Here is a 72089-nt window from a genome sequence, read left to right as displayed (position 1 = left end):
TCCTGTCCGTACCATCCTGCCGACGTATATATACAGGGGCTGGTCCTTAAGTGGTTAAAGGCATACAAAACCTCAAGGCAACCTCTGGTCTCATATAAAAAATAAAAAATAAACTGAACCAGTGAACCGTAATCTGGGCTGTAACCTCTAGCAACCAGTCTGTAAGTGGTAATGATATGTTGTAACCTCTGGCAACCAATTGCAATCACTGCCTGATCTGATACAGTAAACTGATTTAAAGTCTAGCTGCTATTTATTGTATGTCTCAGAGCAGGTGGAGAGTGAAATTGCACAGGGGGGCCCAAAAAAAAAATTTGCCCAGGGTCCAATCAATATTAAAGACGGCCCTGTATTTATTATGGGCCAGATTCACGTAGAAGTGCGGCGGCATAACGTATCGTAGATACGTTACACCGCCGCAAGTTTTCATCGCAAGTGCCTGATTCACAAAGCACTTGCAATGAAAACCTACGCTGGCGGCCTCCGGCGTAAGCCCGCGTAATTTAAATGGGCGTGTGCCATTTAAATTAGGCGCGCTCCCGCGCCGAACCTACTGCGCATGCTCCGTTTCTAAATTCCCTCCGTGCTTTGCGCGAAGTGATGTCATTTTTTCGAATGGCGACGTGTGTAGCGTACTTCCGTATTCCCGGACGTCTTACGCAAGAAGGAAAATTTTTCAAATTTCGACGCGGGAACGACGGCCATACTTTATACAGCACATAAGTGTGCTGTGTAAAGTTAGGGCACCAAAAACGACGACTAACTTTGCGACGGTAAACTAGACTAGCAGCGACGTAGCGAACGCGAAAAACCGTCGTAGATCGCCGTAACTCCTAATTTGCATACCCGACGCGGCCGCGGTATTGCATCCTAAGATCCGACAGTGTAAAACAATTACACCTGTCGGATCTTATGGATATCTATGCGTAACTGATTCTATGAATCAGTCGCATAGATACTCTGAGAGACACGACGGAGTATCTGAGATACTCCGTCGTATCTCCGCTGTGAATCTGGCCCTATGTAACAATATAAAATAAAAAAAGAATATGCATTTTGTGACGCGTTTCGAGGGGCGAGCTTCCAAAATCTTCCCCGTTAGGGCTTTTATCTCAAAATGTATCAGTTAACGCTCATTAGGATGACCACGTGTCCCAGATTGCCCGGGACAGTCCCGCATTTTGCAGGTCTGTCCCGGGCACATTCATTTCAGGACAATAGAGTGTCCTGGAATGAAAATGACACAGCCACCCCCCTGGGCCAATCTGATGCCCCCAAAAAAAAGCCGCCACATCACCGCTTTACTCACTGACAGTACTTGTGAGAAAAAAATGTAGCGCTGTGAAACCATGGAGACAGTGATTTCTCTTGGGAAATATTAGTGATCACTGTACTGAGACAGTGATAAAGTACCAAAAACAGTAAATATTGGTGAAAAAAGTGAAAAAAAATGGTGCTGTAATGAAACAAAACCAAAAAATAATAATGAAATAAGATAACACTAGAAAGTCCATCCAAAACAGGTGAGATGAATGGATGATAAAATGACCACGTGGATCCTCAGAGACAAAATATCACTTTCTAAATGAAGATGTTATTGCGCTTACCGGAAAGCGTGGATCTGCCTGTCAGCGACAGCAGATCAATGAGGCATGAACAATCACGGGGCATACTCTTCTCGGCTTCCTCGGACTGGATCGAAGGTGGAGTAGATCTTCAGTAGAGGGCCTTAGGTACCGTATTTATCGGCGTATACCGCACACTTTTTTGCCCTGAAAATCAGGGCAAAATCGTGGGTGCGCGGTATACGCCGATACCCGCTTTCCCGCACCGAGTTTTGAATACTGCGCCGACATATACCGAGCGCAGTATAGTCGGGCAGTCTCGGCTCCTTCCGCGCTCATGTCATGGACGTACAGGACGTGAGCGCGAGTGTTGCCGAGCCTGCCCGACAATACACGAGTGTACTGCGCTCTGTATATGTCGGCGCAGTATTCAAACTCGGCGCGGGAAACGAGCGGGGAGGACGCCGCAGAAGGACGCCGGACCCGACGAAGAGGACACCCGAAGCCGCAGAAGGACGCCGGACCCGACGAAGAGGACACTCGAAGCCGCAGATGGACGCCGGACCCGACGAGGCCGCCGGGCAAGACACCAAAACTGTAAGTACAAAAAAAACTTTTTTTCCACAGGATTCGGGGCCACTTTAGGGGTGCGCCGTATACGCGGGAGCGCGTTATACCGTGATAAATACGGTATACGGTATCCCGGAAAGATGTCCGCTCTCAAGAGTGGATGTGGGGGGATAATGGTGAACCCCTAAAGGGGTATAGTGGAATGGAAATGAAGGCTCCATGCAACATGCGGGGGAGAGAAGAAAAACGCAGCCCCAATGGTGCAGGTTAAAAAAAAAATATAGGTTTTATTTGAATAAAACCAACAGATACATAAAAAGTGATCACAAACATTTAAAAAGGGGTAATATGAGGAAATGGTGAAAACCAGGCCCTACGCGTTTCGTCCTAGAGGAACTTCAACTGGGGCATCCTGACAGTACTTGTCCTGACCGGGAATGCCTGGAGAAGCACAATCCCCACCTCCTGCTTGTGATAGGAGAAATCATAAATCCCGCCTCTTGTGTCCAATCACTGTGCTGTGATTCGTTACAGCACAAGCTGATTTTTGGGAAGGGAGGGTGTCCCTGAATGATAGTTTGGAAATGTGGTCACCCTAACGCTCATCCAATTAATTTTGCTGAATGACTACTTCCATTGATTAATTTGAGAGTAGGAATGTGAGGAGGTTCTGTCCATTGGATATGATGGATGGTGACAAGTCTGTTATTTTAGCACTTTTGTGAGTATTTAATTGGGTTTTCAAAATAAAGTGGTGCCAAAGGCGATGTATGAGGTTGGTGCGCCCTCTCGTTTTATTTTTCCATACCCAATGCAGTACAATAGACAAACTGTCACCTTTTGCAACAATACCAAGAAGGAACAAAGAAAAAAAAATACAAATACGCTTGAAAGCCTCATATAAATGTAATCGCTCTTTTGAGTCCTTGTTAGATTTTTTTTTTTTTTTACTATTTTATTACTATAATATCATATTTTTTTCCTTCTAAATGGACATCAGATTGATAGGTCCTGTAACGACTGCGTTTTAGATTTCACTGCATTTAATTAACATTTCTGCACAGAATTGTGGGTATCAAAGCGTATGTATCTACAGCTCGCCGAGTGCTATTTATACGAGCCGCGCTCTCAATGACTCACCGCTTGTTACTTGTTTCTGCTTGTGCTGTAGAGTCAGGCCCTGGGAATAATTACAGTATACCTAATAATAATGTACACATGATGGCCCGTACTTTAGACCTCTCGGATGCAATCAAATGCACAGGAAAAGGTCAGAAATAGCGGCCCTCCGTTCCTCTGCCTTCCTCTAATAATGCGCGGCTCACTCAGCAAGTATGGGAGCGAGCTGTCACTGTGACTTTCTTTTATGTTCCCACAGAAGCTTCTGTGATGCTTGATGGGTAGAGCTATGAAATGTGTCAGACTCAGTCTAAAGGGATTTTCTAGTTTACCCGCGGAGTTATCCTCCATCCGCTTGAGCTTCTCAATAATGAAAGCTGAACTCCTGGCAGATGTAAAAAAAAAAACATATACTGGCTAATGCAGTCGTGCGTTCATTATAAAACTTCTTAAAGTAGATATAAAACCAATTAAATATTATCTCATATGTGCTTTAAAGTGTTAATATAACTTTAAAAGTTAATTTATTTTAAAAGTTTGATCAATTTGTTTTTTCAAATCTGCAGCTTTCATTAAAGAGGAGTTCCACCCAAATTTGGAACTTCCTCTTAGCCCACTCCTCTCCCCCTTACATGCCACATTTGGCATATCATTTTTTTTGGGGGGGGAGTGGGGGCTTCAGGAGGAGTGGGACTTCCTGTCCCACTTCCTCCTTCCCGGTAGACGATTAAGCCTAATTGCCTAGGCGATTAAGCTTAATCACCTACAGGAAGGGGCTGCTGTAGGCGATCGCCCAGGACACGTGACAGGTCCTTGGCGATCGCCTGTCCAATCAGACAGCGCCTCGCCGGGCCGCGCCGCTTGCGCATGCGCAGTGCCGCCCGGCCGTGAAGCCGAAAGCTGTCACGGCCGGGTTCCCACACTGAGCATGAAGACGCCGGCCGGCGAGGGGGGGCGAGGAGCGGAGCCCCGTCCGGCGTGTCGCTGGAGCCGTGGAGCAGGTAAGTGTCGGTTTATTATTATTTATTAAAAGCCAGCAGCTACACTTTTTGTAGCTGCTGACTTTTAATAAACTTACAAAATGGGTGGAAAACCCCTTTAACCACTTCAGGAAGAATTTACCCCCTTCCTGACCAGAGCACTTTTTGCGATTCAGCATTTCGACACTTTAACTGACAATTGTGCAGTCGTGCGACACTGTACCCAAACAAAATTGACGTCCTTTTTTTCCCACAGAAGCTTTCTTTTGGTGGTATTTGATCACCTCTGCGAATTTTTATTTTTTGCACTATAAACAAAAAAAGAGCGACAATTTTGAAAAAAAAAAAGCAATATTTTTAACTTTTTTTCTATAATAAATATCCCCCAAAAATATATAAAAAAACTAATTTCTTTCTCAGTTTAGGCCGATGTGTATTCTACATATTTTTGGTAAAAAAAAAAATCGCAATAATCAAATGATTGGTGTCATAACTGATCACATGTGCAGCACCGTGGAAACTGCAGATAAAACAGAAGTTAAAGTGGTTGTACACCCTGTACAACCACATATCCCTACAGGTAAGCCTATAAGACCTCCTACTGTCAAGCTGTCTTGTCTCTTCCTCCCATGCTCGTCTCCAGGATTTCTCCAGAGCCTCTCCCATCCTCTAGAACTCACTACCTCAACCTGTCCGGCTATCCCCTACTCTTGCTACCTTCAGGCGATCCCTGAAAACTCACCTCTTCAGGGAAGCCTATCACGTCTCCAACTAATCTTTTACCACTTCCATCAGCTCATTCCCCACAGTTACAACCTTTTGTACCACCTGCCCCACCCTATTGGATTGTAAGCTCTTCTGAGCAGGGCCCTCTTTATCCTCTTGTATTTTATTGTATTATAACTGTTTTGTCTCCCTTTATATTGTAAAGTGCTGCGTAAACTGTTGGCGCTATATAAATCCTGTATAATAATAATAATAATAATAATAAGGCTTACCTGTAGGTACTAGAAATATCTCCTAAACCTATACGGTTTTGGAGATTTTTGCCATATTCGCCATATACGCTTGTGCTGATGTCATCGGCGCATGCATACTATAGAAAAGGCATGATTGTGCCGTTTCTATTGGGCCCATGTAGGGCATGCGCGGGAGTGACGTCACGTGACTCCAGCCAGTAACAGAACCGGAGGCCACGGCCACCGAAAGGAAGAGGGGTTGAAGATGGACGCGGTCACACAGCGGGGACAGCGGTGACATTGCGGGCTTCTTCTTCAGGCGAGGCTGCTGATACCCACGGAAACACGCGCTGATCGTGAGGTAGGCACTGGGGAAACTGGAAAGGAACGACTTTTACTTTCCATTTTTGCTTTGCATACACGGTTGGAGAAGCTTGGTGCCGGCATATGGGCACATCTAAATGTGAGTGCAATACCTGTTAGTTTTTAAGTAGTCAATACATTTTTTTACGTATTACACCATGAGGGGCACTCCTCTTTTTTATGAGCCATTGTAGGAGAGATAGAGACCCCATTGGCATATCCAAGGCATCTGGCAATTGGTGAACAGACGTGTAAGAGGAGTGGTTATCCTGGGAATGAACCAAAGGCATTTTTTTGATGGAGATCTGGTGAGTGGCCATTTGTAGCGGTGACGGGAATATCACAGAAGTGGTGTCATTATGGCTGTGTTATAAGCTCACGGGAGAAGCACTTATATGAATATTTGATCAGCACATTGGGACTTTAATGAATAGAGGACCAATTTTGTAATCCTCTATCTAATTGTCACATATATATGTTGTTTTTTTAATTTTTTAATTTTTTTTATTTTTCATCATAACACTTGTTTGCCTTAGTGGGCAGTCACCCTTTACATTGTGGATAAGGGCACTTATGTACTATATGAGCACTACGTTATAACTGCATAAGCAGATTCATATAAGCTTTATATGATTTTTACGTTTTTGTGTGTGCTTTTACAATTTTCTTGAGAAGAATATCTGTATAGATACACTTATATATTTATTTAAACAGAGGTGATATGTATTGAGGACTAATAATTTAACCAGTACCTAGAAATAGGTGGTGATAGATGAGTTAAAAAGGGGAGCGCAATTCACTTACCACACACATTCCTTAACCTCCCTGGCGGTATGATTCTTTCAGAAAAAAGGTGCTGAAAGCGGTACCATTATTTGCAAGGAAATTTGGAGTTTTATATTGTAGGCCTGTAATTTTTAGAAATAACTCACTTAAATGTGACCAAACAAGATTCTAATAAGCATCCTGGGTATGACATTTTTTTAAAAACAAAATTATTAATTATAATATAATAAATAATTATAAATAATTATAACGAATAATAATATAATTATAATAAAAATTATTCAATAATGTAATCAACTCAAAATCACTGAAATTTGCTCAGTTGCAGAATTGTCGCTGTCATTATTATTATTTTTTTATGACGAATTTCCCCACAAATCGCTATTGCACAATTCTGCAAGTGATTATAATTTATTATCGCTGTTTTCTAGCTGCTCTAAAACCATTTTTTACATAAAGGGACACTTTTGGTTGCTATGGACAATCTACAGTTTGCAGGCAGAAAGATCAGTTTTTATAATATAAAAGTACATGTAGGACACTGGGCAGACCACTAGGGACAAGGGGGGTGTGTATTTTTTACATACAGTACTGTAATCTATAAGATTACAGTATACTGTATGTATTGTGTTTGTTTACGTTTTTAAATTTGGCGCCGTTCTATGCTCCCGTGCGTCGTAACGTCGCAGGGAACAGAGATCGGCGGCACAGGAGGACGCTGTGGGAATCGAGCGAGGTCCCGCTCGCTCACACAGCGCGGTGGCATCACTGGATCCAGGGACAAGGTAAGTAAACACTGTCTGTGGATCCAGCGAGGCAAGCCCGAGTCTGACTCGGCGTTACCGCTCGCAGCATGAAAATCTAACCCGAGTCAGACTCGGGAATACCGCCAGGGAGGTTAAAGGAACTGGCACCATCAGGTGTCTTGACCCTTCTTTCTTCATTGCAGCACACCCACTATTATAATATAGTATATTTTCATTTGCGCCAGCAATATCTTTACTGTTTTTATCCCTACAGGTAAGCCTATAATAAGGCTTACCTGTAGGTACTGGAAATATCTCCTAAACCTATACGGTTTTGGAGATTTTTGCCATATTCGCCATATACGCTTGTGCTGATGTCATCGGCGCATGCATACTATAGAAAAGGCATGATTGTGCCGTTTCTATTGGGCCCATGTAGGGCATGCGCGGGAGTGACGTCACGTGACTCCAGCCAGTAACAGAACCGGAGGCCATGGCCCCGAAAGGAAGAGGGGTTGAAGATGGACGCGGTCACACAGCGGGGACAGAGGTGACATTGCGGGCTTCTTCTACAGGTGAGTGGCACATAACAGACTACTATGCAATGCATACTAGCCCATTATGCTTTTACTTTGCAGGGAACAAAGAGGAAGTAAAACCCATCAGGGTTTACTTCCTCTTTAAGAGGGCAGCTACCTTGGCTATAAGTATAGGTGGGTTTAGTTCCATTTTAACTAAATTCCGTCCATCATTTATATGTGCACATTGCTCAACCAAATACAGTATATGTTCTGTAGTGCAACATAAACAAAGGTAATCATCATGTTGTCTTTCACGAGCAAACAATAAGTCAGTACTAATGGCCCTATGGGTGTGCTTTTCTACAAATTTAGATCAGCTCATGTAAGTAGAGAGCAGGATGAACAAGTAACAATGTCTGTAAAGGATCTCTTTGCAGCTTCCTTTCCATTTGGCGGTTTTATGTTGTTTGTAAACAAGACAGCGTAAGTCGAAATATCCCATCGTCTCCTCACCTCGTTCACCTTTCTTCAGCTCAAATCGTAAATGATTCTTTCACGAGTCAGAAAATAATGTTGGACACGAGACATTTGTGAACGGAAGAGGCTGATGTCAAAAATGTCAAAATGCCACATTTGCATATCCCGGCGGACGGGGAGCATTCTAAAGAGAATGGGATCCCATTTCCTCTCCTCACAGTTTAAGGTATGAAATATCACATTTCACTTGTTCTAATCATTGTGGGAGAAATAATGGCTCTCCAAGGAGAAACTTGTATGGGATTTCAGGAGCCACTTTCCAGTCCCATTTATTTGTTACATTGGCAATCTAAGGGCATGCCAATCAGGGCCGGCCTTAGGTGTTCAGGCGCCCTGTGCGAGCTAATCCTGTGGCGCCCCCCCCCCCCCACCTTCACCCCTCACCCCCTGGTCACCTAAACATACACAAATAGGAAACACACAGGGGGACACTTAGGGTTGCCACCTTTTCTTTAAGCTAAACCCGAACATTTTAGTGGTGCACGGCACTGTGCTTGCTTAACCCAACCCATTCACCTGAATGGGGCTGTGCTGCAACCATGTGTAATGCACATGGCTACAGCACTGGGCATGGGTTTTAAGGGTTAAAAACAGGTGGTGAGGAGGCAATATAACGCTTCTTCACCACCTGTCAAATACCTTCAAAACATGATCCACTATGGATCACTTTTCAGAGTGCCCTGCAACTCCATTTACACTTGTGGTTGGGGGGACAGTAAAAATTAGAGGTTGAGCTGTGTTATTACTGCTACCCAACCATTTCCCTCAAGATGAAAAGCCAGCAGAGGGGGATGTACACTTGCCACAGCCAAAATGCTTTGCATCACAGTGCGGCAAAACATGTCTGCACTGTTGGGTTCAGCAAGCAGTATTGCCTGCCGAATGTGGCCCATTCAAGTTAATGGGCCACATGTGCGATGCATTAAATTGCAGGGCAATACTGTGGGGTTTAAACAGGCGCCTGTCAAATGCCCTCTAAAGAGCAATACAAATGTGTATTGCTCTTCAGAGGGCACTACATGTGTAAATGAGCCGTAAGGCTGTTCAGCCATTCCATTATATTCTGTGGAATCAGCTGGGGGCCAGGGGAAGGAACAAGACTATTTAACCCCTGGGCAGGCAGAGTGACAGAAGGGGGGCAGGATGATAGGGGAGGCAGGCAGAGTGACAGAAGGGGGCAGGCAGAGTGACAGAAGGGGGGCAGGCAGAGTGACAGAAGGGGGGCAGGCAGAGTGACAGAAGGGGGGCAGGCAGAGTGACAGAAGGGGGGCAGGCAGAGTGACAGAAGGGGGGCAGGCAGAGTGACAGAAGGGGGGCAGGCAGAGTGACAGAAGGGGGCAGGATGATAGGGGAGGCAGGCAGAGTGACAGAAGGGGGGCAGGCAGAGTGACAGAAGGGGGGCAGAATGATAGGGGGGCAGGCAGAGTGACAGAAGGGGGGCAGGATGATGGGGGGGCAGGCAGAGTGACAGGAGGGGGGGCAGGCAGAGTGACAGGAGGGGGTCAGGCAGTGTGACAAGAGGGGGGGCAGGCAGAGTGACAGGAGGGGGGGCAGGCAGTGTGACAAGAGGGGGGGCAGGCAGTGTGACTGGAGGGGGTCAGGCAGAGTGACTGGAGGGGGTCAGGCAGTGTGACAGGAGGGGGGGCAGGCAGTGTGACAAGAGGGAGGGCAGGCAGTGTGAAAGGAGGGGGATCAGGCAGTGTGACAGGAGGGTGTCAGGCAGTGTGACAAGAGGGGGGGCAGGCAGTGTGACAGGAGGGGGATCAGGCAGTGTGACAAGAGGGGGGGAAGGCAGTGTGACAAGAGGGAGGGCAGGCAGTGTGAAAGGAGGGGGATCAGGCAGTGTGACAGGAGGGGGTCAGGCAGTGTGACAGGAGGGGGGGCAGGCAGTGTGACAGGAGGGGGTCAGGCAGTGTGACAAGAGGGGGGCAGGCAGTGTGACAAGAGGGGGGGGCAGGCAGTGTGAAAGGAGGGGGGGCAGGCAGTGTGAAAGGAGGGGGTCAGGCAGTGTGACAGGAGGGGGGGCAGGCAGTGTGACAGGAGGGGGTCAGGCAGTGTGACAAGAGGGGGGCAGGCAGTGTGACAAGAGGGGGGGGCAGGCAGTGTGAAAGGAGGGGGGGCAGGCAGTGTGAAAGGAGGGGGGCAGGCAGTGTGAAAGGAGGGGGGGCAGGCAGTGTGAAAGGAGGGGGGCAGGCAGTGTGAAAGGAGGGGGGCAGGCAGTGTAACAGGAGGGGGTCAGGCAGTGTGACAGGAGGGGGGGCAGGCAGTGTGACAGTAAAGGGCAGGATGACAGGAGCACCTGTGGAGTGGACACACTACTCTTTGCAGGACACTGTATTTTGCTGACACCGGGCCTGACTCCCGATCATCACATACAACACAGAGGTGATAGCAAAGAATCCTAGGAATTCCCCCCTCTCTGGCTGTCCCCCCTCCCTCCTCAGGTCAGTGTTTTTCTTACCCAGCCAAGTATGGTAGATGTAGCTGATTCTGCAGCTGGTCTCCTGCACGGTCTGTGTCTGGTCAGCTGTCTGTGTGATAAATGACATGCTGATCGGCCGATCATGGAGCTCCCATCCCCGATCCAGCGCGCTTCTCCAATTCTCCACTGATACCCGAACACAGACAGGGCACTGCTGGCCAGACTCTTTCTTCTATAGCGGTCTCCTCCTTTGTAAAGTTTTCCAGGGTTTTGAGTCCCCTCACCATTGCCTGCGAAGTCGGCAGGATACTATAGAACCAACGAGGAGGAGGGAGGGAGGGGAACAGTGTCTGACACTTCGGCGGGACGGCGCCCCCCGTCTGCAGCGCCGGGGTGCTGCTAAGCAGTGACCCGGCCGCCCCTGCCTGTGATGAATGATGATGATCATTCATCAACTGACTGCGAGTTTGCGACTCACATTCTGCAAACTGTGACGGCCGCATGGCGCCCTGTTGCTTATGGCGCCCTGAGCGACCGCACAGCCCGCACACCGCAAAGGCCGGCCCTGATGCCAATTAATAACTGAACCTTCCACGTCTAACTGGCTTGTTTAAAAAACTCTTTAGTCAAGAAAGAATAAATGAGAGTTCTTTTAGGGGAATAAAGTTTATTGCAAGGATTGGAGAAAAATAGTTTTGCACTTTCTCATGACTGTTCTGTAGATGCTGGAACAGGTCATTCCAAATACCCTACTGAAAGTTAGTGCTAGGTTAGGGGACTCTCCCTAATCACATGATCAAATGGGCAGGTGTGTGGGCATGGGCATCCGCTCCATAGGGCAAGGGGGGTCGTTTGCCCCCCCCCCCCCGGAATCACCAGGGAGAGCCAGGAGCAGGGCTGAACTGGCCCTGGGGCCGATTTAAGTGGTGACTGCAGCGCTCCCCTCCCCTCTAGTTGTCCCTTATTTAGAGTGCCTGTCCCCCTTCTGGAATCAAATCCATTTGTCACTCGTTCCAAAAGGTTCCTCTTTTTGACCTGAAATAAATATACTGTCAATATAGTGTAGTGTTTTAATCAAGGGAAAGGGGTGCTGTGTAATGTAAAGAAGTCCAGTGATGCAGGGTGCTGTGTAATGTAAAGGGGTCCAGAGCTGTGGGGTGCTGTGTAATGTAAAGGGGTCCAGAGGTGCAGTTGTGGAGAGGGGGTACACAGTAGTGACAAAGAGATATTGAGAAAGTTTTTACCCCAAAAAAAAGGGGAAGGAAAAAGGATCATTTGCGGTGCGTGTTTTTATGAGATGATAGTGATGAGAAAGCATACATTCTTTGTTATAAAATTTACAAAAAATACTTTATTCATTTAGAGATACAAAATATACAATATACAAAAAGTTCTTAAAAATAAGTGAACAAGCAGTTATTGAATTGATTCTGTGGGTAACAGGAAACATCATTCAGTTGAAGGAAAGATGCAACTGAAAAGGAAATCGCATGGACCCTACATGTTTCGTGTACTTCCGCTTCTTCAGGGGAGGGAGCAATATCCAATCAGAATAAATAACTGAAAAAATATACAGAAATATTAACCAATGAAATATGATACACAATCAAAAATATTGAGTAGCATAGATCCTAGATATGATACACAATACACAAATATGATACACAATCAAAAATATTGAGTAGCATAGATCCTAGATATGATACACAATATACAAATATGATACACAATCAAAAATATTGAGTAGCATAGATCCTAGATCTATGCTACTCAATATTTTTGATTGTGTATCATATTTCATTGGTTAATATTTCTGTATATTTTTTCAGTTATTTATTCTGATTGGATATCGCTCCCTCCCCTGAAGAAGCGGAAGTACGCGAAACATGTAGGGTCCATGCGATTTCCTTTTCAGTTGCATCTTTCCTTCAACTGAATGATGTTTCCTGTTACCCACAGAATCAATTCAATAACTGCTTGTTCACTTATTTTTAAGAACTTTTTGTATATTGTATATTTTGTATCTCTAAATGAATAAAGTATTTTTTGTAAATTTTATAACAAAGAATGTATGCTTTCTCATCACTATCATCTCATAAAAACACGCACCGCAAATTATCCTTTTTCCTTCCCCTTTTTTTTGGGGTAAAAACTTTCTCTACCTATTTGGGATTAGGTGCCTATTTCTCTGGGTGAAACTATCTTTTCTGGACCATATCTATACAAAAGAGATATTGAAATATGCAGGGGGCACAGTGGGGTGTTTTTACATTTTAACGTTGGGGGCGCTTTTAACCCGCGCTGGAGGTTCGAAAAAAGGGTAAAATGCAACTGTGTATCGCCGCTGCCGAAGCGCCCCCCTCTGAAAAAATTTCAGCGGACACCCATGTGTGTGGGTAGGTGCAGCATTATGTGGGGTGGTAGAACATACAGTTCAAGTGCAGCAACAAAAACATATAGTATTGTAACAGAAGTCCAGCAATACACAACAGGCTGGAACGCAACCCGACCGGGAACACTTATAAGTTGTAACAGCAATGAGACAGTAGATTTGTGACTCAAAGGTGCCCACAGCATCTGACTCGATGAGTGGTATGTGGCCTAGCCTGTCCGTACCCAAATGGTCCACTTGTTGAACTGTTGTTTACAGGCTATAATAAAACTATGTTTTAGCCGACTTCCATGACACCAGATTTCCTCCCTTTTTTGTATGTCTGTATCTGCCTGTGCAGGGAAACTCAGTGCTTGCGCAGATGTGCTGCAGTGCTCTGCCTTTCTGCACACCTGGCATACACCAGACCTTTAAAGCTGGTGGTGCTGGTGAGGGGACCTGGGCCAGCACTAAAGGGACTGAATATCCTCTTTAAAGCGGGGGTTCACCCGCACGTGACACTTTTTACCCTTAGCTTCATGCTCGTTTTGTCTAGGGGAATCGGCTAGTTGTTTTAAAATATGAGCTGTACTTACCGTTTACGAGATGCATCTTCTCCGCCGCTTCCGGGTATGGTCTGCGGGACTGGGCGTTCCTATTTTGATTGACAGTCTTCCGAGAGGCTTCCGACGGTCGCATCCATCGCGTCACGATTTTCCGAAAGAAGCCGAACGTCGGTGCGCAGGCGCAGTATAGAGCCGCACCGACGCTCGGCTTCTTTCGGCTACTAGTGACACGATGGATGCGACCGTCGGAAGCCTCTCGGAAGACTGTCAATCAAGAAGGAACGCCCGCTCCCGAAGACCCATACCCAGAAGCGACAGAGAAGATGCATCTCGAAAACGGTAAGTACAGCTCATATTTTAAAACAACTAGCCGATTCCCCTAGACAAAACGAGCATGAAGCTAAGGGGATTGTTTGAAAAAACTGTTTTATGGGTGAACTCCCGCTTTAAGAAAATTTGACCTAAGCAATACTTATCACAAAATTTGAGGTTCATTTTAAGAAAATTTTGGCAAATGTTGAATCAGTAATTGCATTGCTATATTAATTTTAGTGGAGCAATTACGTTGATCATAAAGATAAATCCTGAAGGGAATGCTTTGTTTTCTTGTGAAGGGATAAGCTTCAGATCATCAGCTACCCATTACATGTCTTGTTCACAAAACAAATACCCAGCCATGTCCCAGTTCTGTCCAGTGATATGACACAATTCAGTATAGCCCCCCCTAATCCCCCAGACAGCCCGTCCATACAACTTTTTAAATTAGGTTGTCACCCTATCCAGGGCAATCATTCCACCTATAGCCAAGGTCACGTTTACAGATTATAATGATGGGAAAAAGATACGACCTTTCCCATGACTTCGAAAAAAAAAGTTTTACTGTATAGCTTAAGCTATTATATACACTTCAGACGGCTTGTCTGCATTTAATGGGGTCCCACCGGTCTTGGAGATAATTTGTACATGAGATATGTAGGAGGAGGCTGGATTTATGGCTCTGTTTTATAAGCCCATTTAATGATTTGTCGAGGACACAGGCAACATGCAAAGCAGCCTTGGAGAGCTACACATTCAAAATGTGGTACACAATTCAAGAGCTTCGTTTTAATATAATCTGTGACCTTGTTTGCCAAGGCTTCACTTTGAAAGGACAAGTTTTAAAATCCACCTTTGTTTCTTCTTCTCTCAACAGCCAAATCAGATTTCTACACCGACGGGCAAAACTGACGGAAAAAAAAAAAAAAATGTTGTGTATGTCGTCCTCACCGGTATAAAATTAAGTGCAGTGCTGGGCCGAGATTTTGCAGCAAATAATATAAGGGAGAGGAGAAGGGTGAGGAAGAAAGGCACTGCCATTTTTCATCAAAAAGAGGGCTAGTGTACAGGGGTGTTTGAGTTCAACCTTATTACCAACCTAAAAATTGCAGATAAATATATATAAAAAAGGAATTTTAAAGATGAAATTTAGGTAAGGCAATGTTTACATAGTTACACAGTTTTAGCTTGGACCAATGTAAGTATGTATGTGGCTTACCCAGGACTCAAAATTTCAAGTCATGAGCTACTAGCCAAGCCATAAGAGTTACTCAACACCAGTTGCCTCACCCAACTCCTGCCCTGCCCTGCCCCGCCCCTAAACATGCCCTCATAAATGATCTCATGAAATTACACTGCTAAAAGTTTTATTCAGAAAAGTTACAAAATAAATGTTAACAATATTAACATAAAGCATATTTCCTTTATCTCACTGTAATAAATAAATAAGGAGAAATATGATCAGCTACTTGAGGCACTCTACACATGATTACTGCCTTGTCATGTAAACATGCGCTACAAACAGAATGTAAGGTTGAGAGGTGCCCTATGTACAGAGTGCAGGGTTGAGAGGTGCACTACATACAGTGTGCAGGGATGAGAGATGCCCTACATACTGAGTGCAGGGTTGACAGGTGCACTATGTACCGAGTGCAGGGTTTAGAGGTGCACTGTGTATTGAGTGCAGTGTTGAGAGGTGCACTCCGTACCGAGTGCAGGGTTCAGGGGTGCGCTACATACTGAGTGCAGGGTTGAGAGGCGCACTATGTACCGAGTGCAGGGTTGAGAGGTGCTCTATGTACTGAGTGCAGGGTTGAGAAGTGTGCTACGTACCAAGTGCAGGGTTGAGAGGTGCGCTATGTACTGAGTGCAGGGTTGAGAGGTGCACTACGTACAGAGTGCAGGGTTGAGAGGTGCACTATGTAAAGAGTTCAGGGTTTACAGGTGCCCTATGCACTGAGTGCAGTGTTAAGAGGTGTGCTACGTACCAAGTGCAGCATTGAGAGGTGTGCTTTGTACCAAGTGCAGGGTTGAGGGGTGTGCTACGTACTGAGTGCAGGGCTTAGGGATGTGCTGTGTACGCCCTTCCTCCATTCCATTCCATGTACAGAGTTCTCTTCCCCACACATCCTCTGAAAGAGTGGGGCTGCTGCAAAAGAGCAGCTAGAACTTACCCAGCCCCGTCAGCAGCCTGCATGGATAAGAATAAGCTTCTGCTATGAAGCTGCCAGGATCCTCTTCTCCTCCCACTCCTTCTCCTTGCAAGGTACCTTTATGTGGCCACACAGTGTGCACTGGACCAGCAGCTCACCCCTCCTCCCTGCCGAGCTGAGCTGACCAGACTTGACCTGCCCCCCCCCCCCACCTGAGCGGAGCTGGCCCACCTCCCTGTCCGGGCCGAGTGGACCTGCCCAAGTACTGGTATTGGTGCCGATACTAGGGATGAGCTTCCAGTTCGAGTAGAACTCATGTTCGACACGAACAGCGAACAATTTGGTGTGTTTGCGGCAAATTCGAAAAGCTGCAGAACACCCTATAAAAGTCTATGGGAGAAATCTAAAGTGCTAATTTTAAAGGCTAATATGCACGTTATTGTCATAAAAAGTGTTTGGGGACCTGGGTCCTGCCCCAGGGGACATGTATCAATGCAAAATAAAGTTTTAAAAACTGCCATTTTCCGGGAGCAGTGATTTTAATAATGCTTAAAGTGAAACAATAAAAGTGAAATATTCCTTTACATTTCGTACCTAGGGGAGTGTATAGTATGCCTGTGAAGTGGCGCTTGTTTCCCGTGCTTAGAACTGTACCTGCACAAAGTGTAATTTCTGAAGGAAAAAAGTTATTTAAAATCACTCGCGGCAATAATTAATTGTCGGCTCCCGGGAATACAGAGAAAAGTCATTCATAAAAAAAAAATGCGCGGGGGTCCCCCCAAATCCAATTACCAGGCCCTTCAGGTCTGGTATGGATATTAAGGTGAACTCTGCATCAAATAAAAAAAAATGATGTGGGGTTCCCCCCAAATATCCATTCCAGACCCTTCAGGTCTGGTATGGATTTTAGGGGGAACTCCACTTCAAATAAAAAAAAAATGGCGTGGAGTTCCCCCCAAAAATCCACACCAGACACTTTATCCGAGCACCCAACCTGGCAGGCCGCAGGAAAAGAGGGGGGACGAGAGACCGCCCCCCTCCTGAACCATACCAGGCCACATGCCCTGCCCCCTTTTATGCCTCCTCCCCCCTCCTCTACCACATTTGGCACTTAATTTTTTTTTGGAGGGGGTACCTGGTTTTGGCAGGCATCTGCTTCCACTTCCACCCAGGTCGCCTGGGGTTCGCCCCGCCCCCCCCTTCACCTGCAGGTTTTTGGGACATGTCAGAGGTCTTAGAAGGTTTTGGGAGCTTTTACAAAGTGCAACGCAGCTTGTACATGGGCAATGAAAGGCCACAAGGAGTCACAGCTGGTTTTCCACACTAAACATGCCGGCGCCAGGGACTTGAGGATGGGTGAAGAGCCAGTCTGGGTGAGGACGGGGCTGGATCCCTGAATAGTAAAGTGTCCCACTATTAAACCTCAGCAGCTACAGTATTTGTAACGTGTTTCTAGGGTGAAGAACCACTTTAAGTGAACTTTAATGCCTTGAAGGTTTGCCTGTTTAGCTCTAAGATACGAAACATTCATGTGCCTGGTTTCAGTAACAGTGCTATTAGACAGTAGGCTGAAAACTGCCTATCGAGACTAAAGGCAACTGTAAAATCACATTCCGCAATGCAAATTAATGTAAATAAACGCAGTAGTTTGCAGCTATCTCCGACTATCAAACTGTCGGCAAAGCGTTCTCCTTGAATTTCGGTGCTTTATGCGGCGAATGACCTAGGTACTAATCTACTTACGATTTAAGGAGAGTATTTAGCATTACAAAACAAAGAAAATTACAATATCCTCTATGGCATGGAATATAGCAGATGTTGGAAGAGTTCTTTTTGTTGCAAATGAGTAAACTTAAAGGAGAATTAGCACTTTAATGAAGTTCACGGTGACACGGGTTTGGCAGTCTTCTGGATAAAGAACGGGACTGGGCCTGGCGGATTCATGGGAATTCTACACTAAATTGTGTTGTCTCTGACTGCTCAGTCATTGGTAAGATATTGCTTTTCTAATACAGCTCAATGAAACAGACGACTTAGAAACTTCAATATGGAAATCTGGCAGCATTAAAAGCCTGCCTGGAAGATTATAATAGATTTTAACTAGTGATTTGAGACTCCCTAATGTTAATTGGTAAGCGGTAATTTGCAGCAATGCCGCCTCTGAAGAAAAGTCTAATTGGATTATGAATTATCAAAGTAGGACTTTAACTTTGTGTTCTACTTTCCATTACCTTCAGTTTCTTCCTAATATTTTGAATATGGGCCAACTGGTAGACTTGCTGCTTCTTTAAAGGACACTTGAGAAATACGTGGCTTGCCATTATGGGTCCTTCTTTGGGTCTTTATGGGTCTTCCTTAAAAAGTGCTGCTTTTCTGGCTTTCTCTGATTTACAGGCATACCCCACTTTTAAGTACACAATGGGTTAGATTCAGAGAGGAGATACGCCGGCGTATCTCCAGATACGCCGTCGTATCTCTGAGTCCGGCCGATCGTATCTATGCGCCTGATTCATAGAATCAGTTACGCATAGATTTCCCTAAGATACGACCGGCGTAAGTGTTTTACACCGTCGTATCTTAGGCTGCATATTTACGCTGGCCGCTAGGTGGCGCTTCCGTATAGTTAAGCAAGGAATATGCAAATGAGCTAGATACGCCAATTCAGAAACGTATGTCCGCATTTTTTTACGTTGTTTACGTTAGGCATTTTTCAGGGTATAGTTACCCCTGCTATATGAGGCGTATCCTATGTTAAGTATGGCCGTCGTTCCCGCGTCGAGTTTTGAAAATTTTACGTCGTTTGCGTAAGTCGTTTGCGAATAGGGATGTACGTAATTTATGTTTACGTCGAAAGCAATGACGTTTTGCGGCGGATTTTTGAGCATGCGCCGTTCGTAAAAAACGTCAAATACGCGGGGTCACAGTTAATATGTTGGAAGGCTGGACGGAGGCCGGCCTGTGTTTGTAGGCGGAGTCTGGGGGAGTACTTATCCTCCCTTCTCTGCCGGGTCCAGCGTCGGCCTCTTTCCTGTGGATGTGCGTCACTTCCGCCGCGACCGCCGACGTCATTTCCGGGCGCCAACTAGCGTGGAGGGAGCTGAGATCGCGGCTCCAGTGCGTCTCCAGGCCACGAGGCCTTCAGGTATTCTGGGGGGGGGGGCCGCGACCAGCATTGGGGACTGGCGTCCCCTGCTTACATTTCGCCCGTAGATTCGCCTCGTGGCAGCGGGGGGGGGGGCCTGGCTGACGGGGGGGCTGGCTGACAGGGGGGCCTGGCTGACAGCACTCATTTCAGCAGCCACAGGGGAAACCCCGGGAGCCTCACAAAGGGGGGGGGGGGTATCATACATGTCGCCAGATCTGGCCGGAGGGGCTAGGGGCCAGGGGAGGGGGGGGGGGGGTTCCTGATATCTGCCTGCATATTTGTGTTGTTCATCTGGCTTGTCATTGATGTTATTGGTAAACTGCTGACCACCCTGTGTCATGTATTTCCCATACAGATTTGCCAGTCTTGGGAGGGGGGGGGGGTAAGATCTGTCTCAATCAGTGGTGGGGGGGAATTCATCATGGTCATCTGGCACGACCACGCGATTATCTCGCAACAGCCATGCGATTTGCCTTTGATGAATGGTCATACGTTTGTCTTGTTACAGTCATGGTTTCTTGGTTAAACAGTCATGCGGTTTGTCGGATAAAAGAACGGTCATGCGATCTGTCTGATGCATCAATCATACGATTTTGTCTGATGAACAGTCATGCGATTTGTCAGATAAAAAACGGTCATGCGATCTGTCTGACGAAACGGTCATACGGTTTGTCCGATGTATCGATCATGCGATTTTGTCTGATGAAACAGTCATGCGATTTTCGGATGAACAGTCATGCGATTTTGTCTGATGAAACAGTCATGCGATTTTGTCTGATGAAACAGTCATGCGATTTTGTCTGATGAAACAGTCATGCGATTTTGTCTGATGAAACAGTCATGCGATTTTGTCTGATGAAAACGGTCATGCGATTTGTCTGACAAAATGATCATGCGATGGGGGGGGGGGTAACTGCACGGTTGCCGTGAGCAAACTACCATGCGATTTGTCTGGTCAGGACGGTCTTGCGTTTTGGCTTGGCAGATCGTCATACCATTGGTCTTCAGGGATTGTCATGCAACATGTCGTCAGTACGTGTCATAAGTCAGGTTCGGGGGAATCTCATGCGATCTGTCAATGGTAAAATTGTCATGCGGCTTTCACTGATAGGTCGGTCATCTTCAGTGTGTCGGACGTGCGGTTTTCATTGATCAATCGGTCATGCGTTTGCTTCAATCTTATAAGGAGGGCAGTTGCCACCTCACTGGGCATTTCGGGTGGGGGATGCGGTCGCTTTAGGGCGGCAATTTCACATCGTTACCACATTCATTTCTTTTGTCTGGTTATACATTTCTTGCGCTCATTTCTCCGTCGGTACATATGGTATTAATTCTTTCAGGTCGGATTACAGTGTCTTCCCGGTGTCAGCTGGTACGTATTTGCTCGCTTTTAGGGGTATAGTTAGTTTTTCCAGGTCCATATTGCTTTCTGGTTCTGTCACGTCTACAGTTCCGTACAGGCTGAGGGTCATTAATTGATTGTTGGACCACAATCTTCTCGCCGTACATCTCATGTCTGGTATGGCACCATCATTTCTCATTTATACATACCCACCACGCTCCTGTGGGTATCGTAGCCCTGAGTGTTCGTTTTAATTATCTGTTGTCGCGCTGCAGGTCGCTTGGGCTCACTCATTTCACTCATTTCGTTTCATCATTTCAGGGTCGGGGTCCCGCTTGGTAGGTCACGCGCTATTTCCGGCCACCTAGGCAGTCACGCATTTGGGCTGGCTGAGGGGCGAGGGCTTTCATGTTATTCTTTGTAGTTTGTCTCTTTAGATTTCGGTATGTCTCAAGTGGCTGATAGCGAGGACTTCTCGTTCGTCCCGCCTACACCGCCACGCGGGGGTTCGGAGCTCGGAAATTCACCATCCTTGAGAAGTTGGACCGTACCCAGACTCATGGCTGAACTCCGCCACAAAGGCATTTCTTTCCCCTCTTCGGCTAGGAAAGCAGAACTGTTTAGGCTATGCTTCCCACCCCTGTCACAATCATCTCCCGCCACCAGCGCTGAGCATGCGACGGTGCATAACGCATTGGTACAGGTCCATGCGCTGCTAAACACACTGGCTACCTCCATGGTCCAGTTGCAGGAAAGGATGGAGGTGATGGAGGCCCGGGCCTTGGCTAATACAGTAATACCAGCCTCTACCGTGGTGGATTCAGCATCCCCAGCGCTAGCGCTCCCAAGCCCAGCCGCAGGTAATGTCGCTACTTTCCCTTCAGCGGTACCATCTCCGTCGGCTGCCCCACCTGTGGTATCTCCAGCCCATTTCATCCCGGCCAACATCAAAAAGGACATCTTGGAGGGGAAAGATGTTAACTTGGCCTCCCTGCTCATAGCGGCTCAGGATGTGTCGGAGAATAAATCTTTTACTTGTGGGGAGGTATCTGTAGTTCTGAAGACCAAAGACCCCAGGCTGAGTCGAAAACTCAGTGTACCGGAATTTGTGCTGGCTTTTGGTATTTTTAGGGATATCATCTGTTCTGTTAGCCCAGGTAGAAGGGAGGAGTTGGACCTTTATCTTCATAAGGTTGTGGATCTGGCCCATAAATACGGTGGCACAATTTTTTATGATTACCACCGATCCTTTGCGGCTAAGGTGGCAGCCACCTGGGCTCAGTTCCAGGTGGTGTCATGGTGGGGGGCCATTGACATGGAGCTATTTTGCAGACACTTTGCTGGTCAAAAGTCCCCGGTATGTACCAGCTGCCAGTCCTCGGCTCATACCACGGCCTGGTGCTCCAATGTGGAAGCCTCCAGTCAGGTAGGGCCCTCCAGGCAGGTGGCAGGGGGGTCTGCTGGAACCCTGGGGCAGGTGGACAAATTGGGTAGACCCATACGATACCTTGGGAAAGCGCAGCTGTGTAACAACTACAATTATGCAGGTTGCAATTTCAACCAGTGTAGGTTGTTGCATGTTTGCGCTAACTGCTTCAGGGCCCACCCCAAGTCCGCCTGCTTGATCAAGCCAATTAGCACAGCCTGACTAAGCCGAGTCAACGTTTCTTTGCTAGGGGATCTCCTTGAGGACCACCCAGCACCAGCAGTCAGGCAGTTTTTGCTGGAAGGGTTTTCTGCAGGGTTTCATACTGGCCTCATCACCCTGCCGACAGAAACTTTCGAGTGTAATAATTTAAGGTCTGCAGAAAACAACCCAGTGATTGTCGACGAGTTGCTTCTAGCAGAGCTGGCCAAGGGGTTCCTCATCGGCCCCTTTTCATCATCCCCCTTTTCCATGTGGAGGGTGAGCCCCATCGGGGTGGTCTCCGGCAAATTTTCTAATAAATTCCGTTTAATTTACGATTTGTCTGCGCCTCATTCCTCTCATATCCCTAGCCTCAACTCACTCATCCCCTCCGAGGAATTTTCACTAAAATATGCATCTGTTGACTTGGCTATCCAACACATCCTACAGTTGGGTAGGGGTGCTTGGCTTTCCAAAGCGGATATCACTGACGCCTTTAAACTACTTCCCATTAGTCCGGCCCTCTGGCAGTGGCATGGTATCAAATGGCGAGGGCAGTATTTTTTCGCTACCAAATTAACGTTTGTATAAAAAAGCAGTCCGTTTTTGTTTGACACCTTTGCCCGGGCATTGCATTGGATCCTGGAGGACTACGGTAGTTGTCAAAGGGTCATTCACTACCTTGACGACTTCCTGTTGTTGGAAGACCCTGGGCGCCCACCCAGGGATCTGCAGGTACTTACGGGTTTATTTTCAGGGTTAGACGTCCCGCTAGCAGCTCATAAAATGGAGGGCCCAGCCAAGGTCATCACCTTCTTGGGGATCACGCTGGACTCTGAGCTTATGGTCGCTAGCCTGCCCTTGGAGAAGCTGGCCAGGATTCGTCAGGTCATCCATCAGTTTGTCCGTTCCCCGGTATGTTCAAAAAGGGACTTGCAGTCTCTATTGGGGATGCTCAACCATGCCATGAGGATCATTCCTCAGGGCAGGGCGTTTGTGTCCAGGTTACTGGCTGTGCTTCCCCAGGGTCAGGATTCGGACTCCCCGGTCAGGTTGCCAATGGATGCCCAAGCCGATTTGATCATGTGGGATCAGTTCCTCTGTCGCTGGAATGGTATCTCCATGTTCATCCCGCAGCCTTCAGAGAATTCCCCTCGAGTTTTTTCAGATGCTGCCGCTTCGGTCGGGTTTTCCGCCATCTTTGGTCAGCAATGGTTAGCTAGTCGCTGGCCCCCAGAGGTGTCCCATCTGCCAAAATTTGCTCTCACTTCTGCATTGTTTGAGATTTACCCGATCCTGGCGGCGGCAGTCACTTGGGGCCCTGGCTGGGCAGGCAAGTCAGTCATATTCTTTACGGATAATTTGGCTACAGCCAGAATTATCAATAAAGGCAGGTCAGGGTCCCTTTTGATCATGTCATTTATGCGCAAGCTGACTTGGCTGGGCTTGTCGTATAAATTTCATTTCCAGGGGGAATTTATTAGGGGAGATCAGAACGGTGCAGCAGATGCCTTATCTCGGCTCAACATGCCACAATTTTTCTTTCAGCATCCGGCAGCAGATCGGACGGGCCAGCCAATTCCCCCCTTTGCACTGTTGGTCATGGATTAAGTTTTTTCCGGTCTCAGGCGGTCGAGCTGGCCAACAGGTCGTTGTCCAGGAACACGCTGAAGGCATACACCACGGGTTGGAGGGTTTTTCTCAGATTCATGTCTCTATTTCCGTGTGAGGGTCCCACAGATTCTTCATACTTCACGTCGTTCTCTGCTTATTGCCATAGTGAGCTAACCTTATCGGCCAGAACCATCAAGACATATTTGGCAGGGGTTCAGCATTTCAGGTCCCTACAAGTGCCGGACAGGCCGTCCATTTTTGCTGCTCACCCTCTAAAAGCCGTGCTGAGGGGTATCCAGAGAACCCAGGGGTCCTCACGGTTATCCCGTCAACCCATCACCGGGCAGATTTTCCGCGACCTGTCGGATATTCTGTCCTCTTCCCCTTTTGGTATGGGTCCCAGTTTGGTCCTTAAAGCTGCCATCCACCTCAGTTTCTTTGGGTTCCTCCGTCCCGGGGAGGTGTCCAGAGCCAGCTGCCATGCTCCAGTTTTGCTCAGAGGGAGTCTGACCAGGTTTCCCGAGCATTACGAGCTACAGCTCCCCAACAACAAGACCAGGCAGATTGGCCAGGGGTTTGTGGTGAAGTACTATCAGACTCACAATCGCTGGTGCCCGGTTGAGGTGCTCGACTCTCTCTGCAGGGTATTCTCAAGCTCACCCCGGGATAGTCCGTTGCTCCCCTTTCCTGCGCATCCTATCACCTCCAAACAATTCATTGGGCATGTCAGGATTCTTCTTGCCAAGCTGCATCTGAATCCAGGGCGCTTTTCCGGACATTCCTTTAGAATTGGGGCAGCGTCCGCAACATCCAAGCAAGGGGTCCCGTCATACATCATCAAGCGCATGGGTCGCTGGAGTTCCTCCTGCTATAGCAGATATATCCCTGAACCTCACTTGGAGGTGCGTAGGGCGTTTGCCACCCTGTTGGATTAAATATACTCTGTTTCAATAAAGCTTCATTACCTATCTTGTGTCTTTTGCCCTCTTTTAGGCGTACCGTCCAGCTAGGCCAAGGCACGCCACAGGCCTTGGTGGTTGGGGTCACTACGTATTACGGGTGAAGATTCTGACTACAAGTTGGAAGGCTGGACGGAGGCCGGCCTGTGTTTGTAGGCGGAGTCTGGGGGAGTACTTATCCTCCCTTCTCTGCCGGGACCAGCGTCGGCCTCTTTTCCTGTTTCCCACCCTCCCGGCCCCCTTTTCAGGTATAGGCTTCATTATTCATTTCTCATATTCAGGGTATGCCCTCTTTTAGGCGTACCGTCCAGCTAGGCCAAGGCACGCCACAGGCCTTGGTGGTTGGGGTCACTACGTATTACGGGTGAAGATTCTGACTACAAACATAAAACACGCCCACATCATCCACATTTGTATTAAGCGGGCTTACGCCGACACAGATACGTTACGCCGCCGTAACTAAGGGCGCAAGTTCTTTCTGATTACAGAACTTGTGCCCTAAATTATGGCGGCGTAACGTATCTGAGATACGTTACGCCGGGCATAAAGATAGACGATTCTATCTGAATCTAGCCCAATGGGACCAGAGCAAGGATGAAGGCATACAGGTATCTTCTGTTTTACAAGTCAAGTCTTCAAAGACGAGACGCTTACTTGCTGGCGAATAGGGTGTACTACAAGTAGCAGAAAGAGTAGGAGCAGGACTTGATGGTGATGTCAGAGTGGGAAATGGACTGTCAGGCATGCAGGTATCTTCTGTTTCACAAGTCAAGTCTTCAAAGACGAGGGGCTTTCTTGCTGGCGAATTGGGTGTACTACAAGTAGCAATTGAGTAGGAGCAGGACGTGGTGGTGATGTCAGAGCTAGAAATGGACTGTCAGTTGGTGATGATCTGGGATCAAAATGACTGTCAGTCAATGCTGATGATCTGCGTGCTGATGGACTTTTCGTTTTTTCCAATCTCCCCGCTGGCCCACAGAGTGATAATGCTAATGCACACCAGGTGATTAGGGTGTGCCCAGGCAAATACCCAGAAAAAACAGGCTCTGCAATGCAATGCTAAAATAAAGTACACTAGATTGGTCTTCTTGGTAAGTTGCCGCTGCCTGTGGATTGTGTTGGATCAACAAGTTGCTATAACATCCATACAGAGTTAGTTTAATAGTCACTGTTCTGGAACACACTTGCAGAAAGTGAAAACAAAGCATGACCTTCATGACTGTTCCAGGTCAGTGGCTCAGAAAGCAATGACACCAGAGGATCACCACGATGAACAATTTAGAAGTAGATCAGCAATGGCGCCATCTCTATTAGGAATTTCCCTTGCACTCAGGGCCGGTTCTACCACTAGGCAAAGTAGGCAGCCACCTAGGGCGCACTGCTGCCAAGGGCTCCCGACCTCTGGTGTTCCTACTCTCTTTTCTCTGCAGCAAACAACTAATGCCGTGTACACACGATCGTTTTTCGGCATGAAAAAAAACGACGTTTTTAAAAACAGGTCACATCGTTTTTCATCTTCTGAAAAACGTTAAAAAAAAATCGAACATGCTGCATTTTTTCACGTCGTTTTTCAAAATGTCGTTTTTCGGGTTGTAAAAAATGATCGTGTGTGGGCAAAAACGACGTTTTAAACCCGCGCATGCCTAGAAGCGAGTTATGAGACGAGAGCGCTCATTCTGGTAAAACTACCGTTCATAATGGAGTAAGCACATTCATCACGCTGTAACAGACAAAAAAGCGCAAATCGTCTTTTACTAACAAGGAATCAGCTAAAAGCAGCCCGAAGGCGAATAGAACTTCCCCTTCAGAGTGCCGTCGTACGTGTTGTACGTCACCATGCTTTGTTCATAATTTTTCAAAAACGATGGTGTGTGGGCAACATCGTTTTTAATGATGAAGTTAAAAAAACGTCGTTTTTTTGAACATGCTCAAAAATTTCATTTTTTTTTCATGCCGAAAAACGATCGTGTGTACGCGGCATAAGTCTCAGCACCAGTAGGGAGCCGCTGGTACGTTCGCACATACTGTCAGAGGCGCAGCGGCGGTGGGGAACTGTGTCTGTGTCCCGCCTCCCGAATAAATGGAAGCAAGCAAACATTCATTTGTGCTGGTAGGCTGGTAGGGCTGTATTTGATAAGCACTGGTGAGGCTGCATTTAATGGTCGTTGGCGAGGCTGCCTTGATGGGCGCTGGCGAGGCTGCATTGATGGTCGATGGCGAGGCAGCATTGATGGGCACTGATGAGGCTGCATTTGATGGGTGCTGGTGAGGCTGCATTTGATGGGTACTGGTGAGGCTGCCTTTGATTGGTGCTTCGTTAAAAAGGTGGGGTATACATGGGCAGGGCAAATGGGGTGGAGTCAGGGGTGGGACAAAATTAGGTTTTGCCTAGGGTGTCAAAAATCTTTGCACCAGCCCTGCTTGCACTAAGCCATACCTTCATCCTGTCTGCCTTTTCCCCAACAGAATTTGGTATTTTTTTTTAATGGTGCTTTTGCTGTTTTGTTAAATTATATCCAAGCGAAGGCAGTTTTTGGAAATTGGGAGTTTTCAGTTAAATGGAAATATATTCCTTTAAAAAATATGTTCATACTTCAAATTAAAAAGAAAATCATTCAGTTCTACCGCGTGCACTAGAAATGCTTCTGCAAAAGTTATAATTATCTGACACGCCTGCTTCTACTTCAGTTCAGAATTAATTCATAGGATCAAATAAATGCCACATTTTTGGATATAAATGTGTGCATGCGAAATTTTGCAGAAAAACGTTAACCCCTTCATGACAAAGGTAAAACAAATCCTAATGCTTGAACCCAGGTTTACTACTTTGACAGTGTAAGTAATTGGGCTTTCTATTGGTGGTAAATAGTAAAAGATATTTGCGGATTATTATGTATATTCTTTTTTTTTTTACCACATATGTGGATATCATTTGTTGTTTGTACCTGTAGTAGGGCCCATAAATAAGAGTGCACAATTAAATAAAAAAAAATGTATCCTACATAAAACACACTGGGCTAGATTCAGATAGGTGAGCGGATCTTTAGATCCGCGTAACCTATCTTATTTACGTTACGCCGCCGCAAGTTTTTCAGGCAAGTGCTTTATTCACAAAGCACTTGCCTGTAAGGTTGCGGCGGCGTATCGCAAATCCCCCGGCAGAATTCAAATTTGGCGGGTAGGGGGCGTGTATCATTTAAATGAAGCGCGCCCCTGCGCCGACCGAACTGCGCATGCACTGTCCCAAAAAAATCCCAGAGTGCATTGCTCTAAATGACGTCGCAAGGACGTCATTGGTTTCGACGTGTACGTAAATTACGTCCATCCGTATACGCGAACAACTTACGCAAACGACATAACATTTCAAAACTCGGTGCGGGAACGACGGCCATACTTAACATTAGCTACGCCTCATATAGCAGGGGTAACTATATGCCGGAAAAAGCCAAACACAAACGACGTAAAAAAAAAACGCCTGGCGGTCGTTCGTTTCTGAATCGGCGTAACTCTTCATTTGCATATTCCTCACGTATACAAACGGAAGCGCCACCTAGCGGCCAGCGTGAGATTGCAGCCTAAGATCCGACGGTGTAAGTCACTTACACCTGTCAGATCTTAGGGATATCTATGCGTAACCTGATTCTATGAATCAGGCGCATAGATACGACGGCCGGACTCAGAGATACAATGGCGTATCAGGAGATTCGCCGGCGTATCTCTTTTCTGAATCCGGCCCACTGACACTAACTGACACTAAGGCCTCGTACACACGATCAGTCCATCCGATGAGAACGGTCCGAAGGACCGTTGTCATCGGTTAACCGATGAAGCTGACTGATGGTCCGTCGTGCCTACACACCATCGGTTAATTAATTGATCGTGTCAGAACGCGGTGACGTAAAACACAACGACGTGCTGAAAAAAACGGAGTTCAATGCTTCCAAGCATGCGTCGACTTGATTCTGAGCATGCGCGGGTTTTTAACCGATGCTTTTGCATACCAACGATCGGTTTTGACCTATTGGTTAGGCGTCCATCGGTTCAATTTTAAAGCAAGTTCCTATTTTTTTGACCGAAGGATAACTGACCGATGGGGTCCACACACGATCGGTTTGGACCGATGAAAACGGTCCATCAGACCATTCTAATCGGATGGACCGATCGTGTGTACGCGGCCTAATACTACATACAGTTTTTTAATTCTAAATCTAAAATACACTGACCCCAACCTTTGACCCTGACTTTGACCCTGACCCTGACCCAGTTCAAACTAGGTCTAGCTATTTTATCTTTAATTTTCAGTATTTTTTTTTTTACACACATTTTTCTTGGTTTACAATTTTCCCCTCTAACAAGTAGAGAAATACACACCACCCTGGAGCAGACGTGCATGGTGGCCAATCAACTTCTAACTTTAGCTTGTTCAATTAAGCTTTGACCAAAAAATCCTGAAAGCTGAATGGTCACACTACTTAAATTTCCCGGCATTGGACCAGTGTGCTGTCTATCTATAGGAGCTGGCCCAGGAGGCGGGACTTTGTTTGACACTAAAGATCCTCTCTCTGAGTGACCGGGCCGTCCCTCCTCTTCCTCTCCTTTCCCTTCCCCACAGTTTCCTGGCCAATCGCAGGATCGGCTCCCATTTTACCCCGCCTGCCAGTTGTGCCCGCCCCCTCCTCCTCTGATGCGGCTTCTCACTCGCCCTCAGCTAATTTCCACTCACCAAATGCGAGCAGGCGAGTGGAAATTTTGAGGGCTGATATAATGTATCTTGTATGCCGGGGCGGACTGACCATTGAGTCACTCGAGCACTGCCCGAGGGCCTCATGCCACTAGGGGCCCCATCAGGGTTGCCAGGCTCAGTAAAACCAGGGACAGTATGTAAAAATCTTTGTTTTTTTTACATCTATCCCTGATATGTCCGAAACCGACATGCTTTTGATGTGAAAATCCCGAGATTTTAGCTGCCGCGTCTCTGCACTGCCTCCTGGCATGGTGGCCATCTGTAAGCCCGGGGGGCCCCATAATCTTCTATTGCCCGGGGGCCCCATGAGTTGTCAGTCCGCCCCTGCTTGTATGTATACTATGTATTATATAATGTATCCTTTATGTAATGCAATATACTATTTAATGTATCTTTTATGTATACAATGTATTACATAGTATATCTTGTACTGTATCTATATTAATGTATTATATAATGTATCCTGTATGTAATACAATGTATTATATAATGTATACCGTATTTAATACAATGTATTATTATATAATGTATCTTGTGTATAATGCAATCTATTAAATAATGTGTATTGTATGTAATGCAATGTATTATATAATGTATCTTGAATATATGTGTAGCGCCCCCTTACTTTTAGTATGGGCGTTACGCTAAAATTAGTGGGGAATGGGAGGATTAGTTTACTCCTATTCATAATTTGTGGAAATTTGGGTTGTTGCCAATTTCAGAATCTGTCCTGTAGGTCAGTCTGCGCTCCGGGGGTGCGTTATCAGCCCTGGGCGACAGTTGGTGCTAGAGGGGTTCTGACAGACCCACCTTCCCCAGCAGCCAATCAGAGGAGTTCTGCACTCGTTGAGCATGCTGGGAGGGGATATATCTGTGGCAGCCGCCATTGTTCTCTGTTCTGTGCGGGGCCCCAGTTCCAGGTGCGGTATCCACCTTCAGGGTACGCGCATCCATGGGCCCCGCCACTGTGGCCTGCTTCACTGAGGTTACGCACCATGCGGAGCCTCACCCTAATATTGAGAGGGGCCCCAGCGACTTGCTGGGTCCCAACCTTCTGCTGTAAGGATCCTAAGCTGGGAGCTGTGTGATGGGGGATCGGCTCGAGGAGAACCTAGAACTAGAGGTTGTCCAGGAGGCCTAGACGAACCATCTTGGATCCGGTCACCACACTGCATGACAGGTATGCTTAAGACACAAAAATCTGAATTGACTGGGAGGATTCACTCATCCTGATCTCACATACCTCAAATTGATAAAGCCTGTACCAGAGGCTCTGAGTCAGGCCGGTGATACAGGCCTGTTCCTCCCATTGATCTTTAAGTGGCGCTCCGGCTGCCAGGCATGTGATAGTCGCCTGTCCGGGGGCACTTTACCCACCCTGATAGGGGTGGCGAAGAATTGAGTTACACTATTGCTAAGAGCAGGCTTGCTCTTTTTCATATCCAAGGTCTGATACTAAAGTTTTCTCTATGCTCATCAACCTTTCTCTATTGTGTGCCATGTTAATGTTGGCCATGTTGGGCCTTGGAATAAAGCATTGAAAACTCATTGTGTCTGGACACTTGCTCTTCACCTACACTCACGGATGTCACCCCTAAACCAAGCCAAGAATGTAACTCAGTAAGCTGATCCCAAACTAATCAGCGGCTCCTTCGTTGGTAGCGCTACATATACAATGTAAAAACGAAAAATGCCGACCACACACAGTCCATTACTGGCAGAACAGATATACAAATCCTTTGGTGGATAAAACAGTTCCTGTATATTTGTATTTATCTGTTCAGCTTTAGTTTGAAATAACAATTACAAATTACCATTTATCTAAAATTACATTGGGGTTATGTTGAGCAACATAAAGTCATTATTCATTCACGCTCTTTTTGTTTCATTGTTATTTCCAATATTTTTATCCTCAGTTGATAATTTTTTTGAAACAATGCAAAACTAGAAATTATAATGATTTTGGGGGCTCATAAACCTGCTGCCCTCCATGCTGGAGGCTGTGATTGTGGTGATCCTTAAGCCCGACAAAAACCCAGACCTATGTTCCAGGCCGATCTCACTCCTCAATGTGGATGCCAAAATTCTGGCGAAAATGTTGTCTAACCTCTTAAATGTAGTTATATTGGTTCTGGTACATCCAGATCTATCGGGGTTCATGCCAGGAAGAGGGACGGACATTGACATCTGCAGGTTGTTTACTATATGGCTGTGGTGACCCCAGGCAGCCCCAGAGTGGTGGTCTCCCTAGATGTGGAGAAAGCGTTTGGTTCAGTTGAATGGACCTTCCGCTGGGATGTCCTTAGTAAATTTGGCTATGGTCCACGTTTTATCAACTGGCTAATTATGCTTTACTCAGCCCGGCTAAAGTACATACCAACAACCCATGTCACCTCCCTTTCCTCTATCCAGGGGGATGAGACAGGGCTACCCCCACTCTTTGGCCTATTCACTCTTGCATTGGAGCCTCTTGTCATTCAACTTTGCGCTGCAGACTCGGGGGAAAGGGATTGAGGTGGGTGGGATCAAAGACAAAATGTCCTTGTATGCCGATAATATTCTCCTATATCTTGAAGATGCACCCTTCTCACTTAGGGCTGCTCTATGTATAATTGATGAGCTTGGCATCTTCTTTGGAAATAGAGTTAATTGGGACAAAACGCTGATATTTCCACTCATTTCAATCCAAACTAAGCCACAAATACCCTGTTATGCTAGGTGGACGAGTTTAAATATCTTGGGTATATGAGTGGATAGTTCCCTGGCAACTTATATGGAAGATGAACCTGACTCGCTTAGTTAAACTTTTCTCCCACAGATGTGTGTCCTGGAAATCACCTCCCCTTACCCTAGTAGGCAGGATTAATCCTATCAAGATGGTTTATTTACCTAAATTGCTTTACTACTGCTTTAAAACCCCAGTTCCTATATTGAAAACATTTATTTTACCAAACGGTATAGTATAGTGCTCTCCTTTGTACATGCTGGTAAAGTCCCTCATCTTGCCAGATTTACCCTGCAACTCCTTTTGTCACAAGGGGGGACTATCCGTTCCTAATTTTCAGCTGTACTGTTCGTCAGCAGTACTGGTTCTCACAACCTAAAAATAACCCTTTAGTTAACCTTGAGGCAGTCCCCTTGGGGTCGTATGGTACAATGAGTAACCAGATCTTTAGGGGTCCTAGATCCAACCCATCGGCCACCAACCCAACGAGGACAACTCTTGGGGTGTGGCATAACACCAGGGCTAAATACCATGTTCCTCTGACCCTTTCACTACATACACACCTGTGGGGTAATCACACCCTATCTTATCTACATAGTATCCCTGATCCTGGGCTGTGGACAACCTGAGGAGTAGTTGGCCTGAAGCACATTATGTCAGGTGGGGGACTAATGGGTTTTTCTGATCTCAAGACTAAATACAACCTTTCTAATAGTATGTTTGTTAGGTATTTGCAGTTGCAATATGTGGTCCAGGTGCAGCTTCCAGCTCCCATCACTTTGGAGTCTGATCCTATTGAGCGGTTGCTCATCTCAAGTGTGTTGAGGAAAGCCTTAGGCCTCGTACACACGACCGAGAAACTCGACGGGCGAAACACATCGTTTTGCTCGTCGAGTTCCTTGTGAAGCGTCGAGAAACTCGACAAGCCAATTTTCTCCATTCCCGTCAAGGAAATAGAGAACATGTTCTCTTTTTGGCTCGTCGAGTTTCTCTACAGTTTCCTCAACGAAAATGTACACGCGACCGGTTTCCTCTGCAAAAAAATATCTCTCAGCAAGTTTCTTGCTAGTTTTTGCCGAGAAACTCGGTCTTGTGTACGAGGCCTCATCCTCTCTATTCCTCAGACTCTTCCTAGCTTATGCCACTAAGGCAGATCACACCTATCAGAAATGGAATGCTGATCTACTTGACCTGGATGAGGAAGATTGGGAAATTTGCACTAGTAATTTTATCATGAACACGATCTCTGCTAGAAAAAAGAAAAAAAAATGTGTGGTCCGTGGTACCATAGGTGATTGGCCTCCATCATCCCAATTGTGTAGACAAAACAGAAGAAAACATTGGTCAAGGGGACTTTAGATGAGGCCAGTCACTCAGAAAATCAGTAATAAACATCTGCTAGAGATCGGTTTATACAATTAAAGTTTCTGTATAGAGCTAATTTTACCCCACAAAGACTGGCTGCTATTTGCCATTGGACTGATCCTTCATGCAAACGTTGCAATTCCTCCATCATACACATGATATGGATGTGCCCCTCCATCAGATCTTTCTGGGTGGCTGACAGCTGTGCAACTCAACACTTAGTTTGGACCTCAATGTACTCCTGTGGGAATCTTGGATGGACTGGATTTGGGACTTCATATTAAATAGGTTTTTTTTTCGCTACTTTTTATGCCTGGAGCATATATATATTTATAAAGTGGAAGTCATCTCACCTTTCTTCTCTGGCCTTATAGCAGTGTGCTATTGATAATGCTTTGCCACTGTATAAGTTAACCTATGTAAGTAGGAACTGCCCCAAGAAGTTTGGTAAGATATGGTGCACCTAGACTCCTAAAGATAAGTCACTCTTTTGACCCAGGGGGATTGAATAGCCGAGCGACTCTTCACTTTCTGAATATTGTGACGCCCTCTTGTGCCTTGAGTGTTGCCTTGAGTTCTGGGGTGTTACTCTCTCCATAAAAGTTTTCTATAAGAGCTGAGAAGGTCTATATACCTGTATATTTAATGTCTAATGTGCGATAATATGCAGCGTCGCTTTTATCTGACTGATTTCTTCTTCAATAAACATTTTCTACTTGCTACAAATCTCATATACTCTTTAACTAGTTAAAGCTGGACTCCAGAAGATATGAAGACACAGCATTTCCCACAATCTCCTGCTTCAGTTTTCCAATGTTCGATCATCACTACGTAGCTGCTGGTTACCCCTCCGTCTTATTTTCATCCTTTTCCAATGACTTTTTTTTTTCATCCTTTTCTAATCTCTAACTGGCCGCTTAACTGTACCCCATTTTTTAATCTCACTAGTATCACCCACAACCTTTATCAAGCCCTATCATTATCTCTGATTGCATCTCATCGCAAATCTAATCACATGTCCCAGGTTAGTCCCACCTCCCCTCTAATTATAAGACATATTTTATAAATGAGGAGTTTTATGAATATATTTGTGTATATTTTTTATATATGATTATTGATTTACCTTGATTATCAAATGCATTAGCTAAAAATTTTCAAAATAATATGCATTTTATGATTTCATCGTCGATTGTTAAGTTTACCACTTTTTATGATTATTTTATATTAGAGCATTATATCTATTTTTGCCGTATATCACTATATTAATATGTACATGAGATATTTAAGATATGTTTTGCTTTATATTTTTCTCCTGCACACTAGCCCTGATGAAGGGGAACTTTTCCCGAAACACGTTGGCTCTTAACTAATAAACATTTCGATGGGATCACTGAGTGATTATGATATTATTATTTTACAGCACATGTGTAAATCACAAGGCCCATGTGCCAAATCCGGCCTCAGTGCAGCCATGGCTTTTTTTTTCACCTGGAACGTGGCGGAACGCCGATCCACCATCTCCAGCTCTCGCCCTCTGCTCCCCACTCACCACTGTCACTTGTAAACACAGAAACCTACTGTGTCTACAAGGACAGTTTTCCTCTCTGTGGCTCATGGTTCGGAAAGATCTCTTCCTGCCTAGCATGCACACAGCGCTAACAGTTTTCAGAGGACTTTAGAAAATGACAGTTCAGTTACAATACAATTCGACAGCATAAATAAATAAACCCAGTGACAGGTGATAGTGATCAACACTAATACCGTATATACTCGAGTATAAGCCAACTGGAATATATGCCGAGGCACCTAATTTTACCACAAAAAACTGGAAAAATGATTGACTCGAGTATAAGCCTAGGGTGTCCATGTGCATGCCTCACTGTGCCCATGCCTCACTGTGCCCATGCCTCACTGTGTCCATGACTAGACTGATGTTTAACATTGGAGTTTATGGAAGTGGTGCCCGGTTTTAAAAAAATTGGTGCTCCCCGGTCGTAGGTCCTCCAGACAACAAACTTTGCACACTTATATAGGAGAAATGGGGCTACATGTGTGCCAAGTTCCGGGTCTAGGGGACCTACGACCGGCCAGTACCGGGTCCCCAAATTTACCAGAGAAATTACTGTTTAACATGGCAGTCTATAGAAGGGGTGCCCGGCTTTGAAAAAATCAGTGCTCCCCGGCCGTAGGTCTCCCGGACAACAATCTTTGCACACTTGTAGATGAAGAGTGGGGCTACATGTGTGCCAAGATTGAGGGCCAGGGGACTTACGGCTGGCCGGTACCGGGTCCCCAAAATCTGGGAGATCAGGTGCAATAAATGACTCGAGTATCAGGCCTCGTACACACGACCGAGTTTCTCGGCAAAAACCAGCAAGAAACTTTTTTTTGGACGAGGAACCCGGTCGTGTGTGTACATTTTTCGACGAGGAAACTGTCGAGGATCCCGTCGAGCCAAAAAGAGAGCATGTGTTCTTTTTCCTCGACGGGAATGGAGAAACTTGCCTTGTCGAGTTCCTCGACAGCCTAACAAGGAACTCGACGAGGAAAACGATGTGTTTCGCCCGTCGAGTTCCTCGGTCGTGTGTACGAGGCTTCAGCCGAGGGGGCATTTTCAGCACACACAAAATGTGCTGAAAAACACGGCTTATACTCGAGTATATACGGTACAAAAAAAACAATTAATAATAAAGTTTGTGCAAAAATAGTCCATTTAGATTATAGTGCCTATAATCTAAAAAGGAGGGTCAAGTGATAAAAAGGGAATTATTAGAAAAGATGGATTTTTCAGGGATCATTGTTTATTAATTAATTTATAAAACTTTTTTCAGCCCAAAAATATTTGTAAAATATACAATGTGCCCCGTAAACAGAAAGGTTTGGAGACCCTTGGATTAAACTAAAGACTAAAAAAAAAAACCTCCATAATTAACTAAGCAGCATGTCAATCTAGGTAACTGCGCATCAAATGAATCCAATCACTGACAACCCTAGGAAAAAAGAATCATGAATTATATATCATATACCATGTCATCAAATGTACAAATATTACCATGCCTGGGATTTTGCGTCATGCTTATAATTCAACTTGGTAACAACTTTATTCAAACAAATGAGGCCAGCATACACAAGCAAACCTCATTAAGGCCCACTGGCCATGGGCATTATTCTAAACGAACAAATTCATTTTTTTCAAATCTATGCAGATTCATTAATAGTGACTTGATTAATTCCACGACACCCATGCAGCACTCTAACCATTCAAGATTTTCTAAATCTGCTGCCCGTCTGTCATGGCTAAGCAAGACTTGGTGGGTCAGATCCACGTAGCGGATCATATTTTTATGCTGGCGTAGCGTATCCTAGTAACGCTACGCCGCCGCAACTTTGAGAGGCAAATGCTGTATTCACAAAGCATTTGCCTCTAAAGTTACGGCGGCGTAGCGTAATTCTCCCGGCGTAAGGGCGCGCAATTCAAATCTATGTGATGGGGGCGTGTTTTATGTTAATACGTCGTGACCCGACGGAAATTACGTTTTTTTTAACGGCGCATGCGCCGTCCATGGGGGTATCCCAGTGCGCATGCTCGAAATTAAACCGGAACAAGCCAATGCTTACGACGGTGACGTCATTCTACGCAAATCCCTATTCGCAAACGACTTACGCAAACGACGTAAAATTTTCAAAATTTGACGCGGGAAAGACGGCCATACTTAACATAGGATACGCCTCATATAGCAGGGGTAACTATACGCCGGAAAAAGCCGAACGCAAACGACGTAAAAAAATGCGCCGGCCGGACGTACGTTCGTGGATCGTCGTATCTAGCTAATTTGCATACTCAACGCGGAATTCTACGGAAACGCCACCTAGCGGCCAGCGGAAAAATGCACCTAAGATCCGACGGCGTACTAAGACGTACGCCAGTCGGATCTAGCACAGCTTCAGGCGTATCTTGTTTTGTGGATACAAAACAATGATACGCCGGAGCAAAATAGAAGTTACGCGCCGTATCCATAGATACGCCAGCGTAACTCTTTTGTGGATCTGGCCCGATATCTTCAAATGATGTATTCCTATTCGGCAAAATAGGGGTTAACAGTTGAATTGTAACGAGCACTTGGAAGCATCAGAAGTTATCGCATTCCGAAATAGATATGTGGGGTGTAATTATAAAATAATTTGCTGTGTAAATGTATTAGAATTTATGCAAACGTTACAAATACCTCTAATGTGTCTTTGACTAGAAGAGGTAACGGACATTGGACCAATATGGAAAATAGTAGGCTAAGAATATTTGACCAGAAAAATAAATAATATGAGTAGGACACTGGTGAACTGTGTTCCTGTGCTCATTGCTGAGGCCCCGTACACACGACCGAGTTTCTCGGCAGAATTCAGCCAGAAACTCGGTTCAGAGCTGAATTCTGCCGAGAAACCCGGCCGTGTGTACACTTTCGGCCGAGGAAGCCGACGAGGACCTCGGCGAGGAAATAGAGAACATGTTCTCTATTTCCTCGTTGTTCTATGGGAGAACTCGGCCCGCCGAGCTCCTTGGCGGCTCCAGGACTGAACACGCCGAGGAACTCGATGTGTTTGGCACGTCGAGTTCCTCGGCCGTGTGTAAGGGGCCTGACAGTGTAATGAATCCACTAATGCAGAGAGTGAACTGCTATACTACCAAACTGATGCAATGGGGTTGATTTACTAAAGGCAAATAGACTGTGGACTTTGCAATTGCAGTTGCTCCAGAGATTAGTAAATTACTTCTATCATCCAATCATTTGCATAAATGCTGTTTTTTTATTGCATGTGTATTATACTCCTAGGATGTTAGGTAAATGTGTAAGTTTAGTTCTTTTTGGGCTGCTCTGTAATCAGTGGAGCAGTTGTTGATTGTTTTGGTCTGATCTGGGTAGGCTCCAGAACATAGCAAAAGAGCAAGTCAAATGAGCAGTCTAAGGGGCAGATCCACAAAGAGAGTACGCCGGCGTATCTACTGATACGCCGGCGTACTTTCAAATTTCCCGCGTCGTATCTTTGGTTTCAATCCTCAAACCAAGATACGACGGCATCTGGGTTAGATCCGACAGTCGTACGGCTTCGTACGCCTTCGGATCTAAGATGCAATACTTTGGCGTCCGCTGGGTGGAGTTCTCGTCGTTTTCCGCGTCGAGTATGCAAATTAGCTATTTTCGACGATCCACGAACGTACGCGCGGCCGTCGCATTCTCTTACGTCGTCTCTAGTCGGCTTTTTTCCGGCGTATAGTTAAAGCTGCTGTTTTGCGGCGTATAGTTAGACTTGCCATGTTAAGTATGGCCGTCGTTCCCGCGTTTAATTTGAATTTTTTTTTTGTTTGTGTAAGTCGTCCGTGAATCGCGCGATGGACGTAATTTACATCCAAGTCTAAACAATGATGTCCTTGCGACGTCATTTCGCACAATGCACTGCGGGAAATTTAGGGACAGCGCATGCGCAGTTCGTTCAGCGCGGGGACACGCTTCATTTAAATGAAACACGCCCCCTACCCGCCCAACTTGAATTCCGCGCCATTACGCTGCCGTAACTTACGGCGCAAAATCTTTATGGATTCGAACCAAAGCCAGGTAAGGTACGGCGGCGTAGCGTATCTCAGATACGATGCGCCGGGGCAGATCTTTGTGGATCTGCCCCTAAATATTCATGGGCTCTCAGCCTAACCCTGGGCGGGGGGGGGGGGTCCCAGTAGATGGCTGGAGAGCACATAAATCATCTGGGGTCTGGAGCAGTGGTGTCTTATCGCGAAGGGCCACAACCTGAAGGTGTGAACCAGGCCTTACTATTGTACAATACTGCTGGATAGAGATGGGCGAACTGTTCGAACTGAGAAAAAGTTGGACCTGGACATCGCCTGTTCGCCCATTCGTCCATTCGCCAAACACCCAAAATTTGCAGGCCGCTCGGCGGTGTGTTTGCCAGCCATGTGCCCCATAATGCACTCTGAATGGCACAGTGCATTCTTAGCCCTGATTGGGCAAAGCTTTGTCCAATCAGGGCACAGTGATTAGCTGCTGTGAAGGAGCGGGGCCAGGAAGCCGGCTGCTTCTTCCTTAACAACAGAAACTGTAAATCATCAGCTGTCAACGGGCTTCCACGCTGACAGCTGAATGAAAAGAAAACATTGTCGTCAATAGAAAAAAGATTTAAAAAAAACGTCAAAATGTAAAGAAAAAAATGGCATTGGGTCCCCCCAGAATCCATACCAGACCCTTATTCAAGCACACAGCCTGGCAAGCCAAGAAAGGGGGGGACAAGCGAGCACCCCCCAACCATGCCAAGCCACATGTCCTCAATATGGGGGGGGGTGCTTTGGGGCAGGGGTGAGTTTGCGGCTCCGGGCCCAACTTTTTCTCTGTGCAAACCGAACAGGGAGTGTTCAGCCCATCTCTACTGCTGGATTATCTCGCAGATCCCTCCACCGGACCCAAGTTTAATCTGCAATAAAACATAAAGCAACAACCCCCTGGACCAGTGATGGCAAACCTTGGCATCCAGACATTTAGGAACTACATTTCCCATGACGCTCACCTACACTGCAGAGTGCCTGAGCATCATAGGAAATGTAGTTCCAAAACATGTAGGGTGCCAAGCTTCGCCATCACTGCCCTGGACTGATCAATGAGCCAGAGTGACAGTAGCTGCATGCCTTGCTGCCTCTATACAAATTGGAGAAAAGAACCTGTGGCAATCAGTGGCCCTTCCAGGAGTGAGCCCTACACGTGTGATTGGGTATTCTTTGCAAAGTGACGCTTCACCTCATTTACTGAGCTCTGGAGCAACTTGCACTTGCAAAATGAACAGTCTATTTGTCCTTAGTAAATCAACTCCAGTATTTGCCTATTTTGAGTCAATTGTACTTTTACAGCCACTTGTAGTTTCCATAGGAAGCTTGCATGATAATGCAGGAGCACAATAGGCAGATGGGGGCATAGCGTTGTCACCCTATAATAGGAGGAATTTGCCGGCGGGATCACCAGGTATTATTTTAACCACTTAAGGACCACCTCATGCACATTTACGTTGGCAGAATGGCACGGCTGGGCACAAGCACGTACAGGTACGTCCTCTTTAAGTGCCCAGCGCAGCTGGAGTCCCGCGATCGGTCCCCGGAGCTGAAGAACGGGGAGAGCCGTGTGTAAACGCAGCTTCCCCGTTCTTTACTGTGGCGCCGTCATCAATCGTGTGTTCCCTAATATAGGGAACCACAATCAATGACGTCACACCTACAGCCACACCCCCCTACAGTTAGAAACACAGATGAGGTCACACTTAACCCCTTCAGCTCCCCCTTGTGGTTAACTCCCAAATTGTCATTTTCACAGTAAACAATGCATTTTTTGCTGTGAAAATGACAATGGTCCCAAAAATGTGTCAAAATTGTCCGAAGTGTCCGCCATAATGTCGCAGTCACAAAAAAAATTGCTGATCGCCGACCATTAGTAGTAAAAAAAAAATAAAAAAAAAAATGCAATAAAACTATCCCCTATTTTGTAAACGCTATACATTTTGCGCAAACCAATCGATAAACACTTATTGCGATTTTTTTTTACCAAGAATAGGTAGAAGAATACGTATCGGCCTAAACTGAGGAAAAAAAAATGTTATATGTTTTTGGGGAATATTTATTATAGCAAAAAGTAAAAAATATTGCATTTTTTTCAAAATTGTCGCTCTATTTTTGTTTATAGCGCAAAAAATAAAAACCGCAGAGGTGATCAAATACCACCAAAATAAATCTCTATTTGTGGGGAAAAAAGGACGCCAATTTTGTTTGGGAACCACGTCGCACGACCGCGCAATTGTCAGTTAAAGCGACGCAGTGCCGAATCGCAAAAACTGGCCAGGTCCTTTACCTGCCTAAAGGTCCGGGTCTTAAGTGGTTAAAGAAAAGTAACAGGTTAAAAAATATTGAAAATTACTTTTGCATGTTAAAGCTAAAAGTTTAGTGATTCAGTTTTCATCCACTTATACTTTGCTTACAAACTTTACAACTTTCGCTGTACGCACGTGGAATCTTCCGCAGCCATCACCAGGAAAGGTTGCCAGCGACTCTCTAGTTAACATATAATTAACCTTTCACCAAACTAAACAGACAGTTGGGAAATCTTCCTGAAGCGGGGACTGGCCCGGGAAATAGCGCTGGCGGAATGCCCTGGAGGACGGGGCTATGAAAGATCTATAATCGCGGCACACAGGTATGAAATGGAATAAATTAACACGTAATTGACTATCCCCTGTCAGATATTCTCCGGGGCTTACAATCTAATAGCACGCTTCATTTTATCTTGTTTGCGGCTTGCAGTAGTCACAGATGTATAGTTTTACATAATATTGTGGGCACTTATTCCGGAAAAGCTCTATATATATATATATATATATATATATATATATATATATATACTGGCATCACCAGCTTGTGATTGTAATATTGTATTGTATTTACAGAGATGTGGAATGGAGATGCGGCAGACACATCATAACTAGTGTTGCTCACGAATATTCGCATTTCGAATATTCGTTACGAATATGGCATATTCGAATATTCGCGAATAACTCGAATTTCGCGGCCAAAATTCGCTATTCCGAATATTCGTATTTTTTCAAATTTATTTTTAAAACAGATCACATCCTATCGACGTCTAAAAGCATTGCTGGTATGATTAGAGACCCTGGGCCGAGTAGCTAAGCTGAGGCGATCCTTTTATGTTGCCGAATATTCGCAATCGCGAATATTCGATTTCCGAATATTCGCGAATACTTTCTCCGCCCTGCTTTTGCATCAGAGCCAATCAGAGTTCTCCTACCACAGTTGTCAAAATCTCGCAATCAATTTTGCATTCGCATTAGCGAAATTTCGATAAAATATCACCAATATTCGATTTCCGAATATTCGCGAATACTTTCTCCGCCCTTCTTTTGCATCAGAGCCAATCAGAGTTCTCCTACCACAGTTGTCAAAATTTCGCAATCAATTTCGCATTCGCATTAGCGAAATTTCGCAAATTTTTTTTTTTTTTTATAAAATATCACGAATATTCGATTTTAGCGAATATTTCACGAATATTCGTCTATATATGCGTGATATATCGCGAAATCGAATATGGCGTATTCCGCTCAACACTAATCATAACCCTTTATTTGTGTGCTGTGCACTTACATTTTTTAATTTTATTGAATAATGAGGTTACTGAAGGGCCATTTTTTTGGCACAAGAACAGATCCAGGGTAATTGAAAAGAGCTTCGGTATTCTTGGGGGCCGTATATGGCCCACTGATCCCTGAGGTCCATGTCACTTGCCATTTTCTCACTGTTAAGCAGGGGCGGCCTGTCCATTAACCACTTCACCCCCGGAGGATTTGGCTGCCAAATGACCTGGCCACCTTTTTGCAATTCGGCACTGCGTCGCTTTAACTGACAATTGCGCGGTCTTGCGACCTGGCTCCCAAACAAAATTGGTGTCCTTTTTTCCCCCACAAATAGAGCTTTCTTTTGGTGGTATTTGATCACCTCTGCGGTTCTTATTTTTTGTGCTATAATCAAAAATAAACAATTTTGAAAAAAATGCAATATTTTTTACTTTTTGCTATAATAAATATCCCCAATTTAAAAAAAACAAAAACAATTTTTTTCCTCAGTTTAGGCCAATATGTATTCTTCTACATATTTTTGGTAAAAAAAAACCACAATGGGCTGGATTCAGATACATTGGCGCATCTGTCCGCCCAGCGTAACGTATCAGAGATTTTTTTTTACGCCGCTCTAACTTTGGGCGCGAGTTCCTTATTCATAAAGAACTTGCGCCCTTAGTTAGAGCGGCGTAGCGTATATGTTGCGGCGTAAGGCCGCGTAATTCAAATGGGGATGTAGGGGGCGTGTTTTATTTAAATTTTTGTTGACCCCGCGTTTTCTACGTTTTGTTTGAACAGCGCATGCGCCGTCCGTAAAATATCCCAGTGTGCATTACTCTAAATGACGTCGCAAGGACATCATTGATTTTGACGTGAACGTAAATTATGTCCAGCAGTATTCGCGAACGACTTACACAAACAACGTAAAATTTCAAAACTCGGCGCGGGAACGACGGCCATACTTAACATTAGCTACCCCTCATATAGCAGGGGTAACTATACGCCGGAAATGCTGAACGCAAACGACGTAAAAAATAAGCGCCGGGCGGTCGTTCGTTTCTGAATCGGCATAAATCCTCATTTGCATATTCCTCGCGTAAAAATACGGAAGCGCCACCTAGCGGCCAGCCTGGAATTGCAGCCTAAGATCCGACGGTGAAAAACACTTAACACAAAAAAAAAGTGCAGTTGGTTTTGTTTACTCAGACAGACGATTAATTAGTTCTCTGTTCAGGCTGCCCGGCCCCCCTGCTGGCGGGGCCCGGTACAACAGGGCCAGTTGTACTGGCCTATAAGCGGCCCTGTAAATACATGTCATTCTGCCGGCGTAAATGTACATGGCACGGTCGGCAAGCGGTTAAGGGCGCACCGGCTACGCCCCCCCAATCAATGTGTACGGCCCCTTTCAGGACTCCGGATGCATGGATTGCAATGGGGGGGTGGGTGTTTTTTTGAAGAACCTGACTAGAGCACTTCAACGCCACCATTTTGAAAACTTCTTTCTGGGGTCAGCTCGCAATATAGTTGAAGTGTGCATGCGAAAGGTGGAGTGCATGATGTTGTGTCTCATCTCATGCATGTGCCGTTCGATGTTACATTCATCTGTTGCAAAAAAAAAAAAAACTTCCCTTGAAATCTCGCAAGGATTTTCTTTTTAAAGGGTAAGTTCACCTTTACAGAAAAATCTATAAGGTGAACTTGAACAGGACCCCCTCTCGAAGAGATATGTTTAGGAGGCAGTCTATGGCCCCGTACACACGACCAGTTTCCTCGGCAGAATTCAGCTTCCGGCCGAGTTTCTGGCTGAATTCTGCCGAGGAAACTGGTCGTGTGTACACTTTCGGCCGAGGAAGCCGACGAGGAGCTCGACGAGGAAATAGAGAACATGTTCTCTATTTCCTCGTTGTTCTATGGGAGCTCTCGTCCCGCCGAGCTCCTCGGCGGCTTCAGGGCTGAACTGGCCGAGGAACTCGATGTGTTTGGCACGTCGAGTTCCTCGGCCGTGTGTACGAGGCCTAATTGGTCGGCGGCGTCACATGGGCGGCGCGGACCAGAACTCGCGTAGCCCATCCTGTCACTGCAGGCGAAGAGTAGAGAAAGCCGTTGGGATTTCAAATCCCTGGACTGGTAAAGCGGTGATACGATCTGTCAGAATGGGCGATTGCTGGACTCCAGGTCAGCGGGACCAGGTGCGATGGGAAGAGGGTCCAGTGTAAGTTCACCTTACAAATTTTCTGTAAAGGTGAATTTACACTTTAAGCAAATATAATGTCACATGGAACATGCGTGAGATGAACTGCATGACATCATGCTCTCCATCTTGCGCATGCAGATTAGGTGCATAGGATTCACGTAGAAGAGCGGCGGCGTAACGTATCGTAGATACGTTACACCGCCGCAATTTTTCATCGCAAGTGCCTGATTCACCAAGCACTTGCGATGAAATCCTACGCCGGCGGCCTCCGGCGCAAGGCGGGCCAATTCAAATGGGCGTGTGCCATTTAAATTAGGCGCGCTCCCGCGCCGGACCTGCCGCGCATGCTCCGTTTCCGAACTCCCGCCGTGCTTTGCGCGAAGTGACGTCATTTTTTCGAACGGCGACGCGCGTAGCGTAATTCCATATTCCCGGACAGCTTACGCAAACGACGTTATTTTTTAAATTTTGACGCGGGAACGACGGCCATACTTTATACAGCAATACGATTGCTGTGTAAAGTTAAGGCACCAAAAAAAAACTTTGCGACGGGAAACTAGACTAGCGGCGGCGTAGCGAATGCGAAAAACCGTTGTGGATCGCCGTCACTCCTAATTTGCATACCCGACGCTGGTTTACGACGCAAACTCCCCCCAGCGGCGGCCGCGGTACTGCATCCTAAGATCCGACAGTGTAAAACAATTACACCTGTCAGATCTTCTGGCTATCTATGCGTAATCTGATTCTATGAATCAGTCACATGACTATGGTATACCAGAATTCACCCTGACCGCTAAAGCCCCTTTACAGTTAATACCCCCACTTAACCTTTAATAAATAATGAGACCACTACTTAGTGTTGGAGTAAAAACTGGCCGTAGCAGCCTCCTTTATTTTAAATACTCTTTAAATAATCATAAATAACCAATAACAAAAACCAATAACACATAGAGAAAAAACACTTATTTCCTGAGATAATAACCTCTCTAACATGGTGCTGGACTTTGCAGGACCCATTAACCCTTAACTCGTTAACCTTTAAACTTTGTAACTATGTAACACTTTTTTGGCACTGCGGTGTCCTAACCTCTGGTCATAGGCCTCAAGCCGAAGCTGGCTCAAAGACGACCATTGACCGCAGTGCCCCCATTCACCAACCTTCCAGCTACATTAGTAGACTGGGAACTAGAAACCCCTTCAGGACCCATCCCACCGCTGGGTACTGGCGTCCATCTTTGGGGTAATATCTTCTCCTGCAAAGTCCAAAAACACCCGCCACTGCCACGACAACGTGATCCATAAACCTGAAAGAAAAGAAAACACCAAAACAGCACCAAACCACATACCAATTTATCCATATACCATCAATACCGTAATCAATAAAACCCCAGAATAAAGGGAGGGTGGGTGGGAACTTCACTCCCCCACGCTGCCTCTGCCCGGGAAACTGAGAGTAAGAGATATCTGTGATCTCTCCTCCCCTGCTCTGCTCCTCCCCCCACAGCTACTAGGGTTTCTGTTAACCCTGTCATGGCCGGCCCTACACTGACTTCCAGTTGCTCCGGGCCTCACTTGACTATGGTATACCAGAATTCACCCTGACCGCTAAAGCCCCTTTACAGTTAATACCCCCACTTAACCTTTAATAAATAATGAGACCACTACTTAGTGTTGGAGTAAAAACTGGCCGTAGCAGCCTCCTTTATTTTAAATACTCTTTAAATAATCATAAATAACCAATAACAAAAACCAATAACACATAGAGAAAAAACACTTATTTCCTGAGATAATAACCTCTCTAACATGGTGCTGGACTTTGCAGGACCCATTAACCCTTAACTCGTTAACCTTTAAACTTTGTAACTATGTAACACTTTTTTGGCACTGCGGTGTCCTAACCTCTGGTCATAGGCCTCAAGCCGAAGCTGGCTCAAAGACGACCATTGACCGCAGTGCCCCCATTCACCAACCTTCCAGCTACATTAGTAGACTGGGAACTAGAAACCCCTTCAGGACCCCTCCCACCGCTGGGTACTGGCGTCCATCTTTGGGGTAATATCTTCTCCTGCAAAGTCCAAAAACACCCGCCACCAGCACCCAAAGGTAACCCCTTACCTATGGGAGCACCTCCACACCCTCATCGCTTGCTGTACCCCCTCCTCTAAACGCAACACCCACATATCAATCCCCACGTCCGTGAGGTGAACACCATCACTCCTGAGGTATCTCCATGTGTCCACTTCCAATTCGGGGTGCCGAACCACTAGCCCCCCGTTCCTGAGCACAAACCGCCCCACATTTCTGTTTATCTTCCTGCGCACCCGATTCACCCCCTCTACCGACCTGGCCATCCTCCATGTTGACCTGGCCACCATGTCTGACCACACCACTATCGTATCCGGAAAGGACATCCGGATCCGCTGAAAGTCAAATTTAATGTCCCATGCTATCTCCATCATCGATCTCACTCCAAGATCATTCCCCCCGGCGTGAATAACCAGAACCTCCGGTGGCCTGTCCAGCTGTGCAAATTTGTGCACCTCCGGCACCACCTTGCTCCATAACATCCCGGGGACCCCCAACCACCTTACACTCGCCTCCTGTCTCGATATTCCCAGCTGGCGACCGGTCGGGCGATCATCCGCCCGTCTGGCCCCCCGAACCACATAGGAGTGGCCCATTATCCAGACCAAAAGCGGTCCAGTACCTGAAAAACAGTAAACAAAAAAAAAAAAAAAAACACGTCACCAACATACCCACATAGAGATAACCCGCTTTTGAGTAATCCCTGTCACCCCCTTTGCCCCGTAACTCAAAACCCCACTCCCCAGACCTTCAACCCAAACTAGCCACCAGCTGCGGCCTAACATATAATTGAAACCGCCTGGATTCCCAACGCCCTATCCTCTTTATTGCCTCTTCACCCAGTCCATTCCTTGCCGCTTCCGTAGCTGCCCCGATCCTAAAGGAATGAGCCGAGAACTCCTTTGCCACCAGGCCCAATGCCCCCAGACACTTCCTAAACACTGCCACAAACTGATATCGTGACATCGGGGACCCATTTTCGTGTACCAAAAAGGCGCCCCCCACCCCCGGACGTATGTCCAGGTAGTCCCTTACCAGCCCGACCGGGCACAACTCCGACCCTTCAATTGGGAACACATGAACCGCCCTTCCCTTGCCACTCTGATCCGTTTTGGACCTTCTGAGCCCACAACGTGACCCCCTCCGGGGTCCAACCGACATCCGCAACTCCCATGCCCCCCTGGACCAATTTCGACGGGCTCACCAGCTCGCCCACCCTAAAGGCCCCAAAAAATGCCAGCGCGAATGCCGCGCGGAACAATGTAACTTCAAACCTGGATGAACATATCGCCCCCACTTTAGCCAGGATTCCTCTCAAAACTTCGAAAGACACCGGGCGGCGAGCGTCAGGTCGCCGCCCCTGTTTCCTGTACCCTTTCAGAGCTTGTCGCACCCAGAAGTCCTTTGTAAGATCCGGCAACCCTTGCCATTTGAACAGAAATGCCAACCCGGCCAATTTCTTATCCAACGCCGACGGCGACACTCCCGCTTCCATGTTTCTAGACAAAAAATACAGAACCAGTGTCCTCACCTCCGGTCCCGAAAGGTGAACCTCCGATTCCCTCACCAAATCGCTCCACTCCGACCATACCTTCTCATAGGCCGCCCAAGTACCCGCACTCAACGATTTCCTAATCCAGGTGGAGATTGTTCCAATGGAATCTGCCACAGCCACTCCGGACAAGGGACCCCCCGTTCCTCTGCCTCCGGCACCAGCTCCCGGAACCTGTCCCACTGAAACCGAGACAAAGCGTCAGCCACGACATTGTCCACACCCGGTAAGTGCACCGCATACACAAACACATTCAGCTGCATACAGCGCAGCACCAAGTGTCTCAGGAGACGAATCACTGGGGGAGAAGATGCGGTAACTCGATTGATCACCTGCACGACCCCCAAGTTATCCCCATGGAAGCGCACCTTCCGATCCCGGAAAGACGTGCCCCATAACTCAACCGCCAGCACCACTGGAAACAGCTCCAGCAGCACCAAATTCTTTGTAAAGCCCGCAGTCACCCAAGACTGCGGCCAAGAGCCAGCGCTCCACTGACCCTGAAAGAAGGCCCCAAAGCCCGCACCCCCGGCCGCATCTGTATACAGCTCCAGGTCAAAATTGCTGACCGGGCCGGACATCCACAAGGCCCTGCCGTTAAAACCCTCTAGAAAAGAGTGCCATACCCGCAGGTCCTCCCTATGCTCCTTCACGAGCCGCACATAGTGATTGGGCAACCTAACACCCGCAGTGCTAGCCGACAGCCGACGACAAAAAACCCTCCCCATCGGGATAATCCTGCAGGCAAAATTCAGCTTACCCAACAACGACTGCAAAGCCCGCAGCTGCACCTTATGCACTCCAATCATACCCCTGACCTCCGCCTTGAGGCCTTCTAGCTTATCCTGCGGCAAACGACATTCCATCTTCTCGGCGTCTATGACTATGCCCAGGAATTGAATGACAGACCTAGGACCTTCCGTCTTTTCGGGCGCCAAAGGCACCCCAAAACGTTCCGCTATGTGTTCTAGCGTAGATAACAAAACTGCACAAATCCGTGACCCCCCCGGTCCAATGCAGAGAAAGTCATCTAGATAGTGGATGACTGAATTCACTCCCGCCACGTCTCGCACCACCCATTCCAAAAAGGAACTGAATTGTTCGAACAACGCACAGGATACCGAGCAGCCCATGGGCAGACATTTGTCCACATAGAACTCCCCTCCCCAGTGACACCCCAACAGTCTGAAGCTGTCCGGGTGCACCGGCAACAGCCGGAAGGCCGCCTCGATGTCCGACTTGGCCATCAACGCCCCCCGACCGTATTTCTTGACCCATCCCACCGCCGCGTCAAACGATGTGTAGCACACCGAACAATCGCCCGCATCAATCGCATCATTTACCGACCCCCCTTTCGGAAATGAGAGGTGGTGAATGAGTCTGAACTTGTTTGGTTCCTTCTTCGGTACCACCCCCAACGGTGATACCACCAGACCCTCCAAAGGGGGGGATTCAAACGGGCCCCCCATGCGGCCTAGCCCCACTTCCTTCCGTAATTTCTCAGAAACCACTTCGGGGTGTTGGAGAGCCGAACGCAAATTCTTGGACAGCGGCGGAACCACCGTCAAGCTACAAGGAATACGGAACCCCACAGTAAAACCTTCCTCCAGGAGCTGAGCCGCCGCTCTGTCCGGATACCTACCGAGAAACGGCAGCATCCTTCTCACCATCACCGGGGTGCTCCCTCTTACCTGAAGAATCCCCGGGACGTCCCTTGCCCTGCTTGAAGCAGCGGGAAGAGGGGTGATTACCCCCACACCCGGAGCACTCATGCTTGTATCGGCACGACCCCCCAAACTTGCAGCTACCCTCGTTGAACTGCCAACAAACCCCTTTTTTCTTTCCGGCCGACTGTCCCAGGGAAGAGGCTCCGCCGGCCCCCCCCTGAAAAAACGGCGCCGACGCCCTCGGAGCCGTCATAAGCCGCATCCAAAGGCTAATGTCCTTGGCGTCCCAACGAATTTCCGGCCTGATCGCCCGACGTTGCCTGAACTGTTCGTCATATCTAAGCCAACCTGTGCCTCCATAGCACCTGTAGGCCTCACTGATCGCCTCCTGGTAACTGAAGAGCGCCGAGCAGTGCTCGGGGTTCTTCTCGCCAATCACACTGGCCAAAATGGAATACGCCTGCGACCAGTTTGCAAACGTGCGAGGTATTAGCCTGTACCTCCTCTTCTCCTCATCTTCCTTCTTAGAATCCTCTGGTTTTACCCTGTCCAAATTGAATTTTTCCAGCGGTAACAGCGCGAATATCTCCACGTACTCGCTCTTCCAGATCTTTTCCCGTACCTCCTGTTTCAGATGCGACCCCAGCGGCGCATCGTAACAGGTGTAAACCTGTCCCCTAGCCTCATCCGCTAACCGTACTAAATCCCGTTTTTTTTGAAGCGGCCCCCGCCGACTCGGCGGTAACCTCCGGCTGCACTGATGCCCCGGCCCCCAAGCCGCCCCCACTTGCCTCCTTTCCAGCTACCACCAACGGCGTAGTGGCAGCCGCCACCGCCGCCGCGGCCACCCCCGTAGCTCCCCCGACCGGCCCCCAAGCCGCCGCCGGGCTTGCGGGAGGTCTGTCCCCCCCTTTTAGCTGACTGACCAGAGCCTCTAACCCCGACAAAAACCTTTGCAAACCCACATCACCTCCAGCAATACCCACCTGTGCATCCGTAACCTGGGACGCCGGTGCAACAACCACATTCCTCTCAACCACATCAACACATTGCCTATTAGAAACATCAGTGTAAAATGACTTACCGGGCTGCGTGGAAGCAATCCCATCAGCCGACCGTCTCGAATCCCTCGTTGCTGGTATCGTCCTGGGCAAGACCTCGTCCTCAGATCCCGACCGCTCTCCCTCCGACCGATCCTCCTCCTCCGATGATGACCCACCGGGCGGCTCGGTCCCGGAGGCCGAAGGCCCAGGGCCGGATTCACTCCCCCTGCGGGCCCTGGACCCGTGCGGCGATTTTGCCGAAGCTTTCCTGCTTGGCGTAACCCTGTTGCTGCCGACGCGCTCCACCTCCTGCAAGTGGCTAGCCGAGGAAGCTGGGGGGCTAGCCACCGTGGCCTGCGATCCCACTCGCCGAGACCCCACCACCGGGCCCATCACTGCCTGATCCACACGCCGGGCGGGCAAGGCCGCCGCATCTGAGCCCCCTGGCCGTCCCCCCCTTGCACCCACGCTACTCCTGGTGCCCCCGGCTGGGCCTTCCGACACAATACCCGCCGCCCGCTTCGCGGGGGGGCCCGAAGGGGCCCTGCTATGTCCACTATCCCCCCTCTGCCGTCCCGGGGATATACTGGGCGAATACCGGCGGGGGGGGCGGGACGAGCGCGTCCGCGAGGCCCCCCGGCCTGTGTGACTAGGCCCCGACGACGCTGCTCCCATGCCTGTGTGATCAGGCCCCGATGCGACCTGAATTGTGTCCCCGTGTGCCCGCACTGCTCCCCGGACCGACCGTTCAGGCCCCGACTCCGCCAGCACCACACCTGTGTGCTCCGGCCCCGATGCTGCTTGTCGGGTCTGGACGCGGCTAGGCCCCGACGCCATGCGCCCCATGTCCCCTCCATCCTGCGACAAAAGCGCCCCCAACTGCCTCTGCAGCCAGTCCTCACCCCGGATAGCCGCCTCCGCCCTCAATCTCCCGAATAAATCCTCGATCGCAGCCATCGCCGTGACAATTTGGGACAAGCGAAATCCCTGCAGGCTGAGCAGACACAGCAGCAACTTCACTCCCCCACCAACTTCACTCCCCCACGCTGCCTCTGCCCAGGAAACTGAGAGTAAGAGATATCTGTGATCTCTCCTCCCCTGCTCTGCTCCTCCCCCCACAGCTACTAGGGTTTCTGTTAACCCTGTCATGGCCGGCCCTACACTGACTTCCAGTTGCTCCGGGCCTCACTTAGATAGAACAACATATACGACGGCGTATCAGGAGATACGCCGTCGTATCTGCTCTGTGAATCTGGCCCATAGTTTCTCTTTCCTTGAGGTATCAGTGCCTTCAGGAAAACCAGAAAGTGGACACAAGGTCAAAAACTTAGATGATTAGAAGTTAAATTAGTTACACATCAACTTGAATTTTAGTAAAAGAGGGCAAAGGTCCAGTTTAATATTTTAACTTTTTGCATTCATTCATTCGTTTTACTTAATTCTAGTGTCACAATAAAAAAATATATATATATAATTGAAAAAAAAACTTAATTGGTTGTAAAGGCAGAAGGTTTTTAACCACTTCAGCCCCAGAAGAATTGGCTGCCCAATGATCGGGCCATTTTTTGTGATTAGGCACTGCGTCGAATTAACGCGGACAATTGCGCGGTCGTGCGACGTTGCACCCAAACAAAATTGGCGTCCTTTTTTCATCACAAATAGAACTTTCTTTTGGTGGTATTTGGTTATCTCTGCGGTTTTAATTTTTTGCGCTATAAACAAAAAAAGGGCGACAATCTTGAAAACAAGCAATATTTTTTACTTTTTGCAATAATAATTATCCCCAAAAAATATATAAAAAAACAAGGCTGATATGTATTCTTCTACATATATTTGGCAAACAAAAATCGCAATACGCGTATATTTATGGTTTGCGCAAAGGTTATAGCGTCTACAAAATAGGGGATAGTTTTATGGCATTTTTATTATTATTATTTTTTATCAGTAATGGCTGCAAAATTACAAAGCAATCTCTCCGTTCTGCCTCTCTGCGACCCGATCGCGGGACACTGGCGGACATCGAGTCTGCAGCTCCCGCGGGCATGGTCACGGAGCTCACGGCAGCGCACGCGCGCCTCCATTGACACGATGTAAAAGGGACGTACCTGTACACCCATTGGTGGTCAATGAAAAGAATGCTCCTTACATTGGTGGTCAGTAGAAAGAATACCACCCTTGTAGATATAGGCCTGGATTCTTAAAGCACTTACGCCGACGTAAGTGCACGGATGCCCTGTCATATCTATGCGCCTGATTCTCAATGCAAGCCTGAAATGTGGCTTCATCCGACCGACGTAAGTCTCCTACGCCGTCGGAGCCTGGGCGCATATTTACGCTGGCCGCAAGGGGCGGTTCCATTGATTTACGTGGCGAATATGCAAATGACCGAGATACGCCGATTCACGAACGTACTTGCACCCGTCGCATGAGTACAGGTATACCCCACTTTTAAGTACACAATGGGACCAGAGCATGTATGTAAAATGAAAATGTACTTAAAGTGAAGCAATACCTTTCTTCACTTCTGGGGTGTCAGGGGCTGTAGTGGGGGTGTCAGGGAGTGTTTTTCCAAGTAGCAGAGAATCTGAACTATCCGTGCACGGATTACTCAGCTGCAGCTTTAGCTTGAGAGCCACTTTACATACACTCACAGGTATGTCCTTACTCGCGAGTGTATGTAAAGTGAGTGTACTTAAAGCGGGGTATGCCTGTATACGCCGTTTACGTAAGGCGTACGTCTGGCGTAAAGTTAGAACACCTATAGGGAGGCACAACCCATGCAAAGGTATGGACGACGGAACAGCCGTCGGATTTTACGTTGTTTACGTAGGACTACGTGAATAGGGCGTAGGATACGTTCAGTGATTCTACGTATCTTAGGCGTTCGATCCGACGTGATTCTGAGCATGCGCACTGGGAAGCGTCCACGGGACAGCGCATGCGCCGTTCGTTCGGCCCTTCATTTGCATGGGGTCACGGTTAATTTAAATGTATCACGCCCACTACCTTCCTACTTTGAATTAGGCGGGCTTACGCCGGCCAATTTAAGTTACGCTGGCGCAACGTAGGGAGCGAGTGCTTTGTGAATACTGCTCTTGCCTCTCAGAATTACGTCGGCGCTACGCCGGCACAAAGATGTGCTGATCTACCTGAATCTGGCCCATAGTACTTAAAAAAAAAATCAATGATGTCAACGAATACTCACCTGAGAGTCAGCAATTGATAATTGCTCAAGGAACCTCTAGCGACCTCTGGAGGAACCCTAGTTGAGAAAGGCTGTTTTAAAGGATTTGCAGCTCTTCTTTTAAATAATTGAAGAAAGGTTCTGCAATCTTTGGTTCCTCCTGCCCTGAGTCCCGGCCTATGTGTATTTTCTCAGCCAGGCCAGACAGTGGACAGGTTGTGTCCAGAGCTGACCCTTGACCCATATCTGTTTGCTCCATTCACATTCATGATATGGAAAGTCATTTCAGACATTACAGTGTAAATTAGGTCATTCCTACATGTATTTTTCACATCCTACACCCTCCCTTCATCTCTAGAAATTATTTTTTTCATTTCAATCAGCCGCAAGAGAAAAAAAATCATTCATGAAGAACAGATCTCTCTATCTTTTTTTTTAATTGTCACTTTTCATCCTGTTAATGAAAGTGTTTTGTTGAGAAATGAGAACGATTCAGATATTCAGCAAATGCCAAAAGCAAATAAAAGGCTCCTCTTATGTTTAATGTGACAGCAGCACAAGGATTTGGCTTCTTCACTTTGCTTCACTATTTAAAGTGCACCTGTACAAGGTACACAAACAGGGGCGGCCATCAAACAGAGGCGGCCATTTTGTCAGATAAAAAAAAACTTGGCCCGGATTTACGTAGAAGCGCGTATCTTTGTGCGGGCATAACGTATCCTATTTACGTTATGCCTCCGCAACTTTGACAGGCAAGTGCCGTATTCTCAAACCAAAGTTGTGGCGGCGTAGCGTAAATAGGCCGGCGTAAGCCCACCTAATTCAAATGTGGTAGATGTGGGTGTGTGTTATGAAAATGTAATGTGACCCCACGTAAATTTACGAACCCCACGTTTTTTACGGACGGCGCAAGCGCCGTCTGTGAAAGTTTTCCAGTGCGCATGCTCCAAATTAACCCGCAAGAAGCCAATGCTTTAGACGTGAACGTAAATGACGCTCAGCCCTATTCGCAAACGACTTACGCAAACGACGTAAAATTTTCAAAATGCGACGCGGGAACGACGTCCATACTTAACATTGGTACGCCTCATGTACGCCTCATATAGCAGGGGTAACTTTACACCGGGAAAAGCCTAACGTAAACGGCGTATCTGTACTGCGTAGGCCGTGCGTACGTTCGTGAACTGGCGTATCTAGCTGATTTACATATTTCTAGGCGTAAATCAGCGTACACGCCCCTAGCGGCCAGCGTAAATATGCAGTTAAGTTAAGAGACTTACGCCGGTTGGATCTAATACAAATCTATGCTTAACTGATTCTAAGAATCAGGCGCATAGATACGACATCTCGGACTCAGAGTTACAACGGCGTATCTGGAGATACGCCGGCGTAACTCGTACGAGAATCCGGGCCTATGGCTTCATTGAGAGTTAGCTACAAACGCAAACTAAATCGCCTAAAGGCGCTTTTGCAGCCAGTGTCCTCCTGTGTTTTCAGAAGAGATGGGTCTTAAGCTTCTTCCTGAAGGCTAGATGGTTTTCTTCCGAGCGGATGTCCGCGGGTAGAGCGTTCCATAGCCGGGGTCCTTGGACTGCGAATCTTCATTCGTCTTTTTATTTGTAGCGGATGTTGGGGATGTGGAGGAGGTTCTGGTTAGTTGACCAGAGGGGGGCGGCTTGGGGTATAGTGCTTTATTTTGTCGCAGAGGTATTGCAGGGCTTTTCCTTGTGTACATTTGTGAGTGTTATCCGATCCTTCACGGCTAGCCAATGGAGGGGTGATTGATTCCCAGGGTTTTTTCCAGTTACCAGTCGTGCTGCTGTGTTCTGGACGACTTGTAGACATGAAATTTGGTATTTGGGAAGTCCTAGGTAGAGGGAGTTTGCGTAGTCGAGTCGGGAATTTATGATTGTTCCAACTACTCCTGCTGTATCTCCTTCCGGGATGAAGGGGATGAGTCTACGCAACAGGCGAAGCAGGTGGTGAGATCCGAAGACTACTGATCCGATTTGTGCATCCATTGTCATGTCTGAGTCAAAGATGACTCCAAAGCTTTTGATGGGAAGATGTCTGATTTTTTTTCTCAATATCTAAGACATTGTATTTCCTTGACATCACAGAAGATTGGAAGTGGCCATTTTCCGAGGAAGAGCAATATCAATATGCCCATTATCTAGCAGTTCCTCAAGAGCAGTCATTCTTAACCAGGGGTCCATGGAACTCAAGGGTCCCTCCAAAGGTTGCTCGGGGTTCCTTGAGCTTTGACTGATTGACCTCCCATCCAATGTTGACTATATAGTTCTATGTCAAACCCCACTTGGTAGAGACAGCAATCACAATCACACAAATTATCTTTTAATTTCTCTGAAGAGTGGCATTTTGACCACTAATGGACATTTTTTTCACTGACTCACAATGAATTGGTTTTAGCAGGTGTTCCCTGTATTTATTTCAGGGGTTAATCTCGAGTAAAAAGATGGAGAAAGGGATTAGTCATGTCACATAGAAAGGTAACCCGCTTTTGGGATAAATCAAATATTTTTGGTTATCAAACCCAACAAAACTTTGTAAGAAACTGCACTGTGAATGCTACTGTTAATCTGAATGTCACATTAAAGTCCGCCCAACGTTTATATTTCAAAGTTACTGTTAGATAGTTGAACCCCCAACAGTTTCAGCTATCCCTATGGGGACTTTGCTGATGGGATCCAGTGCCGGATTTAGGCCTCGGCGGATCTTCTTGAGGACACTGCTCTTGACAGCCAGTAGGCACAGAGCATGTAGTTTTCATGGGTCACTGTGGTTTTCAGATCATTTCTTATCAGTGCCAATTTGCTGAATGACCTTTTTCCCAAACCAGAGGAGCAATTAGAACCTTAAGGGCTCCAGTGCAAGAAAGCATAAAGGGACCCTCTGATCCCCAGTTAGGCCCCCTCAAGGTGGAGAAACACCAGTGTCTGGTCACAGGTGCGACCTTTGTGACCCTGGTAGTTCTGCCACTGGTGTCAGTATTTTGTTTTTGTTATATTTTATTATTTTTTTACCATCTAATTTAATTTTTTTTTTTTTATTGTCCTTTTACTATTTTTTAGGAGCCTCGTTGGGGGGCTTTGGTGAAATATCAGTGGTCTAGACCAGGGGTCTCCAAACCTTTCAAACAAAGGGCCAGTTTATTGTCCTTCAGACTTGAGGAGGGCCGGATTGTGGCCAGCGGGGGGAAGAAAATGTCCCGGGTCTGACATGAGTCAGAATAAATATGGCCCCAGGATTAGTGGTCAATAGGAGGAGGAGGAGTAGTGCCCCTATCAGTAGAAGAAATAGTATCCCATCATTAGTGTCAGTGGGAGGAGTAGTGCCCCATTGTTGGTGTCAGTAGAAGAAATAGTGCCCCAAGGGCCGGATAAAGGCTAGCAAAGGGCCACGTCTGGCCCTCGGGCCGCAGTTTGGAGACCCCTGGTCTAGACAGACCTCAATCTCCTTCTCTGCAGCCTCAGCTGCACAGAATGAATATACAGGAATAGCTCTGTGCACAGCTTCCCATTCGTTCACAAACTGAAGAATAGTATACACAGTATACTATGCCTCATTTATGATTTAACAGAGTCAGTGATCGGTACAGATCACTGACTCTATTCATTATGAAAAGGAAGGGGCCTGTAAATGACACATTTATGGGATGCTTCCCTGCTCTCAATCCTGACAGATCCCCTGTAACAGACGGAGCAACAGGAGCAGCAGCTTGGAGCAGCAGGAGGTGGATAGGAGGGGTGGCAGGTAGAGGAACCGATCCCCTCCATTTTCCTACTGCAGCTGCTGAAAGCATACCTCCCAACAAGCATGGATTCTGCGGGATTATCCCGCACTGACTGCATATTCCTGCAGTCCCGCAAAAGGGTTACATTTCCCACACTGTGAGGATCCGAGCTCCCACCCCTGCTCAGTACTGTAGGAGGAGGCAGGCGGAGCTGAATGGGCAGTTCTGCTGGAGGAGGCGGGTGGAGCTAAATGGCAGCCTATAGAAGGAGGCGGGTGGAGCTGAATGGCAGCCTATAGGACGAGGGAGCTGTGCAATGGTGAGAGGCATCCACTTCGCCCCCCCCGCTCAACACCCTCGCCCCCCCCCCCGCTCAACAACCTCGACCCCCCTCCCGCTTAACAACTTCGACCCCCAAAGCCCCCCCCGGTCAACAACTTCGTTCCCCCCCGCTCAACATCTGTCCCGCAGTGGACTTTTTAAATGTTGGGAGGTATGTGAAAGGCTGCTGGAGGAAAATGGAGGGGATTGGTTCCTCTATATGGAGCTCCTGGAGCATGGGACCAGGTTGCAACTGCGACCCTTGCTACCCCTGTGCATACACCCCTGTGCCAAACAACTAGTGATCATCATGCTCAAATATATTCTAAAAGCTACAATAACACCTGGAAATGTATCAACTAATCTCTGGCAGGGGACAATTGTCCCTGAACAAGATGGACCCAAAAAGAAAGTGCCACTCAGTACAGAATTCAGCCCTCTCCTGCTGCAGCCTGCCATAGACTTTGATAGGCTGAAAGCATCGGTGTTGGCTGCACTTAAAGGCCAGGATGCATGCACACCAGCTCGACGCCCCGTGTCCATAAAATATATATCTGATGTAAGGCAAACTTTCACCTGCAACATGGAGGGGGGAGTAAGGCCAGGATCTTGGAGGAAAGTAGGTATATTTATTCCAAAATATTGCAGAACTAATTTTGTATTTTTGAGACATTCTTATACAAAATATAAGGCAGTGTGTGGGTGGCTAAGACGTTTCTTCTAAAAGTTACATAATCGCCCACCACTGCTATATTTTTGACTTGATATCTCAGTTGCGCTTATCTCAGTGGTGGCCCCTCGCTATGACGAATTTGGAAGATTTAATCACCTTTTTGATAAATCTAGCTGTAACATGCAGCGTTCTTCCCAAGCACACCAATTTGACTTCATTTAGGAAAATCTTGCATTAAAAAGTACAAACTGATGCCTCAAAACACAAATACTTTTCTTTTTCTTTCCAAATGAGTTTTGATAGCTCTAAAATCTCCGGAACAGATGCACAAATGATGAGATATATAAAAGCGCAGAGCAGACCCTTAAAGAATTATTACCACTAACAAAAAAATTTAATGAACCCCAAAACCAGCTTAACACAAGACAATAAAGTGTGTGGATGTGTATATATCAAATTATATTGATGGCGCTGATGTAAAGAGGAGCCATTAAGTGCGCCAAGATTGCCTGGAAGGGGGAATAACAGTTTTTTTGTTCCTGTTTTATCATTCAAGATGATATCGCTGATGAGAACAGCACGCAAGAGGTTATTTGTTAACTGCAAAGTTTCCTCTGTCATGATAGAAACTTTTTTGAAAGAGTCATGAAGCCTATTATTAACCCCTTCTCGCTGCCCCACGACAGGGCTCTTTAACCACTTAAGACCTGGACCTTTATGCAGGTAAAGGACCTGGCCAGTTTTTGCGATTTGGCACTGCGTCGCCTTAACTGACAATTGCGCAGTCGTGCGATGTGGCTCCCAAACAAAATTGGCGTCCTTTTTTTCCCACAAATAGAGCTTTCTTTTGGTGGTATTTGATCACCTCTGCGGTTTTTATTTTTTGCGCTATAAACAAAAATAGAGCGACAATTTTGAAAAAAAATGCAATATTTTTTACATTTTGCTATAATAAATATCCCCAAAAAATATATAAAAAAAAATTATTTTTTTCTCAGTTTAGGCCGATACGTATTCTTCTACCTATTTTTGGTAAAAAAAATCACAATAAGCCTCAATGTTGGGAGGTGGGATGGACTTCTCAATCACTGTGATTAGCTCCCGATCATAAACAGAGACCAGGTGATGTGTGTGACAGCTCGGTCACTGTGCTGGGAGCATTCATTGAGCATGCTCTCAGCACAGAAACCTTGGTCTCTATAGACACATATACTCACTTTATTAGGTACACCTGTTCAATATACTGTATTTATTTATTTCAGGTACTTATATAGTACTTGTGAAATATGAAAAAATACTGCGTTAGCAAAAAAATTGACACGCTGCCAACACTACAATTAGACAAATTGTGCAAAGTAAATAAGAAATAAAGGGCCAGATCCTCAAAAGGGATACGCCGGCGTAACTGCTGTTACACCGTCGTATCCCTGTTCCTAACTATGGAACTGATCCACAGAATCAGTTTCCAATAGATAGGCAGAAGATCCGACATGTGTAAGGGACTTACACTGCCGGATCTTAGGATGCAGTCCCGCATCCGCCGCTGGGGGCATTTCGTGTCGAAATGCCGCCTCGGGTATGCAAATTAGCACTTACGGAGATCCACGAAGCTTTTCAGCTTCGTTTTTTCTCCGTAAGTTTTAGTTTGCAAACGCAAAATTAGGGCTGCTTTTACAAAGTGTAAACTGTTTACACCATGTAAAAGCAGACCCTTCTGTCCAGCGAAGCGATTTTTTTTTTGTTTTGAATTTTTTTTTTTTTTTGCCGTATCTTTTTTTTTCCCGACGCAACTTTATTGACCCGTCGCGATCCACAAAGCTTGGCGTAACGTAATTTCGCGCTATGCACTTCGGAAAAATGACGTCACGAGCATGCGCAGTACGGCCGGCACGGGAGCGCGCCTAATTTAAATGGGAATCGCCCCCATGAAAAGAGGAACGCCTTGCGCCGGCGGAATTTAAGTTACACAGCCAAAAATTTCTAGGTAAGTGCTTTGTGGATCGGGCACTTAGGTAGAAATTTTAAGGCAGTGTAACTTAAATGGGAAAAATTAAGTTACGCCGGATCTTTGTGGATTACCCCCAAAGTGTGGCGCTATATATGTATGCAAATGTGTACACAAAATAAAGTGACAGTGGAAAAAATATAATGACTGGCACATGTGACATATATAGATAATACAAAATGTACAAGGATACAACCAGAAAAATGGCGGTGCTGTGAGTGTATTCAGGCCAATAACTGGCACCCAATATATAGTGACATATAAACAATATAAATCACAATATTGATCTAAAAAAAAGCATCTAAAAATTCAAATAACATATGTAAGTTCAAAAAAAGGAAGAATGTATTCAACCTAAAAAGAGTTCATAAGCGTAGAAAAGTGGATGTTCTGCCTTTAAGAAGGTAAGTCACCATGGAAAAGATTTGCAGTGCCCCTTGGGAGGAACAACCACCAGAGAAAGGATTCACCAACCAGTAGCCACCACCCAATGGAATAGTTGGGTACGGATATTGTGGGCCCTCTGCCAGCAGCAAAGTGCCAAACACGCAAAAGCAGAAGAAACGTGAATTTCCTAGGAACCAGCATACATGAGTACACCGCAGCACAAAACCAACATCCACGGTGGTTAGGCTCCTTTAGTTCCTTCAAGAATTAAAGTTCTGAAAGTTCTCCTTAGAGAAGAAACCATAGGCGCCTAACCACCGTGGATGTTGGATTTCTGCTGCCTTGTGCTCCTGTATGCTGGTTCCTAGGAAATTCACATTTCTTCAGTGCTTTTGCGTGTTTGCCACTTTTCTGCTGGCAGAGGGCCGACACAATCCAGGGAGTAAACCAGAAGTGATGTCAGAGTAAACCAGAAGTGATGTCATGTTATCGCTAGCACGGCAGCACAAATCCAACATCCAAGCTGGTTAGGCTCCTTTGGTTCCTTCAAGAATTAAAGTTCTGAAAGTTTTCCTTAGGCCCCGTACACACGACCGAGGAACTCGACGTGCCAAACACATCGAGTTCCTCGTCGAGTTCAGTGTGGAAACCGCCGATGAACTCGGCCGGCCGACTTTGCCCATTGACTAACGAGAAAATAGAGAACATGTTCTCTTTTCAGCCCGACAAGTTCCTCGCTGAAAAGTGTACACACGACCGAGTTTCTCGGCAGAATCCAGCTTCGACCGAGTTTCTGGCTGAATTCTGCCGAGAAACTCGGTCGTGTGTACGGGGCCTTAGAGAAGGAACCAAAGGAGCCTAACCACTTTGGATTTGTGCTACCATGCTAGCGATAACATGACATCACTTCTGGTTTACTCTGGAATCATCGGCACCGGTTTTGAAAAATCAAAAGCAGTTAAAAACACGACCTTGGTGTTTTGAATGCTTTTAAGGGCAGAGGAAAGATTTGGGGTCTTATAGACCTCAGATTTCTCCATAAAGAGTACCTATCACTGCCTATTGCTGTCACTGCCTATTGCTGTCACAATGATGTTTACATTCCTTGTGACAGCAATAAAAGTGATTTAAAAAAATTAAAGAAATAGTGTTAAATCGTCCCACACATGTATTCCCGCGAATGTCGGATCATGAGTAGTAATTCTAGCACCAGACCTCCTATGTAAGATTAAAGTGGTAACCTGTAAAGACTTAAGGCATTGCCTATTGATAGTAAAATTTACATTTTTTGTCGCTGTTGCACAGGCATGCGCAATTTTAAAGCAGCAGCACCCATTTTTAGGGGGCTGTTAAGAGCCCAAATGGGGGTTCCTGGGAGTTCTTGAGCCTGAAGACCCAAATGCTGCCTATATGTGTTTATGGTGCACTCACTGCACACTCCCAGCACAGTGACCAAGCTGTCAGCTGACAGATTGATTGGGATTCAGCAGGATGGGCTCCTGGGGTCACATGATCAAGAAGTCCATACTAGTCCCCCACCTTTAGACCAAGTGTCTACAAGCAATACAGTGGAAATTTCCTTTTAAAAAAACATTCTAATCTTCACAAGATGAACTTGCCCTCAGCCTCTTTCCTCTTGCCTCTGACCCCCCGGGTTGCTATACTGAATATCCAGATATACTAGGTTGGTTTCTGATACATGGTCTATTTCTTTTACTATATCCCCCTTGTCTTTCCTTCATCCACTATCTGTTTCACTTCCTTGTTTCCCCCTTCTTTTTTATCTTCTCTCCCCTCCTCCTTTCCCCCTCTCTTTTCCCCTCCTTCCCTTTTCCCTTTTCCCTCTTTTCTCTTACCCCCCCTTCTTTCCCTCTCCTTCCCCCTCCCCTACTTCCCCTTTCCCTTCTCCCCCTCTTTCCCTCATTCTTCCCCCTCCCCCTCTCAATTCCTTCCCATTTATTCCCTTCCTTCTCTTCCCTTCCCATTCCCCTCTTCTCTATTTCTCCCTTTATAACAGTTCTATTTTAGTTGTCTAATTAACTTTTTGTAATAGACAATCCACTTCATTCTCACATATGTATTTATGAACTATAGAAATCAAAGGTTCCCTAGTGTCTCCCGTGTCCGTCTTGGGGGGACTTCCTTCAGGTGCCTCCAATTGTGCTGCTCTCACGCTCTATTGGTCTTTCCGGGTAAGCAATGCATGAACCTATGGATCCCAAAATCATATGTACTGTATTTTCTGGCGTATAAGACTACCTTTTACACTTAAAAAAACTGGCCAAAAAGCAGGGGTCGTCTTGTACGCTGGGTCAGCTGCTTGGATGCCTGCTGGATGTGCGGTAATACTGTATGTAGCTTTGGCTTACATACAGTATATACCGGTGAGCGATGTATTCCAATGAATACAGAGCCTGCTCGGATTGGGGTAACAACCTCTGCCAATCTGAGTGCCTACATACAGTAGCCTGCTCGGATTGGCTTTGAGAGTCAGAGAGGCGTGGGCTGATGATGTTACAGCCTCTGCCAATCCAAGCAGGCTTTGTATTCATTAAAAGAATACATCGCTCACAGTGATTGGCTCCATCTCCAGCAAGAATGAAGAAGATTATGGCTCCAGAAGAAAGAAATATGAAGCATCGGAATGGGGGTCGTCTTATACGGTGAGTATAGGCAAAAACATCTTAAAAAAACTTAAAATTACGGGGTCGTCTTATACACCTGGTCGCCTTATACGCCGGCAAATACGGTAAATCATATATTATATAATTGTCATAATTTTGTTAAATGTGTTGCTATATTATGTACTTGTTATGGCTGTTTGAATATGAGATCATATTTATAACCTAACTTGTAGATGACAATGACTGATTCCTTCTGAGGAAGCGGTTTATGCCACGAAACATGTAGAGGACCCTGTCAAGATCTATATTCCGGTGCCCTCTGTGATCATTTAGGGTTCATCAACCTTTTTGAAAATTGTGAACAAACAATGCAAGACTGTAACTATCAAATGTATATTATTTTCTGTATTTTTGTCCCTTTTTTAATTATGTTTTCTATTTAATAAATTGTTTTATTTTATTATATTTTCACCTAATCCTTGGGTACCAAGATAATCCAATTTTTCTCCATTCCTACCAGGGGCATGTTTAGGGCAGCCCCAGGTATTCTTTTTTTTTTTTTTTTTTTCTATGTTGGTTGAACTGGATAGACGTGTGTCTTTTTTCAACCAGATTACCTATGTAACTATATCTACCATGGCTTGGATAAATGAAAGCCTTCAAAAATGGTCAGAAAAATTTTCAATCCGACAGAGAAATCTAAAGAAAAGCGCATAAGCAAACAAAAATGTTATATGAGTAATGCCAAGGCATGTGTGCCCATTCAATCCTAAGATTTACACAGCTCTGTCACACAGTACAGCCCTGTCTGGTATGGCAGGAGCCCTCTATTGAAGTTCAATAAAACATACAGGTCTCCTTCCCAGCTTCACCCTGTGACTGAACAGTGAAGGAAGAAGCAGCAGATTGCTGTGCTCACTTCTCTGCTGCTTCACTCAGCATGCTCCTTTTACTGCAACACAACTGACTGTGCTGCTCCCCCTTCCCTCAGTCTGAGCTTTGCTGTACCGGGACTCAGGGGAGGGCTGGGCCGGGGGGCAGGGTGGCAATTTCCTCCCAGGCCGCTCTAACTTATGTTCAAAATGGTCGGCAGCCTCTGCCTTTTTTTTTTATTCTGCACTAGGAAGTTGGGCCGGGGGCGCAGCCACAGCGGCTGACCACTAGCTGTTGCATTCCGGGAGTTGTAGTCCACGCTCAAGCTCCCGGTGAGTGGAATACAGAGCTGCGCAGAGGAAACTACAACTCCCTGGGACCGGATTCTTGAAAGCAGGCAGAGGCAGTGCATGCCAGGGAGTCGGGACGCAGGGCTGCGGGGCTGGGTGCTGGCTGCAACTTGACCCCAGGACCAGGAGCATTACCCCCCCAGGTGGCCGTGGCGTGCAAGAACCTGCTGAGCTGAGATCACTGAGGTGAGAGACCCTGACATGCCTAGCTGACTCCCCATCTCCCCCCGCCATACACCCCATGTAACCTGCCCCAGTGATCAGGCTGCATTGATGGGCACTGGAGTTGGCTGCACTGGTGAGGCTGCATTAAAAAAAACAGGTGGGCCATGGATGGTGAGCTCATTCGGCGGTTCAATGGACCACTTGACTGGACTTGCCCCCCAGGCCTAGGGCCTAGTACACACGAGAGGATTTATCCGGGGATACGGTCTCGAGGATTTGCGAGGATTTTGATCCGATGGTACCACCATCGGATCGAAATCCGCGCCGAAATCCCATCGCGATGACGTTTCGCGCCATCGCCGCGATGATGACGCGGCGACGTGCGCGACGCTGTCATATAAGGAGTTCCACGCATGCGTTGAATCATTACGACGCATGCAGGGGAATTCATTCGGACGGATTGATCCGGTGAGTCTGTACAGACCAGCGGATCCATCCGTTGGGATGGATTCCATCGGATAGATTTTAAAGCATGTCTTCAAATTTTTATCCGCTGGAAATCCATCCCAGGGGATAAAAATCCGCGGAAACAGATCCGCTGGAGTGTACACACCAGGGCATCTATCCGCTGGAGCCGGTCCACGGATCAATTCCAGCGGATGGATCCTCTCGTGTTTACGGGGCCTAAGGCTGCCAGCCCTCCCCTGCTGGGACTGATACCAGGTCAAATTCATCTACTTACACTGTTTGCATTAAAAAAATAAATGTATTGATTTATTATTGAATACAGAGCTGAACTAATTTGTATCTTTTATATCTCCCGTAAGTTCATTTGTAGATCTGCACATGAAAAATGGAAAGCGCCTTTAAGAAAAATAATGAGAAACAGAAAGAGTCGATAACGAGAGAGATAGCGTCGTTCAGTAAAATTACAAACAGGATGGAAATCGCCCGTTTTTCAAAAAAGAAACACTTATCAACCGGCTTAATACAGAGACCTCATCAGCATTCCGAACACAAGTCAAGCTGAGGATCCCAAAGAAACATCTGCTGAACATAGGCAGAAATAATGGCGAGCAAAATCAAGGCCATCACCCTCTATTTTTCATCCAGCTGAACGTACTGTAAGAGAAGCGCCATTAAAGATGGCAGTTCTAAACCGTCTAATCTGCCCGCTCTGTCATTAACACAAGTGTTCCTCTATTGATGAATTTCAATTAATATGCAGAAAAAAAAAAGAAGGAGGCGAAGCGTTGGCATTTTTTCTCTCCTCTCCAGGAGAACCCTTCCAATTTTCCATCGTGATTTTGCTGCGGAAGTCAAAGTTATATATATATTACGCCCTTCAAATAGTTTACACTCTGTAAGCATTTTTCTTTTTTTTATCAAGTATCAATTTTAATGAGGTCTAAATTTTTAGATTTTTCATCTCGCAACACAAAATGGAGGCAGCATTGCCATCAAAAGCTGTTTATGATTTTTGACAGCAGGGAGTCATTTGTTGGAGGATCAGTGACTTGTGTTATATTAGAGACATGCAGGCAGATTCAGGTATAGTTACGCCGGCGTATCAGTAGATACGCCGTCGTAACTCTGAATCTGCGCCGTCGTATATTTAAGCGTATTATCAAATTGAGATACGCTTGAAAGGTGCTAAGATACGACCGCCGGCGCCGTCGTATCTTAGCTGTCTATTTACGCTGGCCGCTAGGGGCGTGTACGCTGATTTACGCCTAGAAAGCGGAAATCAGCGAGATACGCCTATTTACGAACGTACGTTTGCCCGTCGCAGTAAAGATACGCCGTTTACGTAAGGCGTTTTCAGGCATAAAGATAATCCACCAAAAAGATGGTGCAGCCAATGTTAAGTATGGACGTCGGAACCGCGTCGAATTTTTAAATTTTTACGTTGTTTGCGTAAGTCGTCCGTGAATGGGGCTGGCCGTAATTTATGTTCACGTCGAAACCAATGAGTGTTTGCGGCGTAATTTGGAGCATGCGCACTGGGTTACGTCCACGGACGGCGCATGCGCCGTTCGTTCAAAACATCATTTACGCGGGGTCATGCTTAATTTACATAAAACACGCCCACCTCTTCCACATTTGAAATAGGCGCGCTTACGCCGGCACATTTACACTATGCCGCCGTAACTTAGGACGCAAGTTGTTTGTGAATACTGTACTTGCCTCTCTAACTTACGGCGGCGTAGCGTATATGAGATACGCTACGCCTGCCTAAAGTTAGGCACGTCTACCTGAATCTGGCTAATGAAGTAGACTTCTACTACTTAAACGATAGGTCGGAGCTGTCACACAACAAGAGACGCTCATCAAAATGATTTTTCTTGGCTTTGCCTTCCCAAGAATTGTTTATGCTACAGAGTAAATTAGGAGGTCATTGATACACTTCAGTCATCAAATGAAAATTAAAGTTGGACTATGGGAAAAAGTTACATATATAATGCAGTCTGTCAATATCAAACCACTTCAGCCCCGAAAGAATTTACCCCCTTCCTGACCTGAAAACTTTTTGCGATACGGCACTGCGTCCATTTTAACTGACAATTGCGCGGTCGTACGACGTTGTACCCAAACAAAATTGACGTCTTTTCTCCTCCCACAAATACCGTATTTATCTTGCTATAACGGGCCCCGGGGTATAGCGCGCCCCCCCAACCTAGAAGGAAAATTCCTGGAAAAAAATAATACTTACAGTTTGGATGCCCCTCGTCGGTGTCTTGCCCGCCGTCCATCGGTGGCCTTGTCCGGTCCAGCCTCACTCTGCGGCCATCGTGGTGTCCTCCCAGTTCGATCCCCGCTTCCCGCGCTGTGTTTGAACCACTCCGCCAACATATACCGAGTGCAGTACACTCGGGTATAGCCTGCCCGACTATACCTGAGTGTACTGTGCTCGGTATATGTCGGCGCAGTGGTTCAAACACAGCGCAGGAAGCGGGTATCGGCGTATATCGCGCACCCACGATTTTCCCCTGATTTTCAGGGCAAAAAAGTGCGTGATATACGCTGATAAATACGGTAGGTCTTTCATGTGGTGGTATTTGATCACCTCTGTGGTTTTTTATTTTTGCGCTATAAATAAAAAAAAATAGCGAAAATTTAAAAAAAAAAGCTATATTTTTTACTTCTTGCTATAATAAATATCCCCCAAAAATATATAAAAAAACAATTTTTTTCCTCAGTTTAGGCCGATGCTTATTTTTCTACATATTTTTGGTAAAAAAATTGCAATACGAGTATATTGATTGGTTTGCGCAAAAGTTATAGCGTCTACAAAATAGGGGATAGAATTATGGATTTTTTTTTATTATTAGTAATGGCAGCGATCAGCGATTTTTATTGTGACTGTGACATTATGGCGGACATATCGGACACTTTTGATGCTATTTTGGGACCATTGTAAATTATACAGCAATCAGTGCTTTAAACATGCACTAATTACTGTGTAAATGACACGGGTGGGGAAAGAAGTTAAACACTAGGGGGCGATGAAGGGGTTAAGTGTGTCCTAGGGAGTGATTCTAACTGTGGGGGGGATAGGCTACAAGTGATCACTGCTCCCGATGACAGGGAGCAATATATCACTGTCCTGTCACTAGGCAGAACAGGGAAATGCCTTGTTTACATTGGCATCAGGGGCGGACTGACAACTCATGGGGCCCACGGGCAATAGAATATTATGGGGCCCCTGGGCTTACAGATGGTCACCATGCCAGGAGGCAGTGCAGAGGCGGGGCAGCTAAAATTTTCATCAGATTTTCTCATCAAAAGCATGTCAGTTTTCGGACATATCAGGGACAGATGTAAAAAAAAAACACAGATTTTGACATACTGTCCCTGGTTTTACTGAGCCTGGCAACCCTGATGGGGCCCTCTAGTGGCATGGGGCCCTCGGGCAGTGCCCGAGTGACTCAATGGTCAGTCCACCCCTGATAGGCATCTCCCTGTTCTACCCCTCCGTGAAACGATCGCGGGCCGTTGACGAACATCGGGTTTACGGGGCTCACAAGCACGGTCACGGAGAGTGCCAGAGCGCGCATGCGCCCGCCACCGCCGCAAGGCTTCTTAAAGGGGATGTACAGGTACAGCCGTTTGCCCACCGCTGCCATTGTGCCAATGTATATCGGCGTGCAGCGGTTAGCAAGTGGTTAAGGGCTCATTCACTCGTGTTGCTCAACCATCCGCACTTGACTCTTCAGAGAGCTTTTGATAGGTGGTAAGGAGACATTGCATTGCCTGCTTTAATTCCTTCAACCCCGCAATAGCACGCTGCAACCACATGCATTGAAGGAATTTGCAGGGCGGTTGCGATTGCCCCATTCACTTAAATGGGATGCTTTCAGCAGGTGGTAGCACCCACCAAAAGTGACAGGGAATATATTTCCACCTGCAAAGCAAAGCATTGTGGTCCCGGCATGTGTAAACCCCCAGCTGCTGCCTCTGCAGTTAAAGGGGCAGCAGCTGGGGGGGGGCTGTAAATGCTTGGCTCCACCTCAGGGTTTTACCACACCTAACTGCTAGTGTAAATGAGAATTTGGGTGTGTGTGTGGGGGGGTGGGGTTGGAATTGGGCTGCAGAGTTTGACAGGTGGCACTGCCTGTCAAACTTGCACATTGAGGTCAATGGAAGTTTGTATGTAACTGATAATACAAGCAGGGGAGAGAGAGAGGAAGACCCAGGCTTTGGGGAGTCACAGTCTAAGTGGCCATGTGAGGTTCTCTATGGATTCTGCTCATAATTGATTATAGAAAGCTCAGATTAAAGTAAATTGCAGATATTTTATGATTTTAGCACACCTGTACGCATAGCATTAGTAAATTGGTAATCGGTTCCAGAAATTGTTTTTTAAAACAATAAAAGCTGACCTATCCAGTGAAAAACACATTCCTTTTTTTTATGCTCAAGCTGGAATCCCCAGAACCCACTCTAATCAATTTTAAGCCAGCCTTTTCTTTTTATTACTTATGTTATTGTGATCTGTGGGCGAAGTGAAGCAACGTTTGCAAAGGGGAAACTTTGCTTATTTAAAGCCATGTTGCTTGGATGCTCACAGACTCTAGAGCAGTGGTCCTCAACCCCAGAGCTCAATATATTCTTCCAAAAAACCTGCCATGCCCCAACATTCAAAAATAGAGTTTTTATACACACAATTAAGGATGAGCCGAACACCCCCCTGTTCGGTTCGCATCAGAACTTGCGAACACACCAAATGTTCGTGTGAACTTTAGAACCCGTTAAAGTCTATGGGACTCGAACATTTGAAATCTAAAGTGTTAATTTTTAAGGCTAATATGCAAGTTTTTGTCCTAACATGTATCAATGCAAAAAAAAGTTTTAAAAACTGAAGTTTTTTCAGGAGCAGTGAATTTAATAATGCTAAAAGTGAAACAATAAAAGTGTAATATTACTTTAAATTTCATACCTAGGGGGGGGTGTAAAGTTAGCATGTGAAAAAGCGCATGTTTCCCATACATAGAATTTTTTCTACGGTGTCTGTGTGTTTTTTTTAACTATTTACACTTCCTTCGTGAAATGGTAGAGGTACAGTGTACCCCATTACCAATTCACATAGGGGGGGCCAGGATCTGGGGGTCCCCTTTGTTAAAGGGGTCTTCCAGATTGTGATAAGCCCCCTGCCCGCAGACCCCCACAACCACCAGGCAAGGGTTGAGGGGATGAGGCCCTTGTCCCCATCAACATGGGGACATCCTCCCCATGTTGAGGGCATGTGGCCTGGTGCAGTTCAGGAGAGGGGGGGGGGGCGCACTCTGCCCCCCCTCTTTTCTGCGGCCGGCCAGGTTAATGTGCTCGGAAAAGGGTCTGGTGTGGATTTTTGGGGGAACTCCACGCCATTTTTTTTATTTGGGGCGGAGTTCCCCTTAAAATCCACACCAGACCTGAAGGGTCTGGTATGGATATTTGGGGGGAACCCCACGTCATTTTTTTTTAAAATTGACGGCGGGGTTCCCCTTAATATCTATAGCAGACCTAAAGGGCCTTTTAATGGAATTTGGGGGGACCCCCACGCTTTTTTTTTTTTATGAATGAATCATCTCTGAATTGCCAGAGCCGACAATTCATTAGAGCCGCAAAGCCGGTTTTAAATGCCTTTTTTTCTTTCAGAAATGACACTTTGTGCAGGGACACTATGTACGGGAAACATGCGCTTTTTCACATGCTGACTTTACACCCCCCCCCCCTAGGTACGAAATTTAAAGTAATATTACACTTTTATTGTTTCACTTTTAGCATTATTAAATTCACTGCTCCTAAAAAAAAAGGTTTCAAAACTTTTTTTTGCATTGATACATGTTTCCTGGGACAGGACCCAGGTCCCCAAACACTTTTTAGGACAATAACTTGCATATTAGCCTTTAAAATTAACACTTTAGATTTCTCCCATAGACTTTAACAGGGTGTTCCGCGGCTTTTCGAATTTGCCGCGAACACCCCTAATTGTTTGTTGTTCGCCGAACAGGCGAACAGGCAATGTTCGAGTCGAGCATGAGTTCGACTCGAACTCGAAGCT

General features: G+C 46.5%; 1 protein-coding gene across 1 annotated transcript; it reads right to left on the bottom strand.

The window, feature by feature from the left end:
- Nucleotides 1-46947: 46947 nt before the first annotated feature.
- Nucleotides 46948-52011, bottom strand: LOC120946022 (serine/arginine repetitive matrix protein 3-like). The gene is made up of 2 exons (XM_040360700.1): nucleotides 51248-52011; nucleotides 46948-47566 (listed from the first exon to the last, which is right to left on the bottom strand). Exons 1-2 carry the CDS (start codon nucleotides 51879-51881, stop codon nucleotides 46971-46973), a joined length of 1230 nt encoding a protein of 409 aa, XP_040216634.1. The 5' UTR covers nucleotides 51882-52011; the 3' UTR covers nucleotides 46948-46970.
- Between the last annotated feature and the right edge of the window lie 20078 nt (nucleotides 52012-72089).

Source organism: Rana temporaria, chromosome 7 (assembly GCF_905171775.1).
Source record: "Rana temporaria chromosome 7, aRanTem1.1, whole genome shotgun sequence".
In the NCBI taxonomy this organism is placed as follows: Eukaryota; Metazoa; Chordata; class Amphibia; order Anura; family Ranidae; genus Rana; species Rana temporaria.
Note: the sequence above shows the minus strand (reverse complement) of the source record. Positions and strands in the feature narration are given on the sequence as shown.

Bases quoted from the DNA above. Each gene is read 5' to 3' on its own strand.
- LOC120946022 (XM_040360700.1), bottom strand. From the start codon at position 51,881: ATGGGAGCAGCGTCGTCGGGGCCTAGTCACACAGGCCGGGGGGCCTCG. The intron at 47,567-51,247 runs GTAAGTCATTTT...ACTGTTTTTCAG, and splicing joins GATTGCTTCCACGCAGCCCG to GTACTGGACCGCTTTTGGTC.